The sequence below is a fragment of the Suncus etruscus genome, chromosome 12 (genome assembly GCF_024139225.1).
Source record: "Suncus etruscus isolate mSunEtr1 chromosome 12, mSunEtr1.pri.cur, whole genome shotgun sequence".
In the NCBI taxonomy this organism is placed as follows: Eukaryota; Metazoa; Chordata; class Mammalia; order Eulipotyphla; family Soricidae; genus Suncus; species Suncus etruscus.
Genome location: NC_064859.1, coordinates 100,423,978 through 100,496,066, shown reverse-complemented (window position 1 = coordinate 100,496,066; position 72,089 = coordinate 100,423,978).

The window sequence follows — 72,089 nt, the reverse complement described above, 5'->3', positions numbered from 1 at the left end:
TTTTGTGTATTCTTTCGTGTTCTTCTATACGTACACATCTAGAGTATCTCTACTTTCTCTATTTTGAATAATGTTATAAATATTTTATAAAAGTTCTTGACACATTTTTTTATTCCTTTGAGTCTATACTTAAGTAGAACCGCTGGATCATATAGTAACTTCATTTAACTTTGTGAAGAATTTCCAAATTATTTTCTAGAGCAGACATATCGTTTCAGAATTCTCTAATCATTGCATTAGGGCTAAAATTTTCCCCACATCCTGATATGTGAATGTGTCACACATTTACTATGTGTGATTTAGGAAAAAAAATTAGGAGCTCTAGGGAAGAATAGAAATACCTTGTATTTCTTCAAGCATTGTACCTTGGGTATTTATCTAAAGAATATAAAAAAGTAGCTACTCATTTGAAAAAAAATCTATGTCAATTTATGTTTATCACATCATTATGCGCAATGCCAAGACATGGAAACCATCTATGTGCTTATCCATGAACTTTAAATAAAATTGTGGAATGCACTCAATGGAATAATTAAATTATATTTTATAATATCAATAATATTATCTGATAAAAATCATTTAAATATGTGTGCATATTCTGTGACTGATCATAGTCTTTTCCTGGTGAGTAAAAATTATCTGTTTTATGTAGGGCATGTATTTCCCCAGTATTTTATTTTATTCATCTAGAATTGAAGCCCTACAGACACTTAGACTAATGACTCTATTTTATTTAACACTTATGTCTCTACTTCATTCCCTGGTTTACCCTTCCGGAAACTTGGCTTATCTTTGAAAATCGAATATTTGCTCTGTTCTCTCAGTAAATCCTCCCCTAACCTCTAATCTCTTTGTCAGTTATCTGCTATTTTAACAATATAGTGAGAACAAGTTTCATGATCATTGAAATCCACCAAAGACGGGTTATTGTTTGATATGCTACAAACATATTCATTAGTGGAGATCATTTAGAGTTCTCATCTCATAAATCCACTTGTGTGTAGATTAAAGAAAATTTAAAGCTCTACATTTCTCATAGCTCATTTTATGAGGTTTGAGTCAATTAATATGTTCTATATATAGGATTCTACTTTTATCTGTGGTTTCATTAAATGTTGACAACTCGGTGATAATTTATAATATGGCAAATTATTTTTCTTTAGTTAATGAAAATTTAATATAACATAGTAACATTCCATCAGAGTTAAATTAATGTGTCTTGTGGGAAGACCACTTTGTTGAAAGTTACAGGAAATAGATTCTAATTCTTCGATTCATCAATTCCTCACAAATCATTTATGGAGAGTACCTACTATGTGTCAAGCACTCCTTCTTCAAAAAGCTAGAAGCAGTCAGTGACCTAAATTGTTGAAAGTTTCTGGTTTCAGAGAGCAATAAACATGGCAAGAAATGTGAAGATTATAATATGTAAAACTCTACAAAGAAATATGTGAAGTAAATGTCAGAACTTTGGAAACTAATTTTTATCTTGAGATGCAGTTTCTTTACATATCAAATGAGAATGTTGAACTTTGAGTTTTCACACCATAAGTCAATGTTGTGTTTTTAAATTTTATTTTTTTAATCATATATGAAAAATCATTCCTGAGTCTGAATGTTACATAAGTGTACATAAAGTTTAAAGAAGTATCGCTTGTTCAGAAGTGTCTTGAAGAACAAAAACGTTCTTGCATTAAATTGTAGATCATAGGAGACTATCAGATATAAGTAACTTTTATTTTTCCTAAAAATTTCTTTTTTTAAAAATTATTTTTTTTTGTTTTTGGGCCACACCCGTTTGACGCTCAGGGGTTACTCCTGGCTATGTGCTCAGAAGTCGCTCCTGGCTTGGGGGACCATATGGGACACCGGGGGATCGAACCGCGGTCCGTCCAAGGCTAGCGCAGGCAAGGCAGTCACCTTACCTTTAGCGCCACTGCCCGGCCCCCTTTTAAAAATTATTATTTTTTTATACTTTATTTAAACACCTTGATTACATACATGATTGTGTTTGGGTTTCAGTCATGTAAAGAACACCACCCATCACCAGTGCAACATTACCATCACCAATGTCCCAAATTTTAGACTAGATTCTAGCTCAAATAGAATAATACATACATGGAAAATGGAGACTATAAGTTTGATACCTGGCTCTGCTTAGCCCCTGAACACCTGACCACCCACAAATGACCCCAGGTAATCCAATATTAGTTTTATCTTTTTGAGTATTTAATGGAGAATGCTCCTTTTCACTTAAGCCCATTATGTTATCAATGGCAAACTTCCATCTTTTATGAGAGCTGAGTAATATTTCATTATGTACACGATCCACATCTTCTTTATTCATACACCTGTTTTAGACACCTGGGTTGTTTCCACATGTTGCCTATTGTAAATAGTGCTGCAGTGAATGTAGGTGTGTATATCTTTTCAGGTTAGTAATTTTGTGTTTTCTAAATAAATGCCTACAAGTCAAGTTGTAGAATGTCATACGGTCAATCAATTTTTAATATTTTGACAACTCCCTGTGATCTGTTTCAAAAAGGCTCCAACCAATTTGCTTTTCCAACAAGGGTCATTTTTCCCACCACATAATCACAAGAACCTTTGACCTTTTTTGATACAAGACAATTCTTACTGATGTGAGGTGGTATCTCATTGTTAATTTTATTTGCAATTCCTCATAATCAATGATAATGAATATTTTATTCACGTATCCATTAGCTATCTGCTTATATTATTTAAAAAACTAACTCTTCTCTTTTTTTTTTGATGGTAGTTATTTTATGTTTTGTTGAGGTCGTGAGTTCCTGTATACCTTGGGTTTTAACCCTTTGTCAGAAGTATAGTGTGTGCATATTTTCCTCCATTAGTAGGACTTAATTTTATCTTAGTGGTAATTACTTTTCTATGTAGAAAAACTTTAGTTCAATGTGACTTTGTTTATTTTTTACCTTACCATTGGAATTCATTCCCTGAATATATTATGAGAACCTATATTATGCAATTTTTGTCTACATATTCATCAATGTATTTTACTGTTTCTGGTGAAACATTCAAATATTTAATTCATTTTGAGTGAAATTTTGTGTGATTTCAGAGAGCTAGCTATTCAATTTTATTTTATTTGCATGTGGCTATCAATTTTCCCTAAGCCTTTTATTGAAAGGCCTGTCTTTATGCATTTTTATGCCTTTACACTTTTGTTGTAAATTAACTGTTAATTTGAGAATTTAATTCTGCAATTTTAATTGATCCATGTTTATTTCTCTATATAAGCTACTTTTAAAAAATTCTCTGTAGCTTTGCAGTACAGTTAAAAGTAAGAATGTGTGATTCCTCTTTTCTTCTTATCTTTCAAGATTCCTTCAGCTAGTGAGGTGTTTGATGGACCCATTCAATTTAAGCAAACTGTTCATTCTATTTCCTTGAAGAATAGCATTGAAAGCGGAAGATTGTATAGAATTTATATAACACTTTGGGTAAGATAATCCAAACTAGATATTTAGACAAAATGTTTAATTTATAAATAAAACTTTAACATTTCAAGAAGTGCTATAAAAAGTTTATTATCATAGAAAACTAGAGTAGGAAGAAAGGGGGAGAGAGGTTTGTTTGATATTTACCAAGTGCTTTCTGAGAAAGTAATATTTTATTTTTAGTTTTTGGGCCACACCGGTGATGCTCAGTGGTTACTCTTGGCTATGCACTCATAAATTGCTCCTAGCTTGAGGGACTATATGGGATACCAGGAAATTGAAACGCAGTCCATCCTAGGTCAGCTGTGTGCAAGGCAAACACCCTACCACTGGGCCACCGCTCTCGCACCAGAGGAAGTAAAATTAAGAATGCCAGATTAGGGCTGGTTCAATAGCACAGACGATAGGGCATTTGACTTGGCATGGAGCAGCTCAGGTTTGATCCCTGGCATTTCATACAGTTCTCTAGGCAAAACTAGGGGTGATTCTTGAGTGCAGTGACAGGAGTAATTCCTGAGCATGACTGGGTGTGACCCTCAAACAAGCAAACAAAAACACAGGATGACTAATTATATGAGAATTGCTGATAAGTGACAAAAGTAGTGTAAGGATCAAAAAATAATTGTGATATACTTTGTAGATCACATATACACATGGTTATCACATAAAATGTATTACTTATATAAAATTAAAATTTAACTGAGCATGTTACATTTTTTGTGGTCTGACAACCATATCTTGGAGTCAAGACTTGAAAATAGTGAGACAGTTGAATTTATTTTGGATTTTGAGGGTTGAATTTCAAAATAGAATAAAGTACAAGTGTAGACTCTTGTGGTGGAGATGGAATGGACTTTCAGGAAAAGACAGAAGAGGTGATATCCAGTAGAACTGAGAGAGGAGATGTATTGGAGGTCGAGGCAGAAATCATACCCTTGAGGTCCATTGAGTTTCCTTACCTTTCAGTCACCATTTCAAAGACTGGTTCCTGCCCATAAGTATAGAAAGGTTAACATTTACTGGTCTACTACCTTGGCTGTAATTGCTGGATGAGCTAGCATGGGTGGATGCCTGCCTAGATATGTAAAAAGATTGAACAATGCAGCATTAAATCACAGAAAATAATTTGGACTTCACCTGTTGGAAGGTCTTATAAAATTTTGTGTGAGAAATTATAAGATCACATTTAAATTTGAAGAGACCACTCTGGAGCTTGAGTGATAGCGCAGTGGGTAGGGCATTTGCCTTGCACAAAACTGAGCTGGATTCAATCCCCAGCATCTCATATGGTCCTTTGAGCACTATCTGGAGTGATGGTCCCTGAATAACACCAGAAGTGATCCCTGATCACAGAGACAGGAGTAAGTCCTGAGCATCACAAAAAGAAAAGTTAGACATAAGACTGAAAGAAAGAAGGGGAAAAAAAAAAGGACGGAAGCAAGGAAGGAAGAAAAGAAAGAACTTTGGCTTCTCTATGAGTAGATTAAGGAAGACCATGAGATAAAGCAGGAAGATTTGTTGGGTAAATGAGAACAACCATAATGTCACTGATGGTTTTAAATATTGTGTTGGAAGCAGAACTGGTAGACAGGGTCTGAAGTGGGATAATATTTTATCTGTCTGTCTGTCTGTCTGTGTGTCTATCTATCTATCTATCTATCTATCTATCTATCTATCTATCTATCTATCTATCTATCTATCTATCTATCTATCTATCTATCTATCTGTTATCTATCTGTCTATCTCTATCTCTATATCATCTATCTATCTATCTATCATCTATCTATCTCTCTCTCTATCTCTATCTATCTATCTATCTCTCTCTCTATCTATCTATCTATCTATCTATCTATCTATCTATCTCTCTCTCTCTCTATCTATCTATCTATCTATCTATCTATCTATCTATCTATCTATCTATCTATCTATCTATCTATCTATCATCTACTTTTGTTTGAAGCCACAACTGGCAGTGCTTTTGTGCTAACCCCAGCTCTGTGCTTGGGGAAGCTGTTGGAGGACTGTATATTTTGTGAATTCTGAGGATTCAAACCCTGAATTGTGTAATGTTTTAAAAGAACTACAGGAATTTCTGGTGAATTGTTAGTAAGTATACGAAGAGGAGTCAGGAATATTTTCTTCCTCTTTGAATCAAAGAATCAAAGAATAACTGCTTCTCTTCTTGATGACAAGGAAATTAAATTTCTTTAAGCAATTGTCACACACATACTATTTTGATCATTTCTTGATAGGATAAATAAATTGTTCTTGTTCTACTGTATATTATCAACTTCATGTGCTATGTTAGACGACATTACAAGTTCATTGTATCTATCATAACAAACCTACTATATTGGTACTGTTATATGTATTGTATTGGAGATGAGATATAGGTATTATTAGAATATTATTAAATAATTATAATAGAAGTGAGGAGAATTTTGCTCAGAGTGATCAAATAGGTGCTCCAGTCACACAAGAAGGAAATAAAAAAAAAATGACTTTATCTAAGACAGCTAGATGGACTCTGAATACTTATGGATTAAATATTTTCAAAATTTTTGCAAAAATCAAGAAATGTAAGACAAAACAATGTTCTGGGCATTTTGAGCATGAAGAATATGCACTCAGCTTTTATTCTTCTATTTATGGATTTAAAATATTTAGCATTCTGATTAGAGAGGTAGAGAACAAGTAATAAAAATACAATAAGTGCCAAAAATCAGATGCTAAATAAAAGTTAGTTCTTTATTCTTAGAAAGATTTAAACAAAGTCATTTTTTTCAGATTTGTTTATAATGCAATTTTATCAAAAGCCACAATATACTTACGTGTAGTTATTAATATAATTCAATAAATAAGAAACCAGACATGTTTATCAAGAATAACTGGAGAAGGCATAAACAGAAGACACAGGGGACAAAGTGAAAGTAATCAGAGAAGCAGAGGAAATCATCAAAGATTTCTTATTTCCCCAAATTGATTATAGAAAGATTTGTAAGTGAAGAGCTCACTGGGTAAAGTAAGGTGAAGAACAAGAAAGCATTCTCTTTGTGTGTGTGTGTGTGTGTGTGTGTGTGTGTGTGTGTGTGTGTGTGTGTGTAAGTTTGAAGACTAGCTTTCGACTGTAGTATGACTTTTATCAGTTTGAAGAATCCCTGAGACACTCACAAAGTTGTACATAAATGAAAGGAAGATTTTCCCTCTATTGTCCTAAATTGAAAATGCATTTTTCACCTATGAAAATGGGTGCTGGGCTTTGGGCTTTGATAGTATTAAATGTGGTAAGTTTTTATACTAAGTTTTCTTGATTGGAAAACATATGTTTTAGTTTAACTACGGTAAATTTTTTAACTTTGGGGGAGGGTGTAGTGATAGCACATCTAGTGGTGCTCAGGGATTATTCTTGGGGATTAGGAGAGATCTCTGAAGATCCTCAGGAGATCCATATGAGGTGCAGACATTGAAGGAGGATCAGTGCTACCTCCTGTACCACCATCTCTCTGGCTCCTCTGGATAACTTTTATCATCTTTTCTTCACCTACTGATTCTGGGAAACCTCACTGCCTTTGACATCCTTGTCAATATTTGGTACAGTTTCAGTAACCAGCTTGAATTCCTTTCATTTGATTTCCTGAACCAATACTTTTTGTTTTCTATTTCTGAGCAAGATAACGAAAATATTAACTGAATGGGAGCATCATTTATTCTGCTCTTATTCTTGGAATAAACAATTCCATGTTTGATTCATTATCAAACACACATTGCTAGATTTTATGCTTTGCATATTGGATTTCAAAGACTGTTTCTCAGGTTTAATCATCTTTTCTGCTCCATATTGAGTCACAAAATAGGTTTGTAAAGGTTTCCAGAAACATCATCATTTTGTTCTCTGAAGCAATTAGAGCTTGTATAATTTTCTCTGTGATTTTGACACGTAGCTAGTACCTATAATTTATCCAGTGTTATTTCCCTTACATACATTTTTATTAACAATATATATTTTTATCTTAGATACTTTTATTTTGGCTGACCAATTTACCTAAATTTAGAGATGAAATGATGTTTAGATTTGCTTTTATTTCTCATTCAATGAAAAATTATAGTTGGGGAGATTATTCTTTTTATCTTTAATGTCTACAAATATTATAGAAGCACCAATAGAATGATGTATTTCCTTAAATAAAAGAAATAATTTATTATTATGTTTTAAGTCTTTCTTTTTTAAAGGTATTTTTCCCCCATCCTTTGGTATTTGGGCCAAACGCAGCAGTGCTCAGGATTATTCCTGACTCTGTGTTTCTTCTGTGTTTAGGGATCACTCATGGCGGGGCTTGAAGAATTATATGGGCTTCTGGTAACCCAGGATTGAGCATTCAAGGAAAGTGTACTGTCTAGCCAGCCTCTTCCTCATTTTGGTCCACCTCTTCACAGCATGCTAGTTCATAATTCATTCACATGTGATGTGTGGAAAGCTTGCATACTATTTTGTATCTCTAGGAAGTGATCTTTATAGAGATGATTGTCTCCTTTTTTTTTTACATATTTCATTTTTAAAATGTATATTTTATTTTGTATTATTTTACTCTTTTTTAATATATAAAAAAAACCTTCACCAGTGCAACATTCCCACCAATATCCCAAGTGTCCCTCCTTCCCTGATTGTCTCCAGAGCATCAGGTCTTCATAAATAAAAAAAGAAGCTTTATAAAAAGATACTGAAGGATAACTTTTGCTCTCTATACCCTTGTTTCTATGCAAAGAAACAAGAACTTGGCTATCTGCAAACCAGGAAGAGGGTCTGCTCTAGATCCCCCATTAGCCCCCTTATCTCTGATTTCCCAGATTCTCAAGGTTTGAAAAGTAGAAGCTTCTTTGAGAATTCTTGTCGGTTCAGTCTTACCATTTTAGCTTTTTTGAGGCTTTAAGTCCCTTTTGTTCTGTCCCCATGTCTTCGCAACTGGAGACCAAAATTAACCTAAAAATCTCTATTTACTTCCAGGTTTATGATGACACCTGTAGGTCATTTCTAAATCTTTATTTCTATCAAAATGTCCTGTCTTGAGATTTCATGTTACTATATTTTTCAAGGCCCAGAGTACTAACCAAGATACTATAAAAACTTATTCATATTAGCAAATATTTCAACATTTCTTCTTGAATATTAACTACTCAGGCTCAGCATCATCAAGGGCCCTTTGCTGCTTTATAAAAGATTTGTTAAGGATCAAATCTATAATAATTCTATTCAATTTGATTTGTATTCTTTTTATTCCTCATCAGTTAAGTTGCTTTTACTCGATTTCCTTGGTTTCTATTATCCAGAAATCTGAACAAGGCAGTAATTATCCAGAAATCTGAACAAGGTCCCTTCACAGCAATGTTATTAAGAGCTCAGTAAATGCAGGGCATGACCCGTGCTTGCAGGTGTTTGGCTGTAACTAGGACCTCTGGACCTCTGGGGGGACCGTTCCGAAGCATGACTTCAACTCCAGAGTTTTCCCATGGGATTAGCTGCAGCTTGCTGGAAGCTCTTCCTGCCATTGACTCATTGCTTAACTTCCTCTCAGTTTTTTCTCCTTCTCCTTCCATTGGCTCACCACCTCCCCCTTGGACACGGCCTCAATAAATGGCCTGCAATAATTCTTTGTCTTGTGAGCTACTTATGAAGAATATGGTCCAAGTCATCTTTGCATAAGTCTCATTAGATATGGACTTTGATTCATTCAGTTACTGAGTAATCTGCTCTGAAAAGGGTTTGACAAATGCTGGCTAATATGATTCTAGGAAAGTTGGATAGTTTTTAATTCCTACCATCACTCCCTAGGTCCTGTTTCTATCGCATCCCCTGGAGAAACAGCAATCGTTGAGTCAGAAAATGTCAATATCATCTTAGAAAGTAAGCAAACGATATTTTCTTGTCAATTATTTTGTTAACTATTTTATTGTCAAAAATATATTTTGTCAATTATGGTCACTCTTTGGTGACGAGTTTCTGAAAATAATTTAGTCAGATTTTCTGGGAGTCACATATGGTATGAGGATCATGCTACCAATTTTTCCTCCAGCTAGTGGGATCTGAGCTGACTTCTTTTTCTCAGACACAGTTTACCTCCTCTGGAGATAAGGCCAGTCCAAAGTAACCAGATCTGTGCTATGTGCAAACTTTGATTCCTGACCACAGCTGATGAAATCTGGGAATAATAACTTCATTGACTTGAATCCATAAGGTTCTCTTACTTGTGTATATAAAACTGTTGTCCAAAGCCAGAACAAGTTAAAGAACTAGAAAGGAAAACATCTTGGGAGTGATAATAGAGTGATATAGCATCCTAAAAACATTTACAGAACTCAAAATGAATATAGAAACAAAATATTGGCCTTGATATGGACTCCTGCTTTGGGGCTGGAGTGATAATAGTTTCTCTTGCATGTTGTCAACATTTGTTCTACTTTAGCATCCCCCTCCCCATTTGGTTTCTGAACCTTCCAGGAGTGTGATCCTGACCAAAGATCCAGGTGTAACCCTTGAGAACCACTGGGTATGACCCCCAAACAAACAAAAAAAAATAAATTCATGCTCATAGATTGAAAGTTATTTTGTAAAGATGGTATTGCAGAACAGAGGACAAAGAAGGAGCTGATCAATAAATATTTCTGGGGACATTGTTTACTCATTAGGAACTATGAAAATGGATTTTCAAAGAGCCAGTTTAGTTGGAAGAAAGATTTAAATGAGAGTGGTACCATTAAAAAGAAAAAAACTCATTAGAAAAGAACCTGAGTCTAAAGCAAAGAACCTTATACTCTTGGAGTATACAAAGTCTTTTTAAACAAGACACAAATAGCTCTCACTACAAATTGCTGAGTAAGCACCAAGAAATTGGATTGCATTCAAATTAGCCACTTCTATTTTTCTAAAGTGTCCATTAAGAAGAGAAAGAGAAAAGCCCACAAACAGGGAGAAGCTTTTTGATAAACTTCATAATAAAGGCATTATTAGTACCCATGCTGTATACAGATGCCTATAAATCAACAAGAGGAAGGCAATAGAGTAGGAAAAAATGAGCGATAGATATGTAGAGTCATTTTCCAGTGGGAAAATGTGTCTTGCTCATAAACATGAAAATATGCTCAACTGCATTTGTAATCAGGAAAAGGCAAATTAAGCATAATGAAATTACATTTCACCTACTAGAATAGTTATCATTTATTTCTGGCAGTACTGGTAGTATTGATAATAATATCAAACAATGGGAACTCTCATAAACTGCATTTTGGAGTATCTAGCAGAAAAATTCACTAGAAAAACAATTTTAAATCATCTTTTTATACTAAGATTTTCATACCAAACACATAAAACATTATCATTTTATGCATATAAAGTACATACAGTTCTGAAGGTGTATACATGAAGATATACATGAAGATCAATCTATGTGGAATTTTTTTTTGTATTGTCCAAAAAACTAGCAGGGCCACGTTTTATCAGTAGTGAAAGAACAATTATATGGTAGAGTTTTCTAAATGAGACCATATTGCTCTGTGTATCCGCATTCAGAATTTTTATTTATTATATTAGGAAAAGAATATCAAAGACTAGAGAAAACAAATCAAACATATGTTTTTTCTTTATTTATAGCACATAGAAATGGAAGAAAAGGCCAAAGATTAAGACAAAACATAGAATTGTAGGTAAATCTCTTTGTTTAATGGGAGAGGTGATGAAATCAGAGTAGGACCACAGAAACAACAAAGTTCATTGTTAGTAGAGTTGTATCATTGGGGTGATGGACTCATAGTTTTTGTTTTATGATTATCACCGAAAACCAGAGGTGAAGTGAAATTATTGAAACTACTAGAGAGAAAACACCCCATTACTTAGAGAATGATGGCAGACTTCTTGCAGAAATAGGAAAGGTGAGACGACTTATACGGTTGTTTTAAAGTGTGGGGAGGAAGATGTCAGCTAAATTCCTGGATCTATCAAAAATATTCTTCAGAAGTGAAGGCCTGAAAAAATCTATTTAGCTAAGTAAAAGATAAGGAATTATTTTCTACCTTCTCTGCACATGAAATGTTGAACAAACTCCTTTTCCTTGAGGAAAAATAACTACAAATAGAAACCCCAAATCTATATGGATAAAATATTAACTCAAATAGATATAGTACTATGCATATTCTTTTTAGTATAATTTAGTTATGTTTTGTTTGGGGGCCATACACCAGTGAGGGTTTACTCCTGGTTCTGTGCAAAGGGATTACTTCTGATGATGCTGGGGTGGGGACCATTAAGAGTTCCAGGGATTGGAGTGGGGCCTGACTTGAGAACCTGTGAGTGCTGCCTGTGTGTGTTTGTCTCCTGTCCTGTCTCCTAAACCTCTTGGGAGTGGGCTGAAAAGGACCCAGAAAATTTGCTCTTCCAGAGGCTCATTCAAGGGGCCGGAGCGCCAAGGAACTGCTTCCTAATATAAAAACCGGCTATTAGCAGTACTTCACAGAAGGCAGGTCCCCTGTTTGTGATGTCAGGCTGGGAAAATCTACGCCGGCCCAGTGGGGCCCAACTGTGAGAACCTGTGAGTGCTGCTTGTGTGTGTTTGTCTCCTGTCCTGTCTCCTAAACCTCTTGAGAGTGGGCTGAAAAGGACCCAGAAAATTCGCTTTCCCAGAGGCTCCAGAAGAGCAAGGCTGCTCTGCTTCGCTACATGGCTGTGCGATTTTTCTTTCTTTCTTTTTTTTTTTTTTTGTGTTTTTGGGCCACACCCGTTTGACACTCAGGGGTTACTCCTGGCTATGCACTCAGAAATCGCCCCTGGCTCGGGGGAACCATATGGGACACCGGGGGATCGAACCGCTGTCCATCCGCTTGCAAGGCAGACACCTAATCTGTAGCGCCACCTTCCCGGCTGTGGGCTTTTTCTAAGGAAAGAACGCCACTGCAACAAGAATTAAAAATCATACTAACAGCTGAGCTGGATCACTGAAGCCAAGCATTTCTCCCCGGACTGTCTTCTCTGCTGCGTGCTTGGGCCTAAGATAGATCCTGTGTGAGGCCTCATCCACGGAGGACTCCCCTTCCTTGGAGGCAAGTCGACCCATCCAGAAAGGGCAGAGCCAGAGGAGCATGGCAAGCACATCATTTAGCCAATGAGTACCACCACAACACCCACAATGCAAGTGTGACAATGGGGAAACAATGCAGGCCAGTATCAGTCATAGAGAATGAAGATGACAACTCTGATGACCAGAAAACGGCCAACCAACTAATCAGTCTCTCAGATAAGGAGTTTAGACAAGAAATATGGAAGATGCTCAAAGAACTCAAAGAAACCATGGATCGAGTTGAACAGAACACTAATAAGAACCAAGAAAATATGAAGACAGAAATCACAAATCTCCAAACTGAAATAACAGGTCAAATAACAGGCCTGAAAACCTCAGTAAATGAATTGAATGACAAAATGGATGAGCTCTTCAACAGGTTAATAGAAGCTGAGAATAGAATTGGTGCTGTGGAAGATGAGATAAATAACAAATCCATACAGTGGGAGAGATTGGAAAAAAAACTTAAAGCAAATGAACAGACCATGGAAAAACTAGTCAAAGAATGGGAACAGATGAAAGTAGAAGTCTATGATAAACTCAACAGAAACAATTTAAGAATCATTGGAGTCCCAGAGACCCAGGAAGAAAATTTCCAGGAAGAATCAATGGTCATTAAAGAGAAATTTCCAGAGCTAAAGAATATATGCGATCAAATCCTGCATGCTTGAAGAGTACCAACCAAAAGAGACCCCAGAAAAAAATACCCCAAGACACATCCTAGTCACAATGACGAATCCCACAGATAGAGACAGAATTCTGAAAACAGCAAGATCAAAAAGGGAAATTACATTCAAGGGAACAACCTTGAGATTTACAGCAGACCTGTCACCAGAAACACTCAAGGCCAGAAAGCAGTGGTGGGACATAGTGACAAAAATTAATGAAACAAATGCTTCACCTAGAATACTGTACCCAGAAAAACTCACTCTCAGGTTTGACAGAAAAATGCATGGTTTCACAGACAAACAACAGCTCAGAAACTTCACAGTCTCAAAACCATTCTTAAGAGAAAAACTGAAAGACCTAATTTAAGACAATACTGACCAAAAGACACACCAAATTTCAAAATAAAAATGGCATTAAATCCTAGGACAATTCTTTCTCTCAATGTCAATGGAATAAATGCACCAGTTATAAGACACAGAGTGGCTAAATGGATCAAAAAACTTAATCCAACCTTCTGCTGCCTACAAGAAATGCACCTGAATAGTCAGAACAAATACAGACTTGAAATAAAAGGCTGGAGGAAAACTATCCAAGCAAACAACACCCATAAAAAAGCTGGAGTGGCCATGCTAATATCAGATGATGCAAACTTTATACTCTGGAAAGTTGTAAGGGACAAAGATGGATATTTTGTATTAATCAAGGGACATGTAGAGCAGGAAGAAATCACTCTCCTAAACATATATGCATCAAATGAGGGTCCAGCAAAATATTTAATACAATTGTTGGCAAATCTGAAAAATAATATCAATAACAACACAATAATTGTGGGAGACCTCAACACAGCTTTGTCAACACTGGATAGGTCAACCAGACTGAAACCCAACAAGAACATACTAGACCTGAGAAGAGAAATGGAAGAAAGAGGCCTAGTAGATATATGTAGGACACTCTATCTCCACAAACCTGGATACACATTTTTCTCCAATGTACATGGGACATTCTCCAGGATAGATTACATGCTGGCACATAAAACAAACCTCCATAATATCAAAAAGATAGAAATTTTGCAGGCTACCTTCGCTGACCACAAGGCTCTGAAATTATATGTGAATTCCAAAGGGACACAGAAGAAGAACTTTAACACCTGGAAGTTAAACAGCCTCATACTGAATAACCAGTAGGTCTAAGATAAAATCAAAGAGGATAAAAACTTTCCTGGAAACAAATGATAATAAAGACACAAACTATCAGAACTTATGGGACACAGCAAAAGCAGTACTGAGAGGAAAGTTTATACCTTTGCAAGCACACATAAGGAAGGAAGAAGGGGCCTACCTGAATAGCTTAATGACGCAGCTCTTAGAATTAGTAAGTGCTCAACAAAAGGACCCAAAAATAGGGAGACCAAAGGACATAACAAAGCTGAGAGCAGAAATCAATGAAGTGGAAACCCCAAAAACAATCCAAAAGATCAAGGAAAGCAGAAGTTGGTTCTTCAAAAAAATAAACAAGATTGATAGACCACTGGCAAAATTAACAAAGAAAGAGAGAGAGAAACTTAATAACTTGTATTGGGAATGAAAAAAAGAGAGATCACTACTGATATGGCAGAGATTGAAAGGGTAATTAGAAACTACTTTGAGAAACTCTACGCCACTAAAAATGAGAAATTGGAAGAAATAGATAAATTCTTGGACTCTTATAGTCTTCCACAGTTGAATGAAGAGGATGTAGCATATCTAAAAACCCCCATCACAATTGATGAAATTAAAACGGTAATCAAATATCTGCCCAAAAACAAAAGCCCAGGCCCAGATGGATTCCCTAATGAATTCTTTCAAACCTTTCAAGAGGAACTTCTACCAATCCTGGCAAGACTCTTTCATAAAATTGAACAAACAGGAACACTTCCAAATAGCATTTATAAAGCCAATATCACCTTGTTACCTAAACCAGACAGAGATGCTACGAAAAAAGAAAATTACAGACCAATATTGCTGATGAATGCAGATGCAAAAATTCTCAAAAAAATCCTGGCAAGTAGGATTCAATGCATCATTAAGAAGATTATTCACTACAATCAAGTAGGTTTCATCCCAGGAATGCAAGGATGGTTTAACATGTGTAAATATATCAACATAATACACAGCATCAACAACAAGAAAAATAAAAACCACATGATCATATCAATAGATGCAAAGAAAGCATTTGATAAGGTCCAACACCCATTCTTGATCAAAACTCTCAGCAAGATTGGAATGAAAGGAACCTTTCTCAATATAGTTAAGGCCATCTACCACCAGTGGCTAATATTATCCTTAATGGAGAAAAACTAAGAAACTTCCCTCTAAATTCTGGCACAAGACAAGGCTGTCCTCTCTCACCACTCCTATTCAACATAGCACTGGAAGTACTCACTATAGCGATTAGGCAAGAAAAAGATATCAAGAGAATCCAGATAGGAAAGGAAGATGTCAAGCTCTCACTGTTTGCAGAAGACATGATACTCTACTTAGAAAACCCTAAAGGCTCTATCAAAAAGCTTCTAGAAACAATAGACTTATATAGCAAGGTGGCAGGCTACAAAATTAACACACAAAAATTAATGGCCTTTCTATACACCAATAGTAATAAGGAAGAAATGGACATTATGAAAATAACCCCATTCACAATAGTGCCACACAAGCTCAAATATCTTGGAATCAACTTGATTAAAAATGTGAAGGACCTATACAAAGAAAACTATAAAACTCTGCTCCAAGAAATAAGAGAGGACACGTGGAAATGGAAACACATACCTGGCTCATGGATTGGCAGGATTAACATCATCAAAATGGCAATACTCCCCAAAGCATTGTACAGATTTAATGTGATCCCCCTAAAGATACCCATGACATTCTTCAAAGAAGTGGTTCAGGCACTTTTGAAATCCATTTGAAATAATAAACACCCTCGAATAGCTAAAGCAATCATTGGGAAAAAGAATCTGGGAGGAATTACTTTCCCCAACTTTAAACTTTACTACAAAGCAATAGTTATCAAAACAACTTGGTATTGGAATAAAGACAGGCCCTCAGATCAGTGGAATAGACTTGAATACTCAGAGAATGTTTTCCAGACACACAATCACCTAATTTTTGATAAAGGAGCAAGAAATCCTAAATAGAGCAAAGAAAGCCTCTTCAACAAGTGGTGTTGGCACAACTGGCTAGCCACTTGCAAAAAATTGAACTTAGACCCCCCAGTTAACATCAGTACGAAGGTAAAATCCAAATGGATTAAACACCTCGATATCATACCTGAAACCATAAGATATATAGAACAACATGTAGGCAAAACACTCCAGGACATTGAGACTACAGGCATCTTCAAGGAGGAATCTGCACTCTCCAAGCAAGTGAAAGCAGAGATTAACAGATGGGAAAATATTAAGCTGAGAAGCTTCTGCACCTCAAAGGAAATAGTGCCCAGGATACAAGAGCCACTCACTGAGTGGGAGAAACTATTCACCCAATACCCATGAGATAAGGGACTAATCTCCAAAATATACAAAGCACTGACAGAACTTTACAAGAAAAAAAAATATAATGCCATCAAAAAATGGGGAGAAGAAATGGACAGACAGTTTGACAAAGAAGAAATACAAATGGCCAAAAGACACATGAAAAAATGCTCCACATTACTAATCATCAGGGAGATGCAAATCAAAACAACTATGAGGTACCACCTCACACCACAGAGATTGGCACACACCACAAAGTATGAGAATAAACAGTGTTGGCGGGGATGTGGAAAGGAACTCTTATCCACTGCTGGTGGGATTGCCATCTAGTTCAACCTTTATGGAAAGCGATATTGAGATAACTCCAAAAACTGGATATTGAGCTCCCGTACGATCCAGCTATACCACTCCTAGGAATATACCCTCGGAACACAAAAATATAATACAAAAATCCCTTCCTTCCACCTATATTCATTGCAGCACTACATACCATAGCAAGACTCTGGAAACAACCAAGATGCCCTTCAATAGACGAATGCTAAAGAAACTGTGGTACATATACACAATGGAATATTATGCAGCTGTCAGGAGAGATGAAGTCATGAAATTTTCCTATATATGGATGTACATGGAATCTATCATGCTGACTGAAATAAGTCAGAGAGAGAGAAAAAATGCAGAGTGGTTTCACTCATCTATAGGTTTTAAGAAAAATGAAAGACATTCTTGCAATAATAATTTTCAGACACAAAAGAGAGAAGGGCTGGAAGTTACAGCTCACCTCATGAAGCTCACTACAAACAGGGATGAGTTTAGTTAGAGAAATAACTACATTGTGAACTATCCTAATAATGAGAATGTATGAGGGAAATAGATAGCCTGTCTAGAGTACAGGTGGGGGTTGTGTGGGGAGGAGGGAGATTTGGGATATTGGTGATGGGAATGTTGCACTGGTGATGGGTGGTGTTCTTTACATGACTGAAACTCAAATACAATCATGTATGTAATCGAGGTGTTTAAATAAAATATATTTAAAAAAGAGTTTCAGGTATTGAACCTAGGTTGGCTCTGAGGAAGGCAAGCCCTACTTGAAGTGCTTTCTCTCTGGCCCAATGTTTTATGTTTTAATTTAAACAATATTTATTAACTTGAGACAAAATTACAGTATCAGGTTGGCTTAGAAGATAATTTAAATGATAGAGCACATGTTTTGTTTAGCTTCTGACATTATTGCCTTCCTAGCACTTGGGAGTAGACTCCATATTTTAAAAAATTAAAGTACTGTGTGTTGGTATTTCTGAAATATACAGAAATGCACCAGGCAAAACATAAGCCTATCATATTCCCAACCTTACTGTTGGAAATTAATCATGTTTTATACAAATATTACAAATATTATATAATATATATAATTATTTAATATATACAAATGTTAACTCAAAGTTCTTTATGATAAACTAATGGCACTTATTATCTATTAGATGACCCCCAAAATAAAGAAAAGAAAAGGTAGAAGTAAGTATGACTAAACATCTAGTTGAAAATTTGAAATAAAAATAATCTTATTAATCCCAAAAGAGTAAGAAAAGGAAATTAGAGGCACAAAACCCAAATTTGAGAAAAAGGAAATAACCCTTAATTCAATTATATCAATGAGAAGATTGACTAAAAATGGTCCCAAACCTCCAACTTCAAGGTCCAAATCATGAGACAGACTAAAACTCAGTGCAATCTCTAGGCTTTCTCCAAGAATGGTCTTTTTTGTTGAAATTAAAACCTCAAATGATAGAAGCATGTAAATAAATTTATTTTAAAATAAGTTAAATACATTTGATCACAATAAATTCAACTCTGAATCAAATCACAGGGTTATAATTTTCTTTGTACAAGTCTGTGTTATTCTATTAATCTATGACTTTTAAGAGAATTATACTTTTCTTTCTTAGACTTTAATTTTATAGTTCCTTTGTGGACCAAATAGGCATATTTATATGTTTGCTGTTAAACACTGGTTCTGTGTGTTAATTCATTGTTGTATAGAAACTTGCTAAATCATGCTAAAAACATTTTTTAAATTTAGAAAGTATAATTTTGGTATATATATTTTATTAGAGCCTTTTTTTTTTACTTTTATAAATTTGTTTCCACAATTCTTCCCTTAAATGTCTTTAAATATGCTTTTCAAGTTCCCTTCAATTATCCAACTGTTATCTATAGCAAAGGTCATTTACTATCAAATTTAATGTATATACCTAATTTTATATTGTGTAATAAAGCTTCACCAGTTCTTACATGTGACAAGTCTAAAGGTTCAATCAGAGGTTGGATATATCAATGGTTAATGTATTTCTCAATAAAAAGTTAGTATGCATTGATGTATGTATTTTAGTAGGTATATAGGTAGTATGTATTTTAGTATTCAACTAAAAATAAATAAAACCTCAAACGATTTTGTTTACTTTTGTTGTTCATCTGCACCTCAAGATGCTGCCACAAAATATAAACTCCCTCTCCCACCTTTAACTACATACACAACTTCACAAGTGAAAAGTTTCATTCCACCCTCCTTTGTGCTATAATGCTTCCAACTGTTTTTTTCTAGTTTTTCAGCTGAAACATGCCTCAGCCTCACTTAGTTATTCTTCTACACCCAAACAGATTTCCCTTTCCATTTTTTCCTTTGTCCGTAGAATTATCTCCAAGTAGAATAATCATTTTTATTAATGACTTAGGTTCAAACACCTTAAAGCCAATTTAGATTCAATCATCTTTCAACCACTGAATCATATGAATAATGGACAATACTTTCTTCTCCCACAGCCATATTCACAAATGATTGCCTTATATATTTTATAATTTTGTTTATTAATTTTTTGTTTGGAAGAAGATATTGGGGGGTGCTTGGAGTCTAGTTACTGTTCTGGGTTTGCTTCTAATGGTATTTGGAGGGCTGTGTGGAGCCAGGGATTGTAACTGAGCCTTCTGCCTGCAAAGGCCATACTCAATCTAATGTACACTCATATAAGTACACTTATATAAATACTCTTATGTACTTGATATATGCCCACATGGTTGTTTGAGTAAAGAAGATAGATCAATGCCAATGTGTACTTTTCCTTTTTCTGCATTTGTTCATTTTACTTTCTGCCCATGCTTCTCTTGACTTGTTCTGTCCATAATTGGGAGTTATCCAAACCCAGTCTGATTGTTGTTTTTGGTGTGTAATTGATTTCTGTTCAATTTCAAGTGTACAAACTGTGGTTCCTTATGCTCAAAGCATCCTTTAAGGCACTAAGTGCTGTGGGGTAGAGAGGACAGGAATTAAGATGCTTTTCTTACATTTAACCAACCTTTATTTTGTCCCCAGCACCACTTATGGTCTCCTAGTACCACTAGAAATGAGCCCTGAGCAGAGAACCAGTTCTAAATTCTGAGCATGTCAGAGTATAACCCCGGAGTTCACTTCCTCAAATATGTACTGTATACAAACTTTATAATAGCATTAAAAATCCAGCTGTATTTACCTTTACAAATCTATTTTTGTATTCTTGAGCTTAAATATTTCTCATTTCTACTTAAGAGTCTTAAAATTGGGGGACAGAGAGAGAGATAGAGAGCACAGTAGGTAAGATACTTGCCTTGCACACAGCCAACCTGGGATTGATACCTAGCATTAAATGTGGCCCCCTGAGCATCTTCAGAAGTGGTCCCTGAGCATGGAGTCAGGAGTAGGCCCTGTTGTGACTCGAAAACAAAATACATAACAAAGTCTTGACATTGGGGGGAGTGACATAAGCAAGAAGGTGGCATGGCCTTGCACATAGCCAACCTGGGATTGATACCTAGCATTAAATGTGACCCCCTGAGCATCTTCAGAAGTGGTCCCTGAGCATGGAGTCAGGAGTAGGCCCTGTTGTGACTCCAAAACAAAATACATCTTGACCTTGGGAGGAGTGACATAAGCAAGAAGGTGGCATGAAAAATTCTAGCACTGATCTCTCACTTGAAACATAGGTTTCAACAATAATCATTCCCCAGAGTCAGGGGTTACAGGTGGGGTGCTATAACCCCTGGATGAAGCATACAAAAAAGAAAAGGGATATTGAGGAGGAAATACAGATTTGAAGAGCCTAGATCCTCTCTCTCAACCCTGGCAGTTGATTACTGTGATGTCCAGTCCTTCTGAAAGAATGAATTGGCTCTAGTTTCATCAGAGAAGCCAATCGAGCTACAGGTTGATTCCCAAGTCCATAAGTAGTTCCTTCTGAGGGCCCCCAAATTCACATCCCCTACCTCATCCTGATGACTGCTGAACCCCAAGTCCCTGAAAGAATTTCATGACTCCAACACATAGATTAATATAACACATTACTATATATAGTATAAGGAACTATACTATCATTAATCTATAACCAGAGTTAAATGAAACACTAATATTATTTGAAGTTAATTTTAATAGCCTATTTTTAATTTTTTCTCTCTGAGAATGCATAAAATTCTTAATCGTACATGGCTGAAAGCAATTCCTTGGACCCAATTTGTTCTGGTTTCTGCTTTTTGAGCTTACAGTACACCCTATCTATTTACTCATTAGAGGATGTGTATGTAGATCCACTGAGGGTGTCCCTAGACATATGGTCAGAAATTAATGAATACTGTACCAGACTCCCTAAGTTCTTTTCATCACTGTATCCTGGATTTTACTGTGGGGAACATAAAGGCATTCTGTTTTTCTACAGAATAGTTCACACACATTTTGTTATGATCTTCACTTCCTTTACTTGCTTAATTCTCTTTTCTTAATTGGCTATTTAATTTTTCCTTGGGACCAATCAACTCCTGGCTCTTTGCTTATTAATAATGCCTGGTACTTCACCAAGTACTATGTGTGGTGCCAGGGAATTGAATCAGGACCAAGCATGCAAGGCAAATGCCTTAACCCTTACACTATCTCTCTGGTCTGACAATTTATGTTTAAAGGAACTTTCTTGCCTGCCCTCACTCTCATTTTAAACTGGAGACAGTTCCCCATATCACTGCCAATTTTATTTGTTTGTTCTTATTTTGAGGCCATATCCAGTGGCAACTCAGGAGTTACTCCTGGCTCTGTGCTCAGAAATCACTCCTGGCAGGCTTGGGGAACCATATGGAATGCCTGAGATCAACTCTGGTCAGTCCTGGGTTGGACATGCACAAGGCAAATGCCCTATCACTGTGATATTACTCTGGCCCCAACACTGCCAAATTTTGATGCTTCAAGATATTTTCCATGCAGTTTAGTAGTTTTGGATCAAATCTCATACATTTGCATAACACACTTGAATTACACATGTGAATCCCATGTTAATCATATCCAGTTCCTGTAGACCCAAGGACAGGAGGCAGACAAGCATTTGGCGTTGTCACCAGAGGTGATTCTTAGTATCAAGGACTGGAGACAGAGTTGTATTTGATCAGCATTTGGGGAGCTAATTTTCTTGTGGAGTTACCAAAGTATGAAACAGCTCTCTAGCTCACAAATGCCTCTGACAGGTGTACTAAAAGGAATACAGAGGATTTATGTGGGGGTCCAGGGTTCTGAGGAGAGAGTAGTATGAGAAGATGCTCATGTACCCACTAAAAATTTGAGGAGGACAAATTTGGGGAGATAAGAGAGGGGTGTGATGCACTTTCTAGTTTTCATCTCAAGGCAGAGCAAGACCTCTTCAGATTGCCTATGAAATCATTCTTACCAAAATATATCTCAGAATACCTTGCCCTTTCGGGGGGCACTGTGGGCAGTCCATAGATCTTCTTTTGGGTTCTCTTCCAGCTCACTAAAAATCCTGAGTGAAATTGTTTCCTCTGTGCATAATCCACAGGCAGCAGACTAGAGATAGGGCTGGAGTTGACCATGGAAAGAGAGGTCCTGGAAAGGGGAAAATAAGGAGGAAAGAAAAGCTCCATTCTTGCAGGAAATGGGAGCCCTACAGAGCAAGAGTTCTGTTCCAGGGCTCAGTTCTGTGTCCCTCGACTCACAGACCTCCTGTCTTAGATGCCTGAAATGACACCGTTGCATGGAGCTCAATGAACAAAAAGAACTTGCTCTCTACATACCAGTGACACAGCAGAGAACTTCACTTCCAGAACTCATTTAGCCTGGTGACCATTTGCTCTGCATTCACACCATCAGTAAATATATTAGTGCTGCTTCTCAAGTAGTGCTTGGGGACCTGAAAGTGGAATTTACTGCCTCCTTGGGCACCTCCTCTGGACACGACCCCCTGTGGAGTATTTCTCTGTGGTTTCCCTTAGGCAGCTCAGCTCAGCTCAGCTTTTTTTCCCCCCTTGTCTTTCTTTGGGTGTTGAATAGCTTCCCCCCCCCCACCCGGGGCATGGGCATTGCCAATTATTTATGACATCCTTCTCCTTGTAAGATCTAGTTGGAAAACCTGTTCCTATGGAAACTGCTGTTTTCAAACAGAATGGCTCCAACTTCAAAACAATTTCATCAAATATGCAGCAGCTCATATATCTCAATAGCAGGCACATTTTGGGGCTTTTACAACCAAATCGCAAGATCTGAATATTTAAAAAAATACATAGAAGACAAAGTATGTGCCAAACCTTTATGAAAGAATGGGAGATGCAGCAATTATCAGAAGAATACAAACATGTGTTGTGTGTGTGTATGTGTGTGTGTGTGTGTGTGTGTTTGGGGGAGTTGGTGTGCGTTTAAGTAAAGCAGATGAGAGGCACTGGGAGTTTGAACTTCTCTTAGCCCAGAGGCATTCAGGAAACGAATTTGTCAGAGATGAACTCAACCTGGCCTTTGTCACAGGTGCTTTGCCTTAATATTACCCTTTCCCCAGCCTCACTGTTCAAAATACAGTTCCTGCCACGTCACAGCACCAAGTCTACATTTTTGTCACCAGCGTGGTTATTAACTTCTTATCCAGGCTTGCTTGTTTGCTTTGTTCCCATGTTGATTCACTCCCAAGCCAAGGAATAAAGGCCAATCTTACCACCAGCACTACTCTGTGCAAAAGAGCTTTGTTAATCGGGTTACTGAGGCAAAAATTGCTCTCTATCCTTGACTGATATTTCTTTCTTTTGTTTGCTGAAAGAGACTGTCATTTTGCCTCACTGCATTCAAACCCCAATTTTGCTAGTTACCATGGCAATATTTTTGAAGTCAGTATCACTGTAATGTTCCATCATGACCTATTATGATTTTGTTCGGATTTGTTCTAGACTTCATCTGTCCATCAATCATGTTGGGGAGAATGCTGAGGGAGGGAGATTCGGAGGCTTGAAGAATATCATTTTATTGCATGAGAATCTGGAAATGAGCCGTAAGCCTTCAGAATAGTCTATTGTGTCCCAGGAACCCTAGTTTCTTTTGAATCTTCATTTCATGGTAATGCAGTATCACTCCAAGTATATGTCATTAATGTAGCCCATTGTCAGAATAAGCTTTTCCTTCTGCCTTTTAACCCAAGCTACTCGAGATGTGTATGAACATTTTCAAAAATTCAGCATGTTCAGGTGAAAGATTCACTATTAAATCCCCTGCTGTGGGTTTTACCTATAGAGACTTTGTATGGTTTGTTGTGGGATCTGATCATGATAAGATGCTTTTCTTTTAATGCATATGGTTTCCAAAGGTGTCCAACAAGCATGAGAGGTGTTAGATTGAAGAACTACCCCATGAGGGGTCTACTGTAGCCCTGATTCCCTGTTCAACAGGAAGGAGCTTAATTATATCTGGTCCCATTGAGTTTTACCTTTGCCCCTACTCTAGAATTTTTATTGTCAGACATTTCTGAGAGACTGGGACACACAGTTTTAGTTCATGCTGAAGCATCATTTGGGTTAATTTGTATAATGTATGAAATCAAATAATTGCAATATTTTGTGACTGGAAAACCATCGTGTGTGTGCTGTGTGGGTTTTGCAGGAGGGTGTTTCTGCTTCTTGGGAAAATAAAATAGATTTTTTCTTTGTATGTATGTGAAAAATTATGCACATATTACATAAATAGATAATGCAGTCTGTGTAATCAAATTTCATGGGAAAATGACTCATTATAGAAAGTCCCTGGGGGAAGAAAGGGTGTGTAGGGGGCAGGTTGAATTATACTAATCTGACATAAGTCCAAGGTAGGTTAACTCTCCTGACTAATTTCCGTTGCTAGGAAGTGCAGAAATAGTTCGTCTCAAATTTTCCAACTTTCAAATTTTTTGCATTTGTTTGATAAGTGTCTGAGAACAATGTTAAGATGTAGCCCCTGACATCAGGGCACTTTGAACGGTATCAAAGCCAGAGAAGAACTCTGCTCTCTCCAAATGAAGAATCTAGTCAAACTCAGGCATTGAATCAGCATCGTATGTTTTCCATTTTTCCATACTCAACATTGACTTCTCACAAAGTTATTTTTTGAGAAATACACCTCGTACTTTTTTTTGGTCCAATTGAAAACACATTAGATCTATACTCAGGTTATTTGGATCAAATTTTTGTTTTGTTTTGTTTTGTTTTAATTTTTGGGCCACACCCGTTTGACACTCAGGGGATACTCCTGGCTATGTGCTCAGAAATCGCCCCTGGCTTGGGGGAACATATGGGATGCCAGGGGGATCCAACCACGATCCGTCCTACACTAGCACTTGCAAGGCAGACACTTTACCTCTAGCCACCTTCCCAGCCCCAAATTTTTGTTTACTTTTGTTGTATTTTTTTTTACTGTGGGGGGGTCATTTTATCTTTGGAAAATAACCCCAATAATATACACTTGATTTTAGAGATCCAAAGGATCTGAACTTTATTTCCCACATACTGTTTTCACCTATATTATTTTAGAATAAAATTATTGCAAAGAAAAAGTAGAAATGAGGACCGGAAAGGAAAAGAAGGGAGTATAAGAGGCTGGTGGGGAGCAACAGAGACAAAGGCTGGGCCTCATTAGTGGTGTTGAAGAGTAGTGTTTTAATATATCTGAACCACAGAAATGAAAACATGAGATCCAAAAATAAGAGAAATAAAAGCAACAATCAAACTTAAAAATATGCCTCTCAAGGAAATAGTCTGCAGGGTAGAAGGTAAATTGAGGATATTGATACAGAGAAATGGACACTGGGAAGAGATTGGTGTTGGGAAATTGTTTGCCTGAAACTCAACTATGAATAGTCTTGTAAAGAATAGAACCTAAATAAAAATGTTGTCAATATAGATTTTTAACCCTAAAAGGACACTTAAGTAGGAGTCCTCTGGCCATTAAAAATAGGACCCAAAGTCAAGTTCATTGTCAATCATTCTCAGACTTGACTCTATGTAGAAAGAGACAGATGACTTGATTTCCCTATCTTTGCTACCTACTTGAGCCTGGTACCTGACACCTACTCCTTGGAGGTCCATTTTTATTTTATTTTTATTTTGGGGACACACCTGGTGGCATTCAAGTGTTACTACTGAGTCTACACTCAGAAATTACGCCTGGCAGTCTCAGAAGACTACATGGTATGCAAAGGATCAAACTTGGGTTGAAAGTATGCAAGGCAAATGTCCTACCCATAATACCATTACTCCAGTACCATGGAAATTCATTTTTGAAGACAAAGAGAGACCATCAATGTATTGGTACAATGGACCTTTACGATTGGGGTTCTTCAATAGTTTGGGGCAAGATCAAATGGAAGAAAAGTGACTTGGCTCTTGGGATGCAATGGAGACATTCTAAACTGAGTGGATGAATATAAAAGCAGGACTCTCATTATTGCAGGGAAATGGCTCTTGGGAAGTAACTGGGGACTTTGGAGTCACAGAAAGCTTAATGTAGATAAACTATAAGACCAAATAGGTGAGAACAAGCCATGGCTATTCAGAGCTTGGTCTAGCCAAGGAATGTTCTATACTTGTCAAAAAACACGAGCGAAGTCTGGGAATGAAATGTACTATGGTAAAAACTAAAGGAAGGCTTCAAGTATGTTTCAATGAGTGGTGTTTGTCTTGGAATGTGGACACATTATAGAAGCACTGCATCTCTTGTTTAGTGTAGGGAGGGTGCTGTGACTTTCTTAGTTTCTGATCTGGAAGGAGCTGATAATGCCATAAGTTGTCAATGATTGCTCAAGCTTTGGGTCTCTCTGGATCAACAACTTTTGCTGAAGTTGTGTTTTGGCTTTCTGAAAGGGGTGCTGCAGATGTTATGGCAATGTTTTCAGATATTGTGGTATGACTTTCCGGTATGATGCCTGCAAAAATGTGGCTGGAATTGGTCTTTCTCAGTATGAGCTTGTCCTTGTTCATCTGCATACTCAGTGTTGAGTTTTGCTGGAGGTAAGAGATTAAGCTGTTACCAGTCATTTAAAATTATGGGAAAAAACTTTGTGAATGCCATAAAAATTAGTGTAGGCCGAAGAGGAAAAAGTCTGTACTGAGCATTTCCATAAATTTGGGGATTGCTCCGACCTCAATTTCTTGAGCTCTCTGGAACTTGTACAACCTCCTCACATCTATTTTTCCTGGGGGGATTAGAACTAAAAGTTTAAAGTAAAAAATCTCTCATGTACTTATCCCCTACTATATCCAGCAAAAAGTCACTGCGGAAGGTTCCTATCATTATTTACAGCAGTCTTGGGAACCAGGGAAGTGGGGAAAAGTAACTTGGATTAAATTAAAAAGCTCACTGAACCACAAAGGCACAAAAGTCAACTATGGTGCACTGTGGCAGGCTTGGAAATTGGTACATTAACCAATGGGAAAGTGTACAGTTTTCTCAAAAAAAAAATTAAAATATAGGGGCCAGAAGAGATAATTAAATGGGATAGCTATTTCATTTAATGAATAATTCAATTTTTCTCATGCCAGAGACTTAAGGTTGAAACGTACTTGCATGGCCCCTTGAGAACCTCCAGAACCCCCATTAGACACAAAAATCAAGATAAAGCTAACATCTTAGCCAAGAATCCCACTCCTCTATGAAATAAAATCACAATTTTAAAGCAGTATCTATATCCTACTCATTGTGACATTATTCACAATTATCAAGACATGGAATCAACCTAAGTGACTGTTGACAGAGGAAGAATTTTGAAAAAAGGCACAACTTTCACACACAACACAGATGCACACATGTATATAATAGACGATCACTCTTTTATGAAAAATAAGGAACCACAGTAATTAGACATAAGGAGATGGTGTTAACATAAATTAAAGAGATTAAAACAAGTAGTGGGGGGAATCCCATTTCTATATGAAATCTTCAGGCAAACACAAATTGAAACAGTAGAATGGTTCTAGATATGGAAGCTGCAGGAAGGAGAGGATATAGATGAAGGTGGTCAGAGAACCAACTTCCAGATAGATTAAATACATAAATAAATAACACCTGGATGAATCATTGGTACCCAGATCAGAGGCTAGTGAAGATGAGAGGAAAATTAGAATTTGTCTTAAGTGCCAACATTGAACAACTTTACAATTTAACAAATGTTTCCTTGTCTTTCAACACTGTAAGGGGAGATAATGTTCCCATTGTGCAGATGGGAAAATGCACAGAATACGCATAATTCACAAGACTACAGAATGTACAGAATTTAGTATTTATACTATCTGTATTGATATAAAAATGATTCCTGAAGACTTTTGCCCAGAAATAGTGAAGTTCCAAATGACTGTATTAGTCATTCTAGAAATTTCCTGACTCATTAACTTTTCATTAGAAAGTCTCTGTGGGCTATTTATTCTCTAACATTCTTTGAACCTCTCATTTTAAAAGCCTCACTTTGCTTTTTCTACAACATCCTAAACCACTTTACAATTATTGTAAGAGGTAAAATAACTTGAATAATTAAAATGTTGGAAAATAATAATAGAAAAGGTATACTCAACCACAAATCAAGACTTAACTTTGTGAAGAAGAAAATTCTAAACCGTTATGCCACTGACTTGACTCAGTTCTAATTAGCTTCTCAACCCTATCCCCATGGAAAACCTAGCATTAAACTAGACTTCACAATCTCAGCAATTCAAGCACTTTTCTTCCCACTTCAATACTTTCTTCAAGAAAGTAAGTTAGTAGTTTTTTACTATAGAAAACAATAAAGTCCACTTTACCATATTTGATTAATTAATCCTCTACCTATTTAACTTCTTTGTGCACTGAATTATCTAAATCCTCTGCTAGTGTTGAATAACACTTCTTTTAATTTGATTTGATCAGCTTCTATACCTTCTTGCCACTTTGATCCAATTTGATGTGCATCCAATGATGGACAGACAGACAAAGACAAGGAATCTCTCTGTATTGCTGTTTTCTTTGTTGGGTTGCCTAGGTTAAGTTTCAATAACAGACTGGGCTTTTGTTTTCCAATAATTCATCTGACATGGGATTATTAAAATTAACAAATACCCTGTTATTTTATCTCCACTATAGAATAGAATTTTGCAACAGAGAAAGTTCCTAATGGTGAAGACTTCTTTCATATCATTTTCTTTCATTTTTTTTTTTGTGGGGAGGTTACTCCTGGATCTGAGCTCAACAGCAGCTCCTGACAGGCTCTGGGGACCATATGGGATGCTGGAAATCAAACTGGAGTCCATGAGGGGTTGGCTGTGTGCAAGACGAGTACCCTACCACTGTGCTATCCCTCTGGCCCCTTCATTCATATCATTTTGATCTCAATGCAAAGATCTAGGTAAGTAAAGGAAAAATTATGGGAAAGAAGTAACAAGTATTGCTTGATTCATTGTTGGTGAAAATAAAAGGACTGTCTGCATAGTCCCAGAAGTTCTACTTAAAGACTAGATCAGACAGAAAAATGTCATAAAAGATAGCCACGCAAGAGAGAAGGGACATCATTTTTTATCTTCACCTTTGATAGTAAAAATTATGCAAAACAGTCTTGGATGTATGATCTGGGTTCTTTATTCTCATTACCCAAGAGTGGGAAATAGAAACGTAGATATATGGAAAGTCAAACTATTGATAAATGTGGATGAAAACTGTAAAGATTGCAGGGTGTTAAAAGGTCTTGAGAAGCCAAAGGTGTGTTTTGGAGGAAATTAAATAAAAGGAAACCAATGCTAACATTTATAGATTTCCTTGCAGCCTGTGTGCTCCTGGCTGCATATCTTCACAAATCAAAAATCGTCTGGTTCATAAATCAGACAAATAAACAGAGCTCCAGGCAACAGTGGGGGGACTGTTTCCAAGGAAGAGACAGACTAGCATACTGTCCTAAAGCAGTGAGTCAGAATGACTGAGATTGAGTCTTTCTGTGCCACACTGAGCAAGAAGATGAGCAAAAATACTTCCAAATGCTGAAAGTCTTTTGTTTATCATAAGCAGTTCAGGACATAAAAATTGATTTGGGGTGAAAGGAAACCAGTGGAAAACATCAGGTAATGAGATTCTAATGTCACAGCATTTGCGGGCTGTTTTGAATTCCATTGTGGACCATGCTTAATTCGAACAAGAAGACAAGAAATAAGTGTGGTGAGGCAAGGCACCTCCCTTCATGGTGCGATGGAGAGAGACAGCAGTCATCTCCATTTGCTCTTGAGAATACTTATTTCCATTGAGGGACAAAATAAGGAACTGAATAGTAACCGACCATTCAACTGTCAAGCAAAATTGCACAGCTTGGAAGACCCCCACCCCTAGTATTTCAATCCTCCAAAATTGCAGGGTTCTGAACTCAGAGAAACCATGGCACCAAATTCTCATATATTCCATCTCTGCTTTCAGCATGATATTGGGCAATGTGTTTTGAAAATCAGAGAGGAATTTTATTTGGTATCTTCCTTTTATCATATTGGCTATTTTGTGGTCCTCGGTATTTTTACACAGCAGTAATTTTTATTGTAAATAATGGGGACATGTTTTTTTTCCAGTTTCATGTTCACTGCCTTTTTTCCAACTCTATATTTTGAAATTAGTATGTTACCAGAGAGACAAATCAGTGGCTCAAATGTAATGCTAATAACAAAACAGAAATAGTAATTGTAAAGCAGAATATCTGATACAGATGGCCATTTGTTATTAGTAATGAACGTGTCCCTCTGCTCTTCTCTTGGCCCAAGAAATATTTTGGGGTCAAGAGATGTTAGCCAACAAGTAAGATTCATTGGTGGAAAGGATCCTCTAAAGGGGCAGGATAGATGATACCCCAAACTACCTAATACCTTTTGTTGTCCTTGCATCCAAGTTAACTCCTCTCCTTGTTTGATGGTATGCAAGTCATATTACCATGTGTCCTGGAATTATATGTCCCAACATTTCTTTTTGGTTTTGGAGGTGCATGGGGAATTCTCAGGACTTACTCCTGGTTCTGGAATGAGGGAATCACTCCTGGTGGAGTTCAGAGGACTGTATGCCTGGGGATCAGACCTGGGTTGGCTGTGAGCAAGGCAAACACCCTACCTGGTAAACTATCGCTCTGATCCTGTTTGTCTCATTTAATGTCAGATGGTGGAGAATTTACCATTCTAATTAGATGGTTTGGACCAGACTTCTGATCTACCAAGAAACTGAACTGTGCATGCATCAGAGAGAAAGTTCACCCTCAGGGGCTCTGCTGTCTACTGCTTACTGGAAAGTGCTCTCAGGGCTCTGTTTCTGGGTCTTAGACCATTCATTCTTGCTGTGACCCCAATGGAGCAGCATTTTCCTCTCTAATTAGCTACAATAATACATTTTAATAAGTAAAATGATTTAGGAGTATGTTACCCCTCCCCAAGGCCAAATGCTATTCTATCTTACCTGGATGGTCAGACACTCCCCCACCTAGGGGGGGCTGTAGTTTATAATTAAAGTGGCCTGGGGGAGGAATGAGAGACTGAGCAAGGAAGAAGCAACAGAGGGAGATATCAGAGACAGCATGGATGCAGAGGAGCAAGAAAGAGGCTGGTTAGCTTAGAAGTCATGTAAGATATGCACATGGCAGTTAGGGCCTTGTAAATAAAGCTGGAAGTCTCCTGAAACTTTATCTGACTGCTGTGAATCATTTCCTCGCTGTTACCCTGTTACCTACAGACCCTTCAGGCCATAGGGGCTGCAGGCGCCAGGTTGGGTCAAGAAAGGCCCCATCCATCCAACCTCCACCTCAAGGACAATATAATTAATATTCAATACAACAGGAGTATGCACCTCACTTATATTAAAAGTTACTCTAATCAGATGAAGGATTTCTCATGATGAGGCTATGGATAATAGACTTTAGCATGTTCTTCATGTTTTATTTTCATTTTAAGTATCAGTTGCAACCAAAACATTTTTCTAAATGAAATTTTAGATACTGTCTACTCCTGGAAAATATAGAAAAGGAAGAATATGCTTTTAAATTTCACTTCTTTTGGTAAGTTTTTTTTTTTACCAAAAAATAAAGAATCTTAGAAAATGTAATTAAAAAAAGTTTTCGCCTAGGGTGGGGCTTAAATCCCTGTCCTTCGGGCTTGGAAGGGTCTCTCTCCCTTCCTGGAGCAGGATTTTTAGCTGGCACGGGTGGGCAGCTGGCAGGCCTCCGCATGTGCCAGCGGCCTGTTAGCCCGGCCTAGGGTAGGGGGGCCCGGACCTGGGTCACCCAACCCCCCTCTCCCCCATTCCTCCGGATCTCCAGGTGGGTTCCTGGAAGGAGCTGACGGGGCACCCTGGGTTTTCCCCACTCCCAGGCCGGGCCGACACTGGCCTAGGGTGGGGCTTAGGGGGTGGAGTTTGATCTGGTGGGTGGCAGATAGCTGCTCAGCTATACTCAGGCTGTCACTGGCAATTTCATACAGTCTACATTTTGCAAACCGCGAGCGAACATATGCTCCTCCCAACCATCAGTACCCCAGATTTACCCTTCTTAACTTCAGTAACACATAGTTCTAATCTCTGACCTAAGACATACAGTAGATCTAACAAATCCCAGAACTATTTAGAAGGACACAAATTGAACACATATTGAACACATATATCTTTTGAATATTTTATAGGTATTTTCTTTAACTGATGTAGCTCTCTATATATTCTTCTACCATGATGTTTCTATTCACTTTTCATCTTGTCTTTTCTTTGTAAGCTGTTCAGTAAGGATTGTTGTTGGAACTGTTCCTCAGTTTGATGCCTATGATTGAACTATGTCATGGAAATTGCTGCTCTTGTTCCTATTGCCTCCAGATGCACCAATAACGCTTCATGGCATTGATCCTTGTTTGCATAGACACATTAAAATGGGAAAACACCAAACATACAGATAAGTTCTTATCTAATAAATCTCAGTACAATGTACCCTACACCCTGAACATTGATATAATGACCTGGCACAGGCCTCAGAAGAATGGGCATCCTCCATTCGAGCCGGAACCAGGCAAGCTATCTACGAAACATCCAAGGTCTTTTATAGCAACAGCTGGAAGCAGTCCTCTACCAGGAAAGACTCTACCAAGGGTCTGACATCGACCTCCTAAAAGAGACTTCCGTTTACACTGAGAAGACTTGACAACAACAATGACCTGCTCTACAGGACATGGTTCTCTCTAGTGCCCCTTAAGTGTGAGGTGAAACGAGAGGATGCTCTGCACCATCCTGACTGCAATATGGGATATGCAGACTCCAGGATCTTTAATACAGAAGCATGATACCAACAACAGAGACTATGTGAGGAATGGAGGTGTATTGCCACTACAGACGATGACTTGAATTGGACAAACTAGTTTGCCTGGAGCCTAGAGTCAGACCTGTGCCAGGAAACTTCAGGGGTAGGGTCTCCTTGTATTTAGACCATAATTTGTCTTTCCATGTCCCTTATGTTTTGGTGGGCCTATGCAAACAAATGCCACTTTTTTGTTTTGTTTTGTTTTGTTTTAATTTTTTTTTTTTGGTTTTTTTGGGGCCACACCCGGCGTTGCTCAGGGGTTACTCCTGGCTGTCTGCTCAGAAATAGCTCCTGGCAGGCACGGGGGACCATATGGGACACTGGGATTTGAACCAACCACCTTTGGTCCTGGATCAGCTGCTTGCAAGGCAAATGCCACTGTGCTATCTCTCCGGGCCCACAAATGCCACTTTAATACCGTTTTTTACTATGTTCCCTTGACTCCAATCCTTAAGAAAAACAACCCACTAAAACTTTTGAGGTTAACTTAAACTAGTAAGCATGTGCATGGAACTAGAGAAATGTACTTTGCCCTCAATGTTTAAGGAGTTACATAAGTCTAATGTCTTTAGATTATATTGTGTGCTGCTAAAAATAGTATGTACTACAACTGGGGATTTGAGGGACAAAGTAATTGTATTGTACATGGGTTCAGTTTTGTTTTTCTTAATGTTCTTTGGCTGAAAGTTCAAGGCTGGGATATCATCGATGGGACTACCGAGAATTCTGTTTATGGATGATTGGGCTTCCACTGTAACTTTACCCTGTCCTCTTTCTTTGCATCTTTGTTGTCATAATTAAAATAAAAAAAATTAAAAAAAAAGTTTTCATCTTACTTTTCTTTAAAAACTAGAGTTTGATGTACTTCCCTTGTCTTGGAGTTTATGAAGTACCTTCGGAATTGGTGATTGATATTCATGAAAACAAAGATGATTTTGTTCAATATAATGTCATGCCCCATAATTTCCTCAACAAAGGTATCAAGAAAGTAAGAAAAAAGTATTTAGTCTTTTGCTTCATACCTAGAAGAATTTCTGGAGTATCTAATATCTCCATTTCCAGGGAAAAGGAAAGAAAAAAAATAACGAGGAAAAATGCTACAATGCCGTTAAACTCAGAGTTTACACATATAATTAGATAGCTGAATTCAATTCAGGACATTATGTCAAGGATTTCTGAACAGGACATATATTTTTCCTTTTGAGATCTCTTCATAGGCATGAATCTGTGTCCAACAAATCTGTGTTTACTCACACAGGCTGTGAGCTGGAGACACCTGCATGGCAGTTTATAATAGTTTCAACCTTGGGTTAAAACTTGGCACCCACCAGTTACTGGTGTTTCATTAATTCAAGGGATTTTTGGGAAATAGGGTTAGTCAGGGAGAAACTGAAGATTTCTGATCCACCCAGAGACATAGTACAAGAAGGAAGCCACTTAGCTTGCATGAGACAAACCCTATTTGGTCTCTGACACCATCTATGGTCTCCTGAATATTACCAGGGTCCACTCATAAGCACAGAGCCAGAAAATTCCCCTTTGGGTACCAAGATGGATCATTCATTTACCGATCTTTCTCTCTCACACATACTTGTAAGTCACTATTGGCCTTTCCATCCTGCATCTGCTCTATATTACGAAATAAGTGATGGGCACTACTAGTTGTTAAATTAACAGTAGGAAAAATCAGTTCTGGGAGGAAGTTTGCTGGGAGGAGAGTAGAGGGAGGCAGTGAGATAAATGCAGGCCTGGAATCACCCTTTTCCCTAAGCAGCTGGGAACTGGCCCTATTTCTCAACTTCGCAGCTAACTATTTTGTTGTACCATTACACTTAAGTGAGTGCCGTATTACTTGTAGTTCAAATATTTCAACAACAGAGACCTTATACAGGTGCAATAAAATAACATGGGCAAAGACACTTCCAGCCATCAGACAGGTTATCAGAAGAGAGATCCATGGTTAGGCTTGATACAGGTGTCTGAGATGAAGGCATTTGAGATCAGAATTTTGTCTTAGAGCTTAAAGAGAAGAACCAGCCCCATAGTATGCTTAGAGGTGTCAGACAACACCATAGGATGGAGTTGGTTTCTAGGGAGAACAGGAGAGATGCATCCTTGGTCACTGTGAGGAACATGAGGTAACACTCTAGAGGGGAAAGTCTTAAAGGGAGAGAATCTGACTATGAAGCTGGGATTTCCCAAAGGAACAAGAAAATGGTAGTTTCTATCAAGCAGTGTGGTACTCTTTACAACTAATAGGAAAAATACTGTAGTTTCATAGAGGGCCCAGGACAGAGTCCTAAGTCAAGCAAGGTTAGATCAGATTTGATTTCTCAAGTGTCTTTTGGGAGAAAATAGTTATGTAACTATAGGAATATTCTTCAAGTACTTAGTGAGGTGCAGGCGACACCTCCAACAGCAAACTTTGATGATCATACATAGCTAAAAATTCCTGGAAGATGATGAATTGAATAATTAAATAATTCTTGGGCTTTTTTTCCCTCCAAAATTGCAACATGTATGTCTTACACATTTCTATTCTCAAAAAAAAAAAGCTAGTTTCTGTACCCCCAACTCATCTTTGTCCTCTCCCTAAAGAGATGAGGCCTCTCCTCTAAAATATGTCCAGGGCTGAGCCCCGGCTCTGTGCTCAGAATTCCCTTCTGGTGGTGTTTGAGCACCATATAAGGTGCCCTATGTGATGCCCGGGATTGATCCTGAGTTGGCTGCATGCAGGGCAATTGCCCGAACACCACTTCTCTCTTTAGGACCCAACAGGAAATGGATGTTGAAAATCTAGTCATGTGGTGGCATATACAGCAAATCACTCACTCAATGTCAAAAATGAACCAGATATAATCTGAACTCTTGGGAGTTGGGATTTGTTACCTTTTTGCTGACTCCTCTTCACTCCCACCTTACTGTATTATTCTTCCAGCCTTCTACAATTTGTCACTTCATAAATTAGCAGTATGCTGTGATTTCAAAAAAATGTAGTAAGATATAGCCTGGGGTTAATTTCCATTTCAGCTGCCTTGATTAACCACTAATGAAAAGTTTTGTTCAAAAACCAGCCATAATAACCAAGTGGCTTGTATTAATGAGCTGTTCTTTGGATCTGCCAGAGAACAAGTTGGCTGCTTCTTACAATTACCTGAGAGGATTTAATCTGGGCTGCCCTCTCTCCTGCCCTCTGAGGTTCTAATTGAATTCTTCTTGGTTGAACCTGATCATGAGCATTTTAAAATGGATCTCTGGAAGAGGGGCTTAGGACTGCACCTGGTGACAATCAGTTGTTACACCAAGTTGTGCTAATGGGACCAGATGATGGCAAAGATTGTTCCTGGGCCTCCTACTTCAAAGCATGAATATAAGACTTGTCTTGTTCTATTCATGGTATATATTTTCACTTTCCATTTTTTACTTAGGTTTCATAATGTATAAAGTTGTTAACAACAGTCTTATACATTCCATGTTCTAATTATGAACCTACCACTAATGTCAGCAACTCTCCATCAATATCTCAAGTTCTCCACCCAAACCCTAATCCAATTCCATAGTGATATCATCATTTCTTCATTGAATTACTATAATTTGCTTCATGTGTTTACAATAGTGTTAATAATTGTGGCTTTAATATAGTTGCCCCACCACCACCCAAGGTCTCAACACCCTTGACCTATAATCTTATGTTACATCTAACCCATTTCCTCATTTTCCTCCCTCACTTTTGGGAAATACAGCATCAAGATTATGCCATTACTTGATATCAGCTTGAATATTTTAATTTTGCCTATTAAATTTTGTGGGGGAGACAGTGGAGGGCTACATTCAATGGTACTCAGGGCTTCTAGCGGGCTCAGTAAACTAGGCTTGGTGCTGTGGATGAAACTGGCTTCACTGTGTATAACACAGATGCCATACCTATTATTATCTCTCTGGATTGGCCCATGTACTTTTTAAAGTTCCTTCCAGTGACTCAAATGTGATATCATGATTCTGAGAGGCCATTCTGGCTTCTAACTTTCTTCCAGTAACACTCTGTTCTTGTAATGCCTCAAAGTTTGCCAATGGGGTGGTGGAAACTCTCTACACATGAACTCCTGTTTTGAATGAAGAGCTGGTGGATCAAAGGAAGATTAGTTCAATGGAAGATTTTTCTGCCTGATGCTTTATCCTGAATTAGTACTGGAGGCCAAAGGCTATCTTATGTCTAAAGAAATGAACACTGCTCAGTATGGCTAATTAATGGGATGAAGTGAAAGCCAGAAAATAGAACTTGGGGTAAAAGTTACGTTAAGCATTAAGTTTCAATGTGGACATTTCTTTTACATTCCCAGAGCCCTATATTAGGAGTGATGTGTGCCCCATAAATTATTTTAAGTCAATTAAACCTGAGACAGAATGTCCTAAATGTCTAAGGCATCCTAGAAAGAAATGCCCTTGTCTTTGGTTGTTCTTGTTCTGTTTTCTGTGCTTTTGTTAGTTTGTTTGATTGTTTCTACATTTTGTTGTGTTTTGTTTTGGGGCCACACCTGGTGATGCTCAGGGATTACTTCCAGCTCTTCGCTCAGAAATTGCTCTTGGCTCGGGGAACCATATGGGATGCCAGGGATCAATCTATCTTGGTTCAGCCACATGCAAAGCAAATATCCTACTGCTGTACTATTGCTCTGGCCCCTGATTGATTGTTTCTATGTTACACACAGCAGTTCTCAGAGTTTACTCCTGATTCTGCATACAGAGACTATTCTTGCTGGGGTTTAGGAGATCATATCGGGTGCTGGGGATTGAACCTGTGTCCTTCACTTGCAAGGCAAGTGCCCTGTCTGCTGTACTCTTTCTCTCACCCTGGGTGTTTTGTTGTTGTTTGTTTGTTTTAATAGGAGGTCTAGGGAGTTAGATCACACACAGTTGTATTCAGGGACTATCCCAGGCTCTGTGTGTAGCATTCCTTTGATGCTGGGACATCATCTTTGGTGTCTGGGATAAAATCTGGCTCAACTGTGCTAGGTATGTGTCTTTCTTACACCTCTTATTTGACTCTGGATTCACTCTTTGCCTTTTCCTCCACTTTTATTTCAGGGTTTGACCCTCTGTTAAATTTGAAATAAATTTTTTATATTTCTCTAATTTTAATTTTTTCTCTCCTTTCAGCCTCATTCTCCTCTATACATGCAGATTGTCATTTTGTTAATGCTCTCTGAGGCTCATTATAATAAAACAGCAAAGTGGTCATTTTGTTGTCACTTGTGATACCTCAGAGATTCAAAAAAAACTCTCTTTTTTAATTTTGGTATTTTATTTTCTCACTTCCAGTGATGAATTTGTTTTATTCTTAAATTTTTCCCTTTCTGATCACAAAACATTTTCATGCATGATGAATATGTCTGTTTGTTTTTCACTTGTATGTCTCTTTACGAAATCTGTCTTCAGTATTTTAGGATGACTTTCAATTTTTATAGCTGTTTCTACAAGAACATACCAGCTCCTACCTCCACTAAATTATCCCCTTGCATCATTAGCCATTAAAACTCAGGAAGGAAGGAGACATCAACTCTTACTCACTGGTGTTGGAGTTCAGTGAATCCATGGTTTCTCTGGTATGAGTGTTTGCTCAGAAAGTCATTATTTTAAGGTCACATCTCTCTTCTGCTGTTGTTTCGTCCTTCCCCAAACATATTGATGTAGAGGAGAATACTCTTTAGCAGGACTGTCCACAAAATATGCCAGAGGAACCTCCGGAAGTGGCCCTGTAGAGTCTGTGATTTCCATGTAGGTTTCTAGAGAATTGGCCTTGCCATGACAAAAACAGTAACTGGAAGTTTCTAGAGAATTGGCCTTGCCATGGCAAAGACAGTAACTGGAATCAGAGACTCATCATGACCTTGAGGAGTCCGATCATGGGGCCTTGACTTCCGGTGAACAAGATAAGAATGTGGTAGAAATCCCTGTTCTCTTAATTTCATCTTTTTCTCATTTGTCTCTTGGTCATTTTTTCCCTCAAAAGCAGCCACCTCATGTTGGTTTAATTTAGCTCCTGAACAGGTCACCAAGGAACCTCTGGCTCCACTCAGGGGTTCACAGAGGAGATCAGCACTGCATGCTCAATCTGAAGCCTTGGACCTTGCACTGACCTTCCATGGGCTTCTGCAAGATATTGGTCCAAAGCTCCTGAAGATCCCCTTTTTAATCTGTGTCTCTGAGGTTCCCCATATCTACACGTGTAGTGATTTTTGTTGGGCCATGGAGCTGTGTGGTTTTTCCAGAGGATGTGTCTTTGCAGAATCTCTGAGATAGGGAATGTTGGAGGTGGGTCTGTCATTGTCTCCTTTTGGGGACCACTGTCTCTGTCATCTCCTTCAGTTTCGTATTCCAACTCCCCCTACACACACTTCAAAAGAGGAGCAACTTCCATTGTCAGCAGAATATTCCTTATAAATATAAACAATAGCTGATTATAACAAGCTTCTTTGCAAGGGTAAATAATAACCTATTAATCTGTCTTTGGCTTGCCCTATAATTAAGAGCCTTTGGAAAGCTCCCACTACACTGGAATTCATTCACCATGAGGAGGAAATGTGACTAGGAACTTAGCTTATGATGGAGCGAGGGGACCTATTAAAAGAAAATGAACACAAGAGCATTTTGCCAAAGATCTAAGGTTTCTTAGGCTGCTTGGGGATTTCCTACACCGTCATCTTTAGAGCTTTGAATACAAAGCATAACTGTATGAGTGTATTAGTGATTCGTAATATTAATAGTATTAGTAATACTAGTGTATGAGTATATTAGAGTATGTAGTTACACTACAGAACTGTAGTTTAATACACAACAGTTACCATCTCAAAATATATGTCTTGCATCTGGATATGTCTGTGTCTCTGTGCGTTAATTGTTGCAGGGGTCCTATTCAGTAGTGTTCGGGGAACATGTGATGCCAGAATCAGTTCCAGGGCCTCATGTATAGTACATAATTTTAGGTACAGTTTTGTCCTGTTTTAACAGATTTCTTAAAAGCACAAATATCAAATTATTCAGATAAGTAAAGACATTTTTGGGACATGTGTCTAAAGCAGGAAAGGTAAGTTGTTGACATCTATGAGTAGTATATAGTCATCATTGCAGTACCCTAAGTTTTTGTAGAAGTTCATATCTTTCAAGGGGCATGATATATACATATATAAACATAAAACATGCTCCTTTTCAGAGTATATTAAAGTATTATTATTGTAAACCTAAAACTGCTCATATAATCTTTGAGCAGTCTTTGAAAATAAGAAGGAAGTTCTACTCAGTGGAAGCATATTAATAGATGTAAAAAAAGAAAGAGGAAGGACAGAAGAAGGAAGACAGGGTTAAGAGAGAAGAAAGAAGGATGGAGAAGTCAGGGACATAAAGCAGAGGTCAAAAGAGAGGGAGAGAGAGCAGAGAAGGAAGAAGAGAGAGAGAAGGATAAAGGGAAAGAGAAAGGGAAGTGGAAAGAGGGGGTAGGAAAAAAGGGAAAGAGGGAGGAAGAAAGAAAGAAAGAAAGAAAGAAAGAAAGAAAGAAAGAAAGAAAGAAAGAAAGAAAGAAAGAAAGAAAGAAAGAAAGAAAGTCAAGGAGAGGGAGAGAAACAGGAGAGGAACAGAGGTAAAGGGAGGAAAAAGGGCCCGGAGAGATAGCACAGCGGCGTTTGCCTTGCAAGCAGCAGATCCAGGACCAAAGGTGGTTGGTTCGAATCCCGGTGTCCCATATGGTCCCCCGTGCCTGCCAGGAGCTATTTCTGAGCAGACAGCCAGGAGTCACCCCTGAGCACCGCCGGGTGTGGCCCAACCCCCCCCCCAAATAAATAAATAAAGGGAGGAAAAAGAGTGAGAAAGTAGAAGAAAGAAAGAGGGATGAATGAAGAGGGAGATGAATGTAATGCGAGAGAAGTGCCTACTGAAAAAATTCATGACCCTTTTGAGCTCACTTGGCCTCCCCCAAAGTTGACATCTAAATTCCATTCTCTGTGGACATACCTAGGACTCAGTCCAGGCCAAGACAGAGAAAAATAAGGTGAACCTAGACTTTTTCTTGGTAAAAGCAAAGAAACAATGAGGCTCCTGGGAAGACAGCTTGAAGAGGCACCCTGCTGAGCCCTGGGAGCAGGATGAGAATGTGAGAATCCGTGGTCTGAAGGCCCTGGTGACTCTCAATGATTACACCGAGAGAAGAACACGTAGACCAGTGTGAGAGTCTTTTCATGAAATGGTGAATGAGTTAGCAAAGGCAGAAAGGATCGGAGATCTAAGATCTCCCCATGGGACCTTTGGCAGGGTGACTAGATCAGACAAGGGTCTTCCATGGATTCAAAACTTTGTAGGAGATATATGGTTGAAAAATTGGATATTCATCCAAACCTAATGATTCTTCCTCACACATGATTTACTAATTGCATTTTATAGGGGAAATGTACTCTAATAAAGAGAGAATCTGGCAGCTAACACGAGCCAGGCAATCAAGCAACATTCCTATTAGTGTGACAACATGATAACTTGTTCCTGAATGTAAGGCAATAAAATGTACCAGTAACACTTATTTTATTTTCTCTACAATGTTTAACCCAAATCCACTCATGAAAGAAAGCAACGAGAAAATTCAAAATGGGATCTTCAAAATAATGGTGTGGATGCCATAAACAACCCCCTCCTCTCTCTCTCTCTCTCTCTCTCTCTCTCTCTCTCTCTCTCTCTCTCTCCCTCTCCCTCTCTCCCTCTCCTTCTCTCTCTCTCTCTCTCTCTCCTCTCTCTCTCACTCACACTCTCTCTCTCTCTCACACACACACACATAAACAAAAACCAAACTTTCAAGTGAATGTTTAGGAAACAAAATAAACACATAAAGGCACTTGCCTTTTACATTTTGGAAAGCTAAAAAAAAAATGACAGTTATAAGCAATGCTTCAACAGCTGTCACCGCTTGTATTTTTCAAAGTTCTACAATATCTTTTGAAATCATTGGGGATATTTTCATGTTGCTAGGGGGTGTGACTTTGTGAATCTTGTAGGATGAAATTCTTGTCCTTAGGAGAAGCAGAATAAATTGTTTAAGAGGAAAGTCAATGTTAGGATTTCTGTCACCAAGATTCAAATTGCTCAGAAAAAAATGATCTGATGGGGGAGAAAGAGGGGTGGAAATATTTGGAAATGTGACTCGCAGAAGATCACAAGAGTATATAGCTAGAGGGGAATGGCATGAAGAATTGTGGAAAAGCAAAACCATATTGATAATAGAGTCACCTTCCCACCACGTTGCCCTGTTCAAGACCTATTGGGCATAAGGAAGGAGAGTAGAAGTTTCCAAATCCAGTTGATTCACTTTTGAAGAACCCCAGATTTTTGAAGAAACATCTTGTTTGGCCAGGTTAATGGTAAGGTAAATGCCTTACCATCTTTTTATCCCTTTCTGGTTACCTTCACTTGCAATGGAATCAAATGAATTTTCTCTTTCATTTAATTATTAATATCTGAGCAGAGATTAGCAATCTACTTTCAAGCATTGGATCTTCCCCAGGGCATCATTTGGGCCAATGCCCAACTTCTCACCTCAACACCAGTTCTTAATTGGCATAATTCTGCTTCCCGTTTCTTCTCTTTCAGGTCTCACTCCAACTTCGGTTCAAGGATTGCAGGAAACTTGTTTTCTTAAATTGTATAAGTGTATTAAGTAACTTAAATCTTAAACTTATTATCTTATTATTATTATTATTATTATTGTTATTATTATTTGTCACACCTGGCAGTACTGAGTGCTAACTTCTAGGTTTGTGCTTGGGGGTCCATTTTGGAAGTGCTCTGAAAATTATATGGGGTATAGGGACTTAAATTCGCATCAAATATGTGCAAAAGAAGCTCCCTACCCACTGTAATATCTCTGCAGCCTCTATAATTATTCTTTTTTTTAAATGTGTGTTAATCTTTAGATCTTGTATCAGACTCTATTTGACCAGAACCATTTGACTAATTTTTGTTCAAATTTTAGTGGAACAATACTTGCTAATCCAGATAGTAAGTCCAAATATTTAACTTGAATTTAATTTCTTTATGAGTGAACTATCTAAATTAGGATGAAAAAGATGATACAAAAGAGCTTCCATGAAATTTTTTAATCTTAAGTGACCAGTAGTCAGACTCTAAATGTAGTAAGTCATTTTGGGCTAACAATCGGCTCTGAGAAATAAAGTCTAAAAAGAGCAGGAAAAATATGGGGGAAATGGAAGAAGCTTTTTTTTGGATTTCAAAAGAATGCTTTGGCTAAAACATGGAAGCGACTTCCCTCCCATACAAAATTTAAATTCACCTTGGAATAAGCTTTAGTGCATAACCCTTGTTTATTTGAAGGAGAAAGTATAGGGGAAACTTATTTATAACACTGGGGGAAGAAATGAACGCAATTTTGGCATGCTTATAATTTTTGTATGTGGGTATTACCCTTGTAAGCATGTACTCAAGGTAGTTTCATTATTCAATGTATTTAGTGTGTCTTGGGATTTAATTTGAACAGCAATTTATTCTATATCCATTTAATGCCAGGTAGTGTTCATTTGAGTCTACTAAGTTCTGGTATATGTTTGTAAATGTGGAACTCCATCTACTTACTTTTTTCATATACCAGGGAAGAGAAAAATCCCATTTCCATGCATTCTGCAATAATAAGATAGTGACACAATGCTATGTTCTTTTTAGAAGCGGTTAGACATGAATTATTATTATTGCAATTATTGCATGCTTTTGCAATGGAATTAAATAACTGCTTTGGAAAGAAGTGATGGGAAAGATTATGTATTAGTTTAGGTTACCCATACTTTGTATTTTATGCTGTATAATTTTTAAAAATAATATCTTTATTTAAACACCATGATTACAAACATGATTATAGTTGGGTTTCAGTTATAAAAAGAACACTCCCTTCACCAGTGCAACATTCCCACCACCGATGCCCCCATCGCCCCCCACCCCTCACCCCTTGCCTGTATTCGAGACAGGAATTCTACACAAAGTTTACAATGAAGGTGACTCTGTCTTACATCTTACATAAACTATGCAATAATTATATTGTTCCAATGTCTCTAAAGTGGGGTGCGTGCCTAATTCTGGTTTCTTTAGACTCCATATTTAGCATTCATCTTGTAAAGGATTGTCAAATTCATCAATAGGCATGAGTCAAAAGGATGTATCATGATAAAAAGCTTTAAGTTAGGTTCTATTGAGGATTATAATGGGAAAGAAATATCATGCCTGGGGAGTGTATAAGAAAAGGCTCTCCAGGAGTAACCCCTGAGTGCTGGCAGGTGTGACCCAAAAACCAAAACCAAAACTAAACAAAAAGAAAAGGCTCAATGAGATGGTCCTTCAGAGAGGGGGACCAGGGACACAGCCCAGGGAGAGGCAAATACCAATAATGGCTCACACACAAAATAATTCAGAATGCATTTGCCTATGTAAAGGTGTAAGCAGGTAAAAAGCACCAGGTGAGAGAGCAATAGTCCTTTGCAACCTAACCAAAAAATGTATATGATGATTGTGTCAAGATATATCTAGTTTCATTATAAATCATGATGCCCCAATTGAGTTTTTCTCTGTCCTATGTGGGAGTCTTTCTGAAATGTTGGGGATAAAGCTGATTCTGGGCATCTCTTCTATCTTGTTTCATGCATTTTTCCCTTAGTTTGGTGGAACTGTTTATGTAGCTTTTCATTTTTGATGAATATAAAGTGTTTCTTAGTCTGGAAGTTGCCTGAGTCTACTTGGTGTGTCCGGAAAATAAGATTTGATATGTTTTCTGAGCCAAGGGGATCTTTGATTTAGAAATGAGAAATGGTGGAGGTCTCTGGGCAATGGGAGAGAGATAACAGCAGGGCAGCACACACACATCACAGTCTGGCTAAATGCCTTGGTTCTGGCCCCTACCAAGGACAATGCTATTTTTGAGAAGTATTAAAATACTTAAAGCTTTGTACTTTCTCTTTTCTAAAAGAGACTTGATAATTTCAACTTCTCCAGGGTGTTAGGATGGAGTAAAATCATGTTTATGGGAAGCATTGAACCCCTCAGTAATCCCCAGTGGGAAAACATTGAAACAATGAAGTCATCGCTTTTCTCTTAAAAAGTGAAATCCAAACACATGGAATTCTTTCCACATTGTAGTTCCAGGAGTTTCTACTTGTCTAAAATATTTCTCTGAGATGTTTATCATTTATCTGTCTTTCCAGGGTTTTATGCGAGGCTTAGTTCCTCAGAAAGGACCTAATAATACTTTGCAAAAAGTATTTTTCACCCACAATTCTTTGGAGCTTATGTAGATTCCAAACGACTCAGAACCCTACCAATAGCAGAGCCAAGGCTCAGTGGGATCTTACATTTCTTTTTTTTTGTTGTTGTTTTTTAATATAATTTTTTATTTTGATCATAGTGGCTTACATATTGTTGACAATAATATTTCAGGTACATATTTACATAAAATCAGGGGGATTCCCATCACCAATTTGTCCTTCCTACACCCCTGTTCTCATCCTACTTCCCATATCCTCCTCCCCTCACCATCGGGGCTGCTAGAATATGTGGTCCCCTCTGTACCTAGCTTACTACTTAGTAGTCTTACACCTGTTTGGTCTTGGTACCTCTCTTATTTCCCCCTTTAATTGGGAGGCAAGACTATATAGTTCAAATTATGTGGTTTTGTTTGAAAAAGAGACAAGTATTTGATTGTTGAGTATTAGTTGTATATTATGTTCTAGGTGCTTCAGAATAGTGCTATCATTCTGTGTTTATCTTTCGTCTTCTGACTTACTTCATTTAACATAACATATTCTAGGTCCATCCACGTTGCTGCAAAGTCTGTGATTGTATCATTTCTGACTGCCATGTAGTATTCCATTGTGTATAGATACCACATCTTAATGATCCATTCATCTGTTGTTGGACATCGAGGTTGGTTCCAAGACTTGGCTGTTATACTGAGTGCTGCGATAAATAGTGGGGTGCACATGTACTTTGGAATGAATGTCCTTCCAACTTGGGGGTAGATACCTAGGAGAGCAATTGCTGTGTCAAATGGCAGCTCAATTCTGAGTTCTTTGAGCACTCTCTAGACTGTTCTCCATAGGTGTTGGACTAGGGGGCATTTCCACCAGCAGTGGATGAGAGTGCCTTTCATATGGCATCCCCGCCAACAGAGATTGTTCCCATTATTTTTGATGTGAGCCATCCTCACTAGTGTAAGGTGGTATCTCATTGTTGTCTTGATTTGGATCTCCCTGATGATGAGTGAAGGTGAGCATGTTTTCATGTGTTTGTTGGGTAATTCTTTTTTTTTTCTTCTTTATTTGAACATCTTTATTACATAAATGATCGTGATTAGGTTTCAGTCATGTAAAGAACACCCCCTTCACCAGTGCAACATTCCCATCACCAATGTCCCAAATCTCCCTCCATCCCACCCCGCCCCCACTTGTATTCCAGACAGGCTTTCCAGTTCCCACATTCATTCACTTGATTATGGTAGTTCTCTGTGTAGTTATTTCTATAGCTGTACTCACCACTCTTTGTGGTGAGCTTCATGGAGTGAGCTGGTGTTCCAGCCCTCCTCTCATTGTCTCTGAGGATTGTTACAAAAATGACTTTTATTTTTCCTAAAACCCATAGATGAGTGAGACTATTCTGCATCTCTCTCTCTCTCCCTCTGACTTATTTCACTCAGCATGATAGATTCCATGTACATCCATGTATAGGAAAATTTCATGACTTCATCTCTCCTGACGGCTGCATAATATTCCATTGTGTATATGTACCACAGTTTCTTTAGCCATTCGTCTGTGGAAGGGCATCTTGGTTGTTTCCAGAGCCTGGATATTGTGAATAGTACAATACAAAAACCCCTTCCTCACACCTATATTTATTGGGATCTTACATTTTTAATTCCAATGGATGGTTTGTCTACACTTTGAAAACTTCCCTCACACTCTCATTATGTAAGAACATGCTACTCATGCGTGCTGCTACTTAAAGAACAAAGGGTGAAATATGTCTTCCTTACACAGACTTCTATTGTTTTTACTAATTTTTGCCAATTGCGGTTTTATTGTATTATTGAAAGGGAATCCTTGTTCTGCAAGGCAGCGAGAAGTGAGTATGTTTGTCAGGGAGACATTGAGTCTTTCTGCAGATCTACTATTGAGTCTGGAAAAGAGGTTTTGGGGTATAATCTTTTAACTTTTTAGAGGAAATCCCCGCAGAGGACAGATAGTCCTTGAAGATTAGGGAGGAATAATTGCACACAGTCACTAAAAAGAAATAACACATAGGTATAGAATAAGGGTAAAATCTAGTTTAATGCTATTCTTACCTTGAAATTGCAGCCTATGACTAAAGTTGCAATCCCATTTATTACGAAAATATCACTATTCCTATTAAAACTAAAAACTATGTCAAAATATCAAAAGTTACACACTGAAATCCAAAGTTAAAAGGTTATACCCCCAAACCTCTTTTTCTAGCTTGCTTGAAATATGATATAATGAACAAGGCTCCCTTCCCCTAATCGCTTTGGTCACTATTCTGTCAAGAGAATGGGTTATCCAACCTGTGGATTGGGGGACCACCTATCTCTATATGCCATCAGTCTAGGAGTTGGGGGTAAAATGATGTCATGAAGGGTCTGAACAGATGGGTTGGGTTATCCACCCTGTGGATTGGGGGACCAACTGAAGAGTTCAACTTTATCTCTGCATGCCATCAGTCTAGGAGTTAGGGGTAAATGATATCCATGAAGGGGCTGAAAAAACAGAAAATTGAGCCTTTTTTTTTATAAAAAAAATAATTGGATGATTCAAACTGTATAAACCTATGAAATGTTTTGACCTGTATGCTCATTATCATATGAATTCCCTTAAATGTTTGTGAATTTGGATACTTGGGGTCCCACTACAGCCCAAATTTTTGGCTTGGGGTGATGCCCCAGAATTCTGGGAAGGAAATAAACCTGTGTGTGATTGCATCCTCAAGGTTGGTGGCTCCTCATTAGGCAGCAGGCATTATCTTTCTGGGACCCCTAGACATCCGGACCCCTGAGACCATCCTGGGTTCAAGGAATCTCCAGGCCCCTGACCCCATTCTGGGGCCAGGCCATTTAGGTGGCTTTAACACTACAAGTTCTAGATCCTAAACTTCCTTCTAAATGTGTTGACTGACCCCAATCACTTCTTTTTCAAGTCACTTCTTATCTTTGGTGGTCTGAGAGTAGACTCTTGCCATAAGAGTCCAACTAGCAATGCTAAAAATGTTCAGCCCTAGTTGTTGAATGGTGGTGAGTTCCACAATCCCCAAAGATGGAGCGGGATTCCCATGCCCCCTGTCTGAGTAGAACAAGAAACATAGGTCCGGCAGCAATTCTGACACAGGAAATAATCCACACAGGGTTGGGAAGGAACAACAGGCCAGAAACTAACACTGCAAACTGTTTGCCCACAAGCCTGAAGTCATTCCACTCTGTGACTGAGTAGCCTTTATTGGGAAGAACATAGCCCACTCCCAAAGGAGGGGAAAAAGTCAGATGAGGAGACAATGGGGGAACATCTTTTTAACACGAAAATCAAAGGAAACAATTGAGAGACATCTCATAAGAAGGTGATATAAGGACCGATCCAAAGGCCTCTACCAACACCTAGTCAGTACTTTTCTGTTCTGTTTTTGTTTTGGGGCCACAACTGGCAGCACTCAAGGGTTACTCCTGGCTCTGAGAAATCTGAGTCCCCTCCTGGCAGGCTGGGGACTGTATGGGATGCTGGGATCAAACTCTAGTCAGCTGCATGCGAAGCAAACACCCTACCCACTGTGCTATCATTCTGAAACAAAAATATCAGGTATTTTAAGGCCTGAAGCAAACTTATCTAGAATCTGCCTCTTTAGTCGATGCTAAGGCAAAGCTCTCTTGGAGCAGTGGAAGTCAAGGACATTTGCTCTGCTTCACCTCGAGGACAATATCCCTGCTTTTTTCTGTGCAAGAACAAGGTCTTCATTTTGAACCACAGAATAGAATGCTGCTTACAAAGAGAAAAACAAACACTGAGGCTGGTTAAAGCAGGAACTGAATGAAGTTCCTTACAATGCCCCTTAGCATTTTCATTTGATCTTGAATTGAGAGGTATTTAAATTCCTGATGCTATTGTTTCTCAAGGCTTTGTGGAGATATTAAAAAAAAATCTCTAAAGCTGTATTTGATGGTAGATGAAAACATTCTTGTCCTGAAATATTAATTTCAGCTTTTTTGCTCATGAAACATCACCTCGTATTTGTTGAGGTTTAGTCAAAGATTAATTACGTATGGACAAGAAATAGAAGCCTGTCCTGTAATTTGATGTAGCGATTTATGAAGATGGGGGATAGAGAGAAAAGACAGTATAGCAGGGGACATCCACAAAGCAGGTATGGAAGCAGGAAGACGAAATTAAGGAGAGAAAACCAAGCCAAAAAAAGGCACCTCAGTGGTAACACTACCTTGCCATGGTAAACCCAGGATTATGACAGCTAGACTATGTGAATTGTTGACTCTTGTCTCTCATCTATTTATTTGCAATTTTTGGGTTTCTTTTCTATTTGTCCTTGTGTGTTACACTTTTGGAAACCATCTTAAATCCCAGAATAAATCAGAGACTGAAAGACATCGTTAAAAATCAGCTCTATTGTCTAATGAAGAAAAAGAAACTAAAGAAAGATTGAATTTTCAATTTGTTCTCCAAATACATTTTACAAGTTGAGGACATTTTGTAAAAAGCAACTTGAATCAAATAAAATCCTGTCCTTCTTTGTCCTCTGCAACGGGAAAATAGTGGCTTACTTTGACCTTGAATTTTGACAAGACAAAAATAATGCTTTAGATTATTGCAGAGGCAATCTCGCTACAGCATGCTACAAGAATAAGGTCTTTTTAATTTTGTTTTTGGCCACTACTTGACAGGGTTCTGGGGTTATTTCTGGCTCTGTACTCAGGGATCACTCCTGGCAGACTCTGGGGTGTTATATGGGAAGCCTGGCATTGAACTTCGGTTATTTGCATGAAAGAAAAGCATCTTATTTACTATACTGTCTCTAGGGCCCAAAATAGTTTTCTGGCAAAAATGCTTGGGTTAGGTGGATAAAATGCTGAGACCAAAAGGGGGTGAAATTCAGCATTTCTTTTAGGATAGTGTCTCTCTACTTTGGTCCTGGACCCAATAGGACAGGACAGTCTGGGAGCATATGAGTCATTGGAAATCTCAGACTTACTCCCCCCCGCCCCCCAGCTGGATCACAGGCTGGGTCACAAAGGTGCATGTCTGGGGAATGCCTGAGATCATCTAATCCACTGTAAATCACCTCTGCAGGGCTTGGCCTCTCTCTCACTGTGCTCCTAACCTATTATGAGATAAGAATAACTTATTAAATGAGACTTGAAACTTACAGCATAGAAGATGACAAATCAAAGGTGAAAGGACATCTCTACTCCAACACCCCACAAAACATGCAGACACACACCCAAATGCAAGACTTTTAACCTTTTCGGTGATTTAGTAAAAATCACCGACATTTTTTTATTTTAGTTTTTGGGCTTAGAAATTTTTTCAAAACACTAATTAAAATATCTATATATTTCAGCTTGTGCATTCAGTGTAATATTTTCCACATTATTGCTTGGATGCAAAAGTCTCATTTTCAGAACACCAATAAATTCTCTTTATTGAGTTTCCTGCTTCTGCTGGACATTTGGCAGTTACAGTTACATTGGGCATCCTTAATTCTGGTACATTCCAATAACCTTTTGGTCCATGTGTGCTTTCCATAGCATTCTTTACATATTTAAAAGTGAGTCTTTAATAGCATCCTGTAAGAAGACTTCCTGGCTCAGTGTTGATGCTTCTGTGTTGGTGTACCTATCTGAGACCCGCCCATTAATGATGGGGCTGGATGGCGATGGATGGTGAAGGATTTCTCTCTGCCATCCCAGGCCACGTGGCTCCACAACCCCATCCAGCCCGCAGGTCCCAGGCCCAGGTGAAAGGCGAAATCACTCACTCACAGGCAGGCATCAGGAAGCAACAACTTAATTCATGCCCTATCCACCACATGTGTGTGGCCTACTCATAACCTTTCAAGCACAGCAATACTTTGCTAGCCCTGCGTCTTATCTCCTGTTAGCCATCTTCCCTTTTGGCTTCATGCTGGTCAAAGACCAGAACATAGAAACCCAAAAGCCAGAGCGCCCAGCAGCGCAGAAAGGACAAAGAGACCCCTAGTCACCTGGCTCCAGGGTTTATCTACCTATTGCAATTAGGGATAATTAGGGAGGGGTCTTGCAATAGGTAGATAAACCCTGGAGCCAGGTAACTAGGGATGTCTTTGCCCTGCTGTGCTCTCTGGCTTTTGGGTCGTTGCCTCTTTTGGTCTTGGACCAGGATGGAGGCCAAAGGGAAGATGGCTGAAAGGGTTAAGATGCAGGGCTAGCGAAGTATGGCTGTGCTTGAAAGGTTATGAGATTGGCCACACATGTGTGGTGGATAGGGCATGAATAAAGTTAATGCTTCCTGATGCCTGCCTGTAAGTGAGTGATTTCGCCTTTCACCTGGGCCTGGGACCCGCCGGCAGGATGGGGTTGCAGAGCCACGTGGCCTGGGGTGGCAGAGAGAAATCCTTCACCATCCATCGCCATCCAGCCCCATCGTTAATTATTTAATGCAAGACTTCTGTTTGTAGAGAACTGATTTGGTTCACTGCTGAACTCTCTAACTCTCAAGATCTACTTGTTTCTTGGTCCTTTCTATAGTTTTAACTTAGAAGGTAACCCTATGAAAACCTACAGTCCTCCCCTCCCCTCCCTCCCCTCCCTCCCTCCCTTCCCTTCCTTCCTCCCTCCCTCCCTCCTTCCTCCCCTCCATTCCTCCCTCCCTCCCTCCCTTCCTCCCTTCCTTCCTTCCTTCCTTCCTTCCTTCCTTCCTTCCTCCCTCCGTCCCTCCTTCCTTCCTTCCTTCCTTCCTTCCTTCCTTCCTTTCTTCCTTCCTTCCTTCCTTTCTTCCTCCCTCCTTCCTTCCTTCCTTCCTTCCTTCCTTCCTTCCTTCATTCCTTCCTTCCTTCCTTCCTTCCTTACTTCCTTCCTTCCTTCCCCTTCCTTCCTTCCTTCCTTCCCCTTCCTTCCTTCCTTCCTTCTCCTTCCTCCCTTCTTTCTCCTTCCTTCCTTCTTGTCTATATTTCTACTAAAATTTGTAAAATTCTTTCTCCAAGTTTTTGCCAAGCATAATCTTATTCTAAGTTTCTGGTATTGCCTGAACAATTTTCAGACATAGACTATCAAGGGGACATTTTTTTATTTTTTTGCTCTTTTTTGTGGTAGTGGTGGTGGGGTGAGGGAAAGTTTGAGCCACACCAGATGGTCCTTAGGGACTATTTCTGTATCTTGGATTGATCTCTGATAGTGCTCAGAAAATCATATAGAGCTTAACAAGGCTTGAACAGATGTAAGGTCTGAACCCCAGTAATATTTCTCTGGCACCAGAAAATGCCCTTTAAAAGAAAGTTGGGGTGAAAGTTCCGAACCTCTGTAGTTCTGTGTGACACCATCATTACTAAAAAGCCCTTATATATTTTTTTAAGCTTTCACTCATTAGTATCCACACACACCTGATTTCTTCATTGCTTATAGTGCATGAAGGCACAAGGTCTTATTTCAACCCCTGGTGCCATCTTAAATGCTCTTTGGGGCAGTGAAGCATTAGTTGACCAAGCCCCCTTTGACCTCATTAAATATCTTATGTGAATATTTAGTATTTGCCTCTTCTTTGTATCTATTTGTATAAGTGATAGGTGTGTGATTAGGGGGGTCACTTTACAGTCATTCTCCTATTATTCATTTAGTCATTTTACTTGCTCATTGGTCAATGCTAGGTATGCCATAGAATTGAAATGCAGTCATTTTGTTTCCATGTATTTTGATGATTCTGCCAACTTCCATCTCCTATTTCCAACTTTTTACTTTGCCCTGATAGCCATGCATTACTGATAGTTCATGTGGGGAATGAAAGGGGGAACTAGAGAAACTTTATCCTGTTTTTGTAAGTGTGTGTGTGTGTGTGTGTGTGTGTGTGTGTGTGTGTGTGTGTGTGTGTGTGTGTGTTGGCAAAGGGGAGTGAGTCCCCAAGCAGTCCTTAGGGTGGCCTCTCCTAGTTAGAGTTGGTTAATTGATTCACTTGGTTTAGGGTGCTGGAAGCTATCAAGGAAAACCTGTCAATGATCAGGGGCCAGTAAACTTATACTTGGTAGTGCTCAGGGTTTATTTGGTGCCAGAGATTGAAGTCAGGCCTCCACATGTAAGGCATGGACTCCTAGCCTCTGAGCTATCTCCCCAGGCCTTCGGAATTCATCTTCAGTTTCTTCATCCTGCTTGCCTTCTCTAAAACTGGTTCACAGTAAATCAGAAATCTGGTGAGATGCTCTGCAAAGGACCTCGTGTTTATTTCTATAAGTCTATTGGGGATGGCTGCCAAATAAATACACCTTTTTAAAGTCATCTTTAAGGAGCACTTAAAGAAACTGCACTTAGTCTTTCAGTGTAGCGAACAAGCTCAATTAAGTAAATTTACTTCTACAGCAGCCCCTAAAAGTAAGTGTAGCTTTGAAAGGAATTAATCTGCACCAAGGGAATAGCTCATATGCCTGGAGAACTCCATCAGGACCCATGGGGAACTTAGAGGATTGACTTAGAATTTGACTAATATTAGAATAAATTCTTCTTTTTGTTGTACCTTTCTGCCATGTGTTTGCAATGTCCCCGGTGCATTATTTTTTTTCTCTACCACATGTAGTCCAGATTGCACTCCTAGAAGGAACAAAACTTTGAATATGACCATGCAAGTCATTGAATATTTTTTCTTAATTATGAGCCAAGAGAGCCAGTGGGTGAAAATGATGAGAAGCATATTCCTTCATAAACGAGAGGCTGTTGAAGAAGTTCTTTTCACAGCATGTACAGATTAAATATGTTAATTAATTAGTGAATAGACATATATCATGACTCCATAAATGGTCGAGAGATCATGGACCCGATTATTGAAAAGTGGCTTTTATGAGATGTAAACAATGCTATAAAAAGCTATGGGAGCACTGGCAACACAGCTCAAAGCTGACAATCTTAAGAGAAGTGATGGGCCAAGTCCTTGCCCTGCTGAAGATGTGCCTGCTGTACCCATCACCCATGAGCTCTACTTTATCAATGGCCCTGCTTCAACATTCCTCTATCGCTCTCTGGAGAGACACCAATCTGACCCAAACTCCAGGTATGCTGTTATTTGGGCTAATATAATCAGGAATTTCTTTGAAGTGAGTGTGATACCACCACTACAGCCACCTTCTTGTACTTCTGGAAGCCCTGGCAACAGAAACAAGCTCCATAAAAGCTACAGTCTCAGCATTTGCTTGACATTTCTGGACAACTCCATTTCTGAGGTGCTATCCCTGTAGGAGCACACCAATTTAGACACCAATGTGTTTCTGAAGCTACCTAATGTTCAAAAACACAGGAAGTACCAGAATGATCAAGAGTTTACTAAACCTTCTGACAATGACTTAATTAATGACATCATTGGAGATATAATTATTTTCACAAATTTTCTTGTTGTTTTATTCTTTTCCTTTCTCTTCCTTATTTTCCTTCCTCCCTCCCTCCCTTCCTTCTTCCCTCCCCCTTTCTTTTTTTCTTTTCTTTCTTTCTTTCTTTCTTTCTATTCCTTCTTTCTCTTCTTTCTTTCTTTCTTTCTTTCTTTCTTTCTTTCTTTCTTTCTTTCTTCTTTCTTTCTTTCTTTCTTTCTTTCTTTCTTCTCTTTTCTCTTCTCTTCTTTCTCTCTCTCTCTCTCTCTCTTTCTTTCTTTCTTTCTTTCTTTCTTTCTTTCTTTCTTTCTTTCTTTCTTTCTTTCTTTCTTTCTTTCTTTCTTTCTTTCTCTTTCTCTCTCTCTCCTTCCCTCCCCTCCCCTCCCCTCCCTCCCTCCCTCCTCTCTCCCTTTCTCTCTTTCTTCTTTCTTTCTTCCTTTCTTCTTTCTTTCTTTCTTTCTTTCTTTCTTTCTTTCTTTCTTTCTTTCTTTCTTTCTTTCTTTCTTTCTTTCTTTCTTTCTTTCTTTCTTTCTTTCTTTCTTTTCTTTCCTTCCTTTATAGTTTAAAATAATTTCACTCCCACTTACCTTGAACCAAATGTATTATGGTCAAACTATGTCATTTATGTGATATATAAGCTCTTTAAGTGAAGCAAGTTAAATTTTAAAATGAGGCTTTCAGAAAACAAAAGTATTAGATAAAAAGCATATCCAAAGTCACTAAAACCTCAGTCACAACAGTAAATTTATTGTTTTAAAATAGAGACTATATACATGTAATTTGGAAAGAGAAGGGTTCTATGAAAAGTTGAGGACACCTAAAATTACTAAAAATATTAAAAACTGGTGAAGGAACCAGAGCAATAGCAAAGCAGTAGGTCATTTGCCTTGCAAGTGGCCAACCTGCAACCAACCCAGATTTGACCCCTAGCACATAATATGGTCCCCTGAGCTTGCCAGGAGCTATTTTTGAGCACAGAGTCAGGAGTAACCCCTCAGCACCGCTGGATATGGCCCAAAAGCAAGCAAGCAAACAAACAAACAAACAGAAGATTGGGGAGAAATTATCCTTATTATGAAATATCTGCAAAGATCATGTAAACATTTCAAACATCTTAATGCACAGTCATGTTTATCAAAACAAAGGGAAATCAATAGGACCAAAATTAAGCAGAAGGTTGGCATTCTCTTGTTGACTTGATGCTGAATGCCAACCTCTGAAAATCCTTGGTCTGTAAAGAATACGCCAGTCCAGATAAAACTAACAGAAAGAAACAAAAGTGCTGGAGAGATAGTACACAAGGCACTTGACTTGGTTCAATCCCAGCACATAGATGATCCCTCAAACCTCATCAGGAGATACCCCTGAGTGCAGAGTCAGGAGTAAGCATTGAACACAGCCAGGTGTGGCCCCAAATCAACAACAAACCGAATAAAATAATGTGCCAGCACTGGGAATGATCCTTTGTTTTCTGTGAGGTTGACACACTTGCATTGTCCTAGAACAGCTGCTAAAATGATTTTCTCACCTTCTTTCAAAGATTAGCAGCTCACTGCTGTTCATAAGTGGGTTCCTGAGCAGAAGCATGAAAGTTTCTGGTTTTATCATCCTTTTGGGCTTACATCCTTTTGGATTGATGCACGTCATAGCAACAATGAGAATGAATATCCATGAGGTCTTACGTCTCACTTCCCCTCAACAGCCCTTTCTTTTCTTTTCTTTCTTTCTTTACAGACCAAGGACCTTTCTTTTTCTTTACTCTCGCTTCACCTCCCTCCCTCCCTCCCTCCCTCACCTCCTCCCCTCCTCCCTCCCTCCCTCCCTCCCTCCCTCCATCCCTCCTCCTTCTACCTTCCTTCCTTCCTTCCTTCTTCCTTCCTTCCTTCCTTCCTTCCCTTCCTCTCCTTCCTTCCTTCCTTCTCCTTCCTTCCTTCCTTCCTTCCTTCCCATTTTATTTTTTTGGTTTTTGGACCACACCCGTTTGATGCTCAGGGGTTACTCCTGGCTAAGCGCTCAGAAATCGCCCCTGGCTTGGGGGGACCCTATGGGACGCCGGTGGGATCGAACCGCGGTCCTTCCTTGGCTAGTGCTCTGCAAGACAGACACCTTACCTCTAGCGCCACCTCACCAGCCCCCTCCTTTTTCTCTTTCTTTCTCTTTCTCTCTTTCTCTCTTTCTTTTTCTTTCTTTTCTTCCTTCCTTCCTCTTTCTTTCTTTCTTTCTTTCTTTCTTCTTTCTTTCTTTCTTTCTTTATTTCTTTCTTTCTTTCTTTCTTTCTTTCTTTCTTTCTTTCTTTCTTTCTTTCTTTCTTTCTTTCTTTCTTTCTTTCTTTCTTTCTTTCTTTCTTTCTTTCTTTCTTTCTTTCTTTCTTTCTTTCTCTTTCTTTCTTTCTTTGTTTCTTTCTTTCTTTGTTTCTTTCTTTCTTTCTTTCTTTCTTTCTTTCTTTCTTTCTTTCTTTCTTTCTTTGTTTCTTTCTTTCTTTGTTTCTTTCTTTCTTTCTTTCTTTCTTTCTTTCTTTCTTTCTTTGTTTCTTTCTTTCTTTGTTTCTTTCTTTCTTTCTTTCTTTCTTTCTTTCTTTCTTTCTTTCTTTCTTTCTTTCTTTCTTTCTTTCTTTCTTTCTTTCTTTCTTTCTTTCTTTCTTTCTTTCTTTCTTTCTTTCTTTCTTTCTTTCTTTCTTTCTTTCTTTCTTTCTTTTCTTATTTCTTTCTTTCTTTTCTTTCTTTCTTTCTTTCTTTCTTTCTTTCTTTCTTTCTTTCTTTCTTCTTTCTTTCTTTCCTCCTCTCTCCTGTGGTTCTTTTTTCTTAAACTCATTTACTTCTTGCCATGCTTTTTGTAGTGGACTTGACTCTTTTATGCTCAATTTCATGTGCCTATCAGAAAATCCCCATCCCTGCACATGGCTTTAGATTAGTGCTAAAGGATTTCAAGTTTTTCTTACTGGTCTGGTAGGACCCAAGAAAAGTAAGGAGTGAAGTTTGCCTGAATTTTCTCTGTCTCTGAGCATTTCAAATATGATTGTTGACTTTGTCTACCAATATTGCATTGGATTCACTAGTTAAGAGAAGGATATGGAAAGATAAATAGAAGACATGTCCCCTAATTCAAGTCAGAGGTTGCAGTGTAGCCAGTGGGCTATCACAGAAACAACATTTTAGTTCATTTTGGCCTTTTTCCTCTCATGAAGTGAGCTAATGCTGGAAGACCAAGTGGCATGTGATACCATGTCAAGTATTTATTATGTCAACACTACTCACTTTCTGGGATTGAAGAGGTAGGAAGAAAGATGTTAGTTATCTATGTGCCAGACATAAGGGTGGTTGAAAATGCATTATCTTGGATTTGATTGGCTGGACTGGAGGTGGAAAAAAAAGAGGCTCTATGAAGGAGAGAGATAGTTTGATTATATTGAATTCCATAAGACTCCTGAGCTAATATTATACTCCAAGAATAAAAGAATTTGAGTGTGTGGTGGGGGTGATCTTCAATGTCATAGTTCCAAGGTTCTCTTCAGGAGTGAGGAAAAGAAAGAGAAGAAGGGGGAAAGGAACAGAGTAATTAATTATGAATGGACACTGAAAACTAATAGTAAGTGGTTGATTTATTTAGTATTATGTTCATGTTTTCTTCAGATGTGGAGAATGGGGAGAAAACCCTTTATGACTCTTGGTATCATAAACCACTAGAACACATCATCCGTGTCACTTAATTCTTTCCACTTCTCCCCTGAAAGACTCTCTGTGCTAGATCCCCTCTCTTCCTCTAGGCAGACTACTGTTTGAGTTTAATTCTCAGAGTGGGAAAATAAAATTGCTGACTGAACTCAGACCAACATCACATTTGACTTCTCTTTCAGTGCAGTGGGTTTGGTAGTATTTTTCTAAAGGAATCCGTGTTTAATCAATTTTGACATTTGGATTTAGTGCATGAATTAGCCATTCTGACCATTGCTTTGATCTGTGTAGATACTGGTTCAGTGTCAAGAGATTATGTGGGATGTGACTCCCCAAAACAGTCTGGGCAGAGCCAGTGACCCAGCAAACTCATTCTAGACCTTTCTGTCTGTGGGCAGAGTCTCTGAGTGTTACAATCACAATGATCCAGGTTTAAGTGTTTCATATATGCATTAAAATACCCACACAGTTGTCTGCTATAGTAAATTTAACAAACATTTCCAAAAGGTAAAAAAAATTATTTTTTCAGTTTCTCCAATAATTTATTAAACATGTAGAACAAATATTTTATTATACTCGTTTGATCTCTCCCCAATGTGGAAAGAATAGATAGATTTGCTTAACATTGAGAGTAGATAAACTTTTCCTAGACCTGATATGCATAGTGTCGGGATTTTACAGTCACCTTTTACAAGGCAATGAGCCAAAGGGCTAGATTTTGGATTCAGAATCACGTGAAGATGAGAATGGCTCACACTAAACCTTATTTTTTTCTCATTCGTGAGGTAAAGAAATGCTATCGCCTGTGGGAAAGTATCCGGAGGATTGGATGAGTACATGGCATAGATCTTGGCTCTCTCAGGAGGAGCTAAACTCTTTGTCATTACAAATATACACACTCTCATGCCTGGGGTACTCCATCTACCTGGTTGAGGAATGCAGTAGTCTGGAACAATTCTATCAACTCACTTCTCTGAATTTCTGTGGAAGGAAAGAGCATGTTTTTGAAAAATGAAACCCTAGGGGCCGGAGAGATAGCATGGAGGTAAAGCATTTGCCTTTCATGCAGAAGGTCATCGGTTCGAATCCCGGCATCCCATATGGTCCCCCGTGCCTGCCAGGAGCAATTTCTGAGCATGGAGCCAGGAGTAAACCCTGAGCACTTCCGGTGTGACCCAAAAAACCACACCACACACACACACACACACAAAGAAAAATGAAACCCTAGTAACTGGTTTTTCTTGAGGAACTCTGGTTTGGGGAAACTGATTTCTAGCCATGGCTAACATTTAACGAATTAATTATTTTATTTAAATACCATGGTTATTTATTTATTTTTTTGCTATTTGAGCCACACCCAGTGACGCTCAGGGGTTACTCCTGGCTTTGTGTTCAGAAATTGCTCCTGGCTCGGGGAACCATATGGGACGCTGGGGGATCGAACTGTGGTCAGTCCTAGGTTAGCACATGCAAGGCAAATGCTCTACCGCTTGTGCCACTGCTGTGGTACAGTTGGGTTTCTTTTTTCACAATTGCAAAATTGTTCAGGATTGAATTTCAGTCATACAGTGTCCAACACCCTTCATCAATGTCCATTTCTCACCATCAATGTCCCCAGTTTTCCTTCCACCTGCCTGCCTCTGGGGCAGACATTTTCTTTTCTCTCTTTCTTTTTTCCGTTTTAGACACAGTGGCTAGAAATATCATTGCTGAAAATGTATCATGCCAATCTCTCTTTTCATCACTCATATGGATACAGTGGCAAAACATGCATATCCACTGTTATCCTCTGTTCCTCATGCCTGACCCAAGATGGACTCTCTCTCTCACATAGTCAGGTACCAGTAACAAATACCATGGATATTAAAGGCATTTTTGCATTTTTGTTTTCTTCCTTCAAGCCTATACACAGTCATTAATTCTTCCCAAATGGGGTAGCACACCTGCCTTCAATGAGGAGGACTACAAAGCTGTTGGAATTAGTCTTTCCCCAGTCTCCACACCAATCACGCTGGTATTATTCCTCTTTTCCTCATATAATTATTGTTTTCCAAATGTCAGCATTTGTCTTATTAGCCAGAGAAACTGTCTTTTAAGCTATTCAGAGATCTATCGTTGAGTAAGTCCTGTGATGATGGATATTCAGAAAAAGAAAGATTCCCTTGTGGTTTCAAGGGCCTTTTCCATGGACAAATAGAAAAGAAACAGCACAAATAGAAAAATGGCGCAGTGTGTACCTTACACAGCTGTTTCATCATGCCAAAGCGACTTAACTCGGATTATCTGTCGTTTTGATCATCAGGTAGTCAAACCCATTATTAATAAGGATAGCTCTCAGGTGCTGAGTCTAAATTCTTTAGAAAAAAAGATAAATGGAGCCGAAAGATAATAGAGATATCAAAGAAAACAATATTCAGTGTAACTCTCACTCTCCTCCTATTGCTTCATACACTTCAATAAACGGGGCAGATGGCATTTTGTTCATTGGACTAAAATTATTTGACCCAGTTCCTTTAACAGGAAGTAGTTATTTTTTTTAACGTAGGGGTTCTAATTACTTTTTAAAAATTTGCTCAAAACTTTTAATTCATTTACCATGTTTTTCAAAGTAATTCATTGTTAAATTTTAGATATCCAATGTTTTAGCACCAATTCTACTATTCACCAATTCTACAGTGCCAATTTCTCTCAACCAGTATCTTCAGGTTCATTCCTAATCCCTATGCCTGCCTTTTTGACCAGCATGTTTTTAAGTTTAGTTGTAGTTTGAGCCATGTTTTAGTATTGTTGACTTTGTGATTTGAATATACAGCTTTGCTACTACTCTACACTACAGATGTACCCAAAGTCCTTAGACCTTGTCCCTTCTTTACTTCCGTTTGTCTCTTTTTACATCCTGTTCCCTGTGTATTTTATTCCCTGATAGTCTCTTCCCAATCCTTTGGCGTTTAGGATGATCTAGTCATCCCTATTTAATATGTTTCATTTTCTTTCCCAATTATTTTATATACTACAGGTAAGTGAAATCATTGTATGTTTGTCTTCTGGTTTATTTACCTTAACATGACATTTTCCACTCCCACCCATGTTGCAGCTAATTGTATTTTATCATACATCACAACAACATAGCATACCAATGTGTGTATATGCCACATCTTCATATTCCATTCATCCATCATTAGACACCAAAGTTGATACCAAATCTTAGCTATTGTACTTACTGTTGCAATAAACAATGCTGTGCAAGTGTCCTTTTGAATGAATATTTTTGTTTCCTGGAGATAGATACCTAGAAATGCAGCTGAATTCTTAGTTTACTGAGAAAGCACCAGACACTTTCTAATCTAAAAGGATTAAACCAGGTAATATTCCCTCAAACAGTGGAGAAACGTTACTATTTCACAAATTATTCCCAGTATTTTTGATATATGTCATTTTCACTGATATGAAATAATATCGTGTTGTCATTTTGATTTGCATTTCTCTAATAAGAAGTGATATTATCTTTGGGGTTCCATTTTAAGGTCATAGCCAAGAGTACCCAGGTTTTACTTCTGACTCTGCTCTCAGATATCACACCTGATGGGACTCTCGGTACCGTGAGTGCCAGGGATGGAACCTGGTTGGTCATATGCAAACCAAGTTCTCTACCTGTTATTCATCTCTGTGTCTCCCTCAAAGAAATTTTGCTTTATTTCCTCTCTCAATTTTTTGATAGGGTTTTTGGTTTCTTTTGTTCCTTTTGTTGCTCTTCCTAAGGACAATATATAACCTTGATATCAACACTTTATTTTATGTGTTGATGGTGAATATTTTCTCCCATTTATTTTGATGTCTTTTCATTTTATTTTTATTTATCTCTTTATTTTTTGGTTTTTTGGACACCTTTGGTGATGCTCAGGAGTTACTCCTGGCTATGCACTCAGAAATCGCTCCTGGCCTGGGAAGCATATGGGATGCCAGAGAGCAAACCTAGGTCCATCGTAGATGGAGTGAGTGCAAGGCAAATGCCCCACTGCTATGCTGTCGATCCGGCCCTGATGTCTTTTCATTTTAATCCATGTTTCTTTTGCCATGCAGAAACTTTTTAATTTGATGTAATCCCAATTTTTTACTTTGAATCTTGTTGCCTTTGACAATGGCATCATTTCAGTGAAGACCACTTTGAGGCCAAATCTTGGAGTCTTCTGCCTGTATTGTCCCCAATGTACATGCTCTATTTTGGTCTGATTTCAAGGTCTTTGGCCCACTTTGAATAGTCTTTGCTGTAAAATGTGAGATATGAACCTGGCTTCAATTTTCTACACATGTTTATCCTGTTTTCTCAGTCCCATTTGTTGAAGAGTTTTGTTTGACTTTTCTTTCATGCTGTCTTACATTAGAAATCTACAGACAGCATCACAGAGCTTCCTGCACACACACATACACACACTGTCCTGTGTGACAATCAGAGTCAGTGGAGTAATTCTTTCCTGGCCAAGAGTGAAGCTTTATTGATTCCCTTTTAAGGAGCTGGAGGGTTTGAATAGCACACAGGAGCTGTTTCTGTCACCAATGCTTGTCTCTGTGTGCCCAGGCATCAAACTTTGAGAGAACGGGAGTGTGAAAGGCTATTGAAAAACCTTGCTTGTGTGGAAATGTCTGTATAGAGGAAGCCAATAGATCCATCTCTGGCACACAAGTCTCTCCATGAAAAGCTTTCGAGCCCCTTTGTATGTCAAAGCACATGTAGAAAATGATATCATTTTACTGAGGGTGATTTAGAGAAAATTGAGCAAAACTAAATTAAGCAATGAGATGAAAATAACTGCATTTCTCTAGAAAAAGCAAAGTGTAGGGTAAAATATAAGATCTTTAAACATATGTATATGTCCCTGTAAAATCTTGAAACTTCAAATGAGAAAATTGAGCGCACTTGAGTGAGAAGAACTATCACTTTAAAAAAAATTAAGCCTTTTATACTTGAAATGACCACAAGCAGAATCTGATTAGGACTTTTTCAACGATGATGTCTTTGAAGTTTTTGATCGTCACCATCAACTGGAAACTTGGTTCTCACAGATTGATGATAAAAATTTTAAAGCCCCAATTCTAACAATTCAAAAATTTACAACAGTTGAAATGAGATTTGAATAATAGGACTGGTGTTCCTTTTTATTGTTAGCAAATTCAGTGTTGAAATGCCTGGCGCTAATGAAAAGGATTTTTATCTAAGTGTTTAAACATCAGGCTAGAACTCTGCACATATTGCCAGAACAGTGATCCTGATGCTACCAATAAAAGAGCATTGGAGTGGAAGAGCATGTTTGCTATCATCTCTGTCCACAGGAAGATACCCCTTACCCATCATTACCCACCGTACCCACCATTAGTTGTAAGCTTCTTTTCTATGTGATTCTCCTTGAGTGTCTCTGATGATTGCAGTGCCCCTTTGTCTATGTGACAGAGTTAAGTAATCCTTGACTCCATACATGAGAATCAGGTGACACCAATTAGGTTGTATTTGGGGGTCATGGATTATCTGAAGTTACCTTGAGCAATATACTGCCAGATACTGATCCTCATGGATTGTTCTTGGATGAAACTCATTAGGGCATTCCAACAAGGAGATGGTAGACTTTGGGTTCCTTCCCTACCCTTCTCTTCTCTCCAATCTGCCCAAATTCAGATGATGCTCAGATCTCCCAGTACCCCCTCTAGTTCTTTTACCACACTCACAATTTTCAAACTTCTTCAAAAGTTTGTTGTGGGACAGGGATCATTCATGGAATATCTAAACAAACGGATCCTACGGCAATAGTGAAGTGTCCTTCCTCTCCAGAGAATGAGAGACAATTTTTGGCAAGAATAGAGCACATGAACCTAATGAATTGAAGTCTCAATTCTTACTGCATGAAACAAAATATGTTTAGAATGAATGAATGAATAATGAAAGAGGGAAAGTTACCTCTCCTGGTTAAAATTAGTCAAGGTAATGCATTCAGAAGGAGAGTGAATGCTAGGAGCATGGACATGGCTAATGCCATTATGGCTTCATTTGTATATACCACAAATGATGATTGAGTTGTTACTATGTACAGGCATACTTATGAGACTATAGAACTATTAATGAACCTAAGTCATAATCCCTTTTTGGAAACTAGAAAAAGTTATAGTGAAAACTATAAACAAATGTATACATATAGAAGCATACAGATATCAAGTGAAAGCTGTAGCAATGAGTTCTGTTTCTATGATGTCTATGAGAGTTGTGTTAGAACTCTGAAACTGAAGGGGAGTAGCAAAGATGAAATCATTTAATTTAAAAGAAAACAATCTGGGCTAAAAAGATATTTGAACAAATAAATGTGAAAAACACTAGAGGTATCTGGGGAAATATCTGCAAAGTGCTAAGACCCTGAAGTGGGGAAGAAGGTTGCAAAGGAAAGAGAAGGAGTCTTGCTCGATGGAAGTGCAAAGATTGGATTTACCTTTGTCTCAGAGTAAGGCAAGATACTCTGGAACAGATGGAGGTGGTGAGCCCAGTAAGGGCCATGGCCCAACTTTTAACTGAAGTGCCCTGAACTGCCCTGCTGAGTAGAAAGTTAGAAGGAAAAAGACAGAGGGACCCAGGCCATGATTCAGAGAGGCAGGTTTCCAAAAAAGACTAATGTGAAGCAGTGCATGTGAGGAGAATTCAGGATTCATATTAAGATTCAGGATAGATGTTTGAGGTGAAGCCAATATGATTCCTGTAACCCTACACCTATTCTTTGTGTAACCTTACATACAAGAAAGACCCTCCCATTCTTGGGAGGGGTCTTGGGGAGGTTATAAAAGGTTTTGCCTGAGGGGCAAAAGAGGATTTACCTGGATGGAGAAGTAGCAGGAGAAAAGATGGCTGAGAGAAGCTAGACGCAGGGCAAGTTAACAAGACCATGCTTAAATAGGTTTAAGATTATAAGCCACACGTGATGGCCAGAGCAAATAAAGATGTTATTTCCCTGGAAGCCTGACTGCATGTGAGTTTTCTACCACCCCGCAATCACTTGAACTGGCAGACCCGCCAGCTGATGGGGAAGGTGAAGCCACGTGGTCCTGAGCTGGAGGACAAAGGCCTCCATCACCATTTACCTCTATCCAAGCCCATCCAAAGGGCTCAAGACAGAGTTACTGTGGGACCCACAAGACGAGTCCAAACTGGTCCCAAATTCTTATCCTGAGCAGCTGAAGTAGTGAAGCTGTCGCTGCCAAGACTTTTCTCTGCAGTTAGAATAAGCTTGCCTGATGAAATAATTTGTCAAAATGGAACTTGGAAACCTTAACTATGAATTTATCTATAGGACTTTTCTCACAAATTCTTCTCAGTGTTGAGGTACAATGAATTTTTCATCAAAATCATGAATGTCAATACTACTAGAACTGTTAGTTAAGCTATCATAAAAATATATATAAGAAAAATAAAAAGATAAAAAAGTATTTTTAAAACTAAAGGGCGGTATATTCTTTATTATAAACCAACTCCAGTACCAGTAAACATTATGTCAGTTTTGCCCTTCCACAATTTAAAAACATTTATTTTAGAAGCTTTTTTTCTTTTATCTTTTGGGCCACACTTGGCTGTGTTCAGGGATTATTCCTGGTAGTGTTCAGAGAACAAATGTGGTGTCAGGGTTCAAGTTCACATTGTCTGTATTTAAGGCTAGTGCCCCTCCTATTGGATTCTATCTCTGAACCTTTTTTGAGTATTTTAAAGCATGATAGTGCAGTCTTCCCCTTGAATCATCCAGTTTGCTTCACTAATACTGATTTTTGTATGTTAGGACATTATAACTAAAAAAATGAACACTTTGTACAATGATTATTATTTTTTGGTTTTGGGGGCCACACACTGGCTATGTAAGACAGTGTCTTACCCATTGTGCTATTGTTTTGACCCCTAAAAGTTTTTTAAATGAAACCTAATAATATGCAAGTAATTTCTAATTTCCCTACAGTATTAAAAATGATATAATAGTTGGTTTTTTCAAATTAGGATCTTAGCAAAAACATTACCCAAATGAGAGAGCGACCTCCTCCAGGATGCTGTATGTAATGGTTTCATGCTCCTATGAGCACTTATTTATTTATTTTTATCTTGTTAATTTTATTTATTTATTGGTTGGCTCACACAGCTGTGCTCAGGTATTACTTCTGGCCCTGCACTCAAAGATTACTCCTGGGAGGATTGGGGGACACTTACATGATGCTGGGGATCAAACCTGGGTCAGCCATGTACAAAGCAAGTTCCTTATCCACAGGAACAGGAGTTGTTTTTTCTGGTAGGGTGCTCCACAATACCCGTCATCTTTTACTCAAAGAAATCTTAAAAATTTCTCTCTACCTTCTTATATTTCTATAGCATTTTATTTTTTTATTCCTCTTAAGAGTTGATTTTATTAATCTTTAGCATTTTTGCTCAAATACACATAGATGGTGCTGATCAATTTTAATTACTCTACTAGCTTTTTCAATATCTATTGTTTATTATTATTTGTCAATCACTTATAAAATTGCTATTGCAAAATAGTAATTCTCTAATTTTATATGTTTCTTGTACTTTTGCTTTATTTTTTATTTGTTATGTTTTGTTTTGGGGGCACAGTCAATGGTGCTCAGGAATTACTCCTGGCTCTACGTAGAGTCAGGAATTACTCCTGGTGCTGCTCAGAGAGTCATATGGGATGCTGGACATCAAACCTGAATTGACTGTGTGCAAGGCAAACACTATACGTGCTGTGCTTTACTCCTACCCCTATTGGTACTTTTATCAGGCACTTGCTAGAAAAGAACTTTCTATGTCAAGTATTTGGTTACTCTGCAATGGAATTTTAGAGGAAAAGCAGAAGAAAGCATCCCATTTTATTTTATTTCATTAAATCTTTGCAAATTGAGTTGGTCACTGTGGTAGACAACGTCTTGTTTCTTCCATATCACTAGGGACTCATAGGCATAGGTTTTTATAGTCCGCCAATATCGTGTGTGTGGGGTGTGTGTGTGTGTGTGTGTGTGTGTGTGTGTGTGTGTGTGTGTGGGTGGGTGCTTCATCTATCCTGTCCTAAGACTAGGTATAACTCAAGAGTTGGGCTCTTCTCCCCTTTTGGCATCAGTTCATTAGGCTTTGATAGGTTCTTTGCATACTGGGACAGAAGATCTAGGGTTCGTGTGGCTTATTTCCAACATCAGACAAGAACTCGCCCATTTATTTAGAAACCCTACTTCATGTTCTTTTGAACTAGTGCTTCTTAAGTGTCATGCATTCAAAGCAGAAAACTGATACCTTCATATCTGCAGGGAAACTCTGTGCTTGGAGAAGACTTTGCTTATTTTGTGAGAGGAGAGCATTGGGTACTATACCCTTGGTTTGGGTTCAGGATGTATGTATACATGTTTCTCTAGTTTCAATTATGCCAAACTTTGACCCAGGAAGTGGTTCAGCGATAGAGTGCATGGTTGGCTTACATGATAGTCCTTCCTGGAAACGCACACAGACCATATCAAGCCATTCCACTTTTTATCCTAAGACCACTGCTAATACAATTTCTGAGATAACTCAGAGCATCTTCTCTTGCAAATGTATACTTTGTGGTTTGGGGGTGATGGTGGAGACAAGTTAATAAAATCTAACCTTCCAGTATGCAAATTCAAGGGCTTTGCACCCAGGGGGCCCCTGGAAGCAGCGCTTAACTGCGACCAGCCTGATTCTGAGTGAATAATTAAATTGAGGGATTATTTGTGTTAAACTTGGTGGCAGACTATATTTTCTTCCTTGAATAATGATTCATGTTAATTGAGTATGAAAATGATTAATTTTGCTTGATTCCATTTGGTGATTCGTTTCATAGGAATTTAGGATTCAGGTCAGGCAGCAACATTACTTACTGCTGCTAATTCTCTACCACTGTGAAATCAGTACCATCCGCTAGAAAAGGATCTGCTCCCCTAAACTGAGAACTGAAGTGGGGGTGCTCAGGTAGGGGCTAGAGTGCTCTGATGGGGCTAATATGAAACAGTAAGTCTGGGAGGGAGGCTGGTTTCCACTGCAGTGTTCTCTCTCTTGTAGGACCCTCCTTACTGTTAAACTCTCGCCCTGTCCTGGACCCAGTGTCTCTCAGATTCCCGTTCAACTGGTGACCCTCATGAACATGTCTCTTTCACAGGGATTCTGGGTTCTCCTGGGGACACTGTCAGCATTGCTTGAAGATCTGGTGTCTCTCTTTAGATGGCTCCTTCCTTTGTCTTGTTACATCCACATCCCCTCAGTACCATGACCCCATGCTCTAAGCTGCCCATCATAATGATTAGGGCTTTTGTCTGAAGTCAAGTGCCAGGAAAGTGAGACTCTGCTTTTTCCTCAGATGTGAAGTTAAAGGGAATATTTTGGACACTGGTCTCCCCGATGTCTTTTCTCAGAGTAGCATATAGTAGAAAATGGTCTCCCTGATGCCTTTTCTCAGAGTAGCATATAGTAGAAAAGTTCCCAGAGCCATGTTACTTGCATTTGAATTAGGGTTTATATGGGCATTTTTGAGTGGGGATCATTTCTTTTTGTAACTTCATGACTATTTGTGGAGTGCTGAGTGTAAATTAACAATGTGCACATAAAAAGAAGGAGGAGAGAGAATGGAGAATTATCACAGCAGGTAGGGCACTTGTCTTGCACACAGCCAACCTAGGTTTCATTCCCAGTATCCCATATGGTCCCCTGATACCTACCAGGATGTATGCCAGTACACTCTGAGCACCATCCCCCCAAAATAACACCAAAAATGAAGAGAAAAATAAGGTGCAGGAAATTAAGCAACAGGGCAGTTTGGGGATGAACTGAACCGAACTTTTCACATGCCCAACATTATCCTTCTTTGGCCCTTTTTCATGCACTATTTAATCTTTGCTGGGACTTCAAGGCAAGAACAATGGTTACTTCTGTTTTTATAGAGAGAAGAAAACTGAAGCATAAAGGAGTTAAGGGTTTTATGTGAGGTCCCCTGGCTAATACTTTAGGGTTGCAGCAGGTGTTCCCAGCCAGGTTATTCTGACTCCATTTATAAACAGCTGAGTTGGCTTCTTCCACAATCTCTTCCAATCCTCACCAGGACTCAGTTGCTTATAGGATCTCCCTCTGCAAAGAAGCAAAGTTAAGAAGGCAGGAAGAAAAAGGAGGGAAGAATGGAAAGATGAAGGAATGATTGAAGAAAGAGAGGGGAGGAAAAGGAATAAAGAAAGAAGGAATAACAAAGGGAAAAGGAAGGATCAATGTGACTGACAGATTAAACAATGGATTGTGACACTGAGGGGATATAAACATAACAAGCCAAAGAATGGAGCCATTTAGAGAGACATCAGATCTTCCAGCAATCATGACAATTTCCCCAGGAGAGCCCAAATGATAAAGAAGTGAAGAAAGGAAGGAGGAAAAGAAGAGAAAGGAAAAAAAGAAAAGGAGGTAAAGGAGGAGAAAAGGGATAAAAGAAGGAAGGGAGAAGAAAGGAAGTGTAGAGAAAAAATGGAGGGAAGTAGAAAATGAGGGAAAGAGAGATGGAGGAATAAAAGCAATAAAGGGAGCAGTATCCAGCAAATTAGCAAGGAAACAAGCCAGGAAGGAAGAAGGAAAATGATAAAAGAGTAAGAAGTTAAGGAGAATTTACAGGTATCTCAGTCCTTCAGATAATCTGCTTTTTCCTGCCCACACATGGCCAAGGGAGTCTCAGAGCTGGAAGATATAATTTGGTTCTGATATATTCTGGTTGCTTTGTGCCTTGTAGCAGTGAGGACAGAAGTCAGAGAGAGCAGCTTCTGCCAAATTGGTAATACATTGGGACTATTTCCAACCCATGTTCCCATTGAATTAGTGCCCCTCTCTGCCCTCTTCCCCTTTGGAGTCATATCCAAGGAATGTTAAAGCCTAAGGTTCAAGACCTGCCTCTCAGAAACTTCAGATCAAAAACCCTCTTTGCTCTTGAAGAAGTGGATTAGATAGGGAACTTGCTGTCCAGAGTGTAGACTTTGAGTTTGATGTCATTCCCAATCATTCTCTTTGTTTGATTGTGCCCTTTTTGGGGAGTGGGTGAGTAGCAACACCCAGTGAGGCACAGGGATTACTCCTGGTTTGAAATTCAGGAATTACTCCTGGAGATGCCTAGGGGATGCTGGATATCTAATCTGGGTCCGCTGCGTGTATTGCTTCACACTCCCAGTATTTTCTTACCTTTGTATTTCTAGTCATTCAATGCTTTCCTGTTTCAATGAACAAAGTTTTCTGTGAAACTTAAACTTCTCAAAAATTTTTATTATAGGGACCAGAGCAAGCACAGCAGGTAGAATGCTTGCTTGCCTTGTGCATAGCCAACTCAGATTCGATTCCCGGCATCCTTTATAGTCCTCTGAGCCTGCCAGGAGTGATTTCTGAGCACATTACTATGTCTGTCTCTGTTTTCCTCTAGGTCTTCTTTTGGCAGATTATTTTTATTTGAAGGGTATTTGCTGATGGCTTTATGAGTAGAAATAAGGATCTAGCATGCTCCTGAGTGCTCCTCAGGGCCATGAGATTATGCCCACTTGACCAACTATAGACATTGATGAACCACTGCCTTCTGGTGACTAATAAACAGAAATCTGAATAGAATGTGTGTTGTTCTTTTGTTAAATAAACATGTTTTCCTATGCCTGAACACATCTAGGGTTTTTGCTTTTTAAATTAAAAATCTGCCTGAGAAACATCTGTACACATATCTCCTGAATTAATTTTTCTTCTCTTCTTCTGGGCACATTTAGTCTGGAGATAGAGTCTTCAGTTAAGAAAACTGCTCCAAGTTATTTATCTAAGTATATTTCCCCCCTTTCTTTTCTTTGTGCTGTTACTTTAGGAGAAATTTGCTGCAGTTATTCTCCATAAATGTTGTCTTAATTTTAGCATGTTCCTAACAAAAGAAGCTGATCCAGGAAGCAGAGATTGGCAAAAATCTGGCCTGTTTTCTAATAGCTCATGAGTTAAACAAGATTTCATATTTTTAAAGTATTTCTAAGAAAGTGGAAGTGGTGCAACTAGTACATAATAGTACTAATAGTAGGGAAGTGGTAGTAGTGGTAAGAGGAATTAGAAATTTTGTAGAATCTTCCACCAAAAATGCATAACCTGTTTAGACATTTATTTTGTGACTGACCCGGTTTCTCTAATAAAAATTTGAATATTGGATATTTTAAGTTGAAAGGTTTCTTGGAAGTTAGAAGAGAAAGGAAAAAAACTTCCTAGCAATGGAGTGAGTACAAGACTAAGTCCAAAAGGTATTTCATAAAAAATATATTACTTTTAATTTCTACATTTTATTATCTGTAATGAATCTGGCCATTTTATTTTCCGAGATGCACCCAACCTTCTGTTCCTAGCAATA